This window comes from Cygnus atratus, chromosome 3 (genome assembly GCF_013377495.2).
Source record: "Cygnus atratus isolate AKBS03 ecotype Queensland, Australia chromosome 3, CAtr_DNAZoo_HiC_assembly, whole genome shotgun sequence".
NCBI lineage: Eukaryota > Metazoa > Chordata > Aves > Anseriformes > Anatidae > Cygnus > Cygnus atratus.
In genome coordinates, this window is record NC_066364.1 from 16122962 (window position 1) to 16195050 (window position 72089).

The window sequence follows — 72089 nt, forward strand, 5'->3', positions numbered from 1 at the left end:
CTGCCTCCAGGGACCATGCTCTGAGTCCTGCTGAGAAGCACAGGAACCAGCCCGGGCGCAGGCTTCGTGGAGCTTGCCTCTTCACCGGGAACTCGCTCACCACCTCGGCAGCCTCACACGCCAGCCTCGGCTGCTGTGGCACTGCAATATAGTTTTGGATGAGCAAAGCCACTGCTAGGACAACAAGGAGGTCTTGGATCAGATACAGAATGCTTCTCCAGTACAGAGCAGCCACGTGAGACTGTCAGAGGAATTGGCTTGTATTTTCTTTTAAAACCGCCTGGGTTACTGCCAGATGCAGGCTGTAGATGCTGGCGAGCGGGGAGGAGCGTTCTGGCTCTCAAAACACCGCCACTAGCAGTTGTACAAGGGCAGCTATAACCTCACGTGAGGACACCAGCATTCGTCATCCCGTGTTCTGCCAGTCCTTACTCAGTCTCTCGTTCAGCGCATGCAGCGCTGAGGAAAGCTTTCATCTCTGCCAGTTCCCACATCTTGGCATTCCCTTCGTGCTCTCCCTCGTGTAATCTGGCCAGGAGCAAAGGAGCTTCACACGCAAGGAGCAACGAGACCAATGACTGCGGAGGAGATGCTGGAAAGCGAGCATTGTGCTTTTAGTGTGGACAAAGCACCGAGGCACTCTACTTTGGCCAACCTGCATGCTATCATGCTCAGCCAGGAAACCTATGACCATATGTACTGGGAAACCCATTTTGTTTTGGATCAAAATCTTGAACAAAGCTATCCTGAGTCTTCTGTGCCTCTGAAGCAGCATAAAACTTACTCAACCTGACACAGGGAAGGGATGGATTAGCCACGGTGCAGACAGCTATCCAGGGACTTTACATTTTTAAGACTTTCCCAGAAGGCTTGTGGGTCCCAGCCCTTTTGCTCCCAGCTGGCCCTGCAAAAACATCCTCTCGACAGCTTTCCATAAACACCCTAAAATGACTTTTGAGGACCATCAGCAAATCTTGGTCATCCACAAAGGGAGAAAAGCCAGCATTAAGCATTCAGGAGAAGACACTTCTGAGCTTCCCAGGAAGTTATGAGAAGTGAGTTTTCACTGCGTTGCCTGCAACGCTGCACGAAGCTTTCCCAAATCTCCTTAACACCATTGTTTCAGGGGACGTCCAAATAATAGCCTAGGAAAGACGTAATTACAGTGAGGCCCATACAACACACTATTGACAATGTATTGAACTAGCATTGCTTACGGGTGTGTAACCTTGCTGATTCTCATTTCTCTTGTTAAATCAGGCTCAGAGCCCTTGCTCAATGCAAGTGGTTAAGGAGAAAGCCAAACATCTCTCCTTCGTGCCTGGAAAACTATAAAAAATTTGAAAAGAAAAAGGTATGTGGCAGACTAAGTTGATATTGAGAATGCAAACACACCGAGGCAGTGAAAAGACAGTAAAATTCTGATTCTGTTGGAGACTAACTTCCAAAGAAAATTAGACGCCTGTCATATTTCTCCAAGGAATCAATAGAAAGGTTGCATTATTGAAGAAAATTCATAAAGTAAGGTTACATTTGTACTCTTGATAGAAAAAACAGCATGTTAAAGTATAATACGCAAACTGGGAAAAAAATAAATTCACTTTAGAAGGCACATCAAGGTCTCAGAATAACTGATACGCTATTGTCTAAGTTAGTAATTATTCAGCTATTCAAAATCTTCTCAATACATATTTAAAATTTCAATCTAAAAAAGCACTTCGTTTTAACCTTGCTTGGAGACTTGAATTTCCCCCGGAAGAAGTACAAAAAGGCCTGTGTCAGAAAGCTGAGCTTTCCTTGGCCGTTTTCAGCAAACAGTTACCGAAAGGAGCTGCAAGGTGAAAGCAGATACAAGAGGTGGTGGGAACTGCTGGGCTGCGGCAGACACCCTGCCCCTCAGCCATCTGCTCAACCAGCACAGCTCCACCTCGGGCTCATATTAACTGGACTCCAAGCAGTTGTCCCCGGAGAGCTCGGCTACACTCCACTGAAGATAAGGCACTCTCGTGGCTCGTCAGCTTCTTAAACATCACTACTCGAGCGTAAGTGCCGATTGATTAAACTGGATTGAACTACCATTAAGTATTTCAGAGGCACACCCTTTTCTTTTAAATCTGCCTCTTCACCTATGTGTCCAGAAGGCACATGGCTGTTGATGATTAATTGCAAGCTTTATTCCAGTTTATTAAAGTACACCTTTAATTTATTCTAACATCTAAGGGAGCTTTGTTACATTTGTAACAATGTAACAATGAGTACGGTATTTTTAATTTATGAAGCTGAGATTTTACTACTACAGTAGTTTTAAAAGAAAGGTGTACCTATAATTAAGAAGTGCACAAGTCTTTCAAATGAAGACTTCTGAATTAAATTAAGCCTTTATGTATATAAAGTGTCTTTTAGATAGGTAATTCAGAACTTTAGCAAATACTATAGTATAACGAAGGGGATACTTTCAGGAGTTTGAGGAAACACTGTTAATACACGTTGCTAATGCTTTCACATTTCCGTCAATTTTTAACTGACGCAAATACTTACCCAGAACAAGAACAAAGGATAATTTTTCTAAATATTTACAAACTTCAGTAATTCGCTCAGGTGAGGTCAGGTATAATAAATAACAGCTAATTTTAAAATAAAAACATGAGATCTGATTCAAATTGGTACATTCTGACTCCATTAGTGTAATTATCAGTTCAAGAGACGTCCAAAGTCTTGAGGTAGCTAGCACAACATGGCAATACACACTGAACTCTATCACTTAGGAAATATTTAACACAAACAACAAGTAACAACTCAGCCTGTACTCTTTCCCCCACCAAACACGGGTTAGCTTTGTGTTGCTAAAAGCATACTTTCTCATCTGCATGTCACAGTCACTTTATGGGACCACTGCTCTAAATCCGATCTACAAGAACTGCCTAAGATGTCTAAAAAAGTAAAAACTTTCACCTAAATGGTATCTTTTCTGTCACCTCAAATCAGGACACCATGTTCTACTCTACTGAGCCAGTGAAGCTTTCATGGCTTGCCAGCATTTCCAAATAACTCTTACAACTTACTTTTAATAGCCTGCCCGCCCTCCCTTCCACACATTCCTGTCTGCTCTACCTGTGCTTGAAATACTGCTTTATTGCTTTGCTTCAGGTGGGCAGGGCAGCACGTCTCCTCTCCTACCATTCATTCATTCACCTGCTCCCAATTTTTAGACAACAGTTTCACAGATTGAACTGCAACAAATCTGAAACCCTTCCATGACACTTTGGCTACTCACTGAGCTGATTACCTTCTCGGATTACATCTCACTGAAGCCCAAGCCTTGCTCAGGAAGGAAGCTATTACTAAAATAAAATAAAATTTTAAAAAAGTCTGCAGACAGCATTTTTCTTGTCCACGATACCGCCCGGGAACAGCTGGTGATTTTGTGATTGATCAAGTGTATTTGGCAACTTGTACTTTGTGCTGACAGATGGAGTTACGGAATTTTGTTTCGTTCAACTGAAGGCAGCATTATTCAGCTGTGTATCTACTCAACATATCTCTGTTCAACATATGTATGTGTTATGGTGTCTTTAATGTAGTCGTAGCACCCAACTTCATTTACACATTCTCTGGGATGGTTGGAAAACACAGTGCATAAATAAGATTGAGCATGAGAAACGGGTAGAATGGCTGAGGCGCAAGCTGCTGCATTATAAAGTGATCAGAAGAAATGAAGTGCGGCTCAAAAGAGAGTAGCATTGCAAAAGAAGAATGACGGGAGGACCTGGCAGCTATTGCTGTACAAGAAAAAGGATGGGGAGTTCCAGGCATAAAAACAGCTGCAAAAGCTGTGAAGCCTGGAATGGAACACGGACCCAAAAGGCGTTAGCTTGAATGAGAGGCTCAGGCACAGCAAGAGACTGGGAGATACTCAGGATGCAAAGAAATGTTGAAAGCAGTGCCAGAATCGCTGCAGAACAGACCATTTAGGAACAAAGACTAAACAACTCACTGCAGTGAAAACATCAACCACCTGCTCCTTTTATTTGTTAACATGCTATTTCAAAACAAAGTAAACATTACTTCCTAGAAATATATTTGCTGTCATACAAGTCGGTAAAAAAAAAAAAGAGTAGCATTTTAATTGCAAAATCTTACAATGCAATTAGATGCCAATGTGCTGTCCAGTACACTTGAAGTATGTAAAATTATGTGGAAAAAATGGCAATTTCATAGCTTCCTGTTGGCTCTGTTGCAAAGCGAGGAAATAAATCTTGGTAAACAGTTTCCTTGGTAACTCTCCCAGTTGGAAACCAGTGACTGACTTAAATTACGGATGAAGTGACACTACAGCTGCAGTGCAGTGGCAGAGCTCAGCACTACGACCTCAACAGGTTTCTACGCAGGAAACAGGAACATTGGTAGTGTAGATGTGATACCCCGGTTCGGGATCAAACCAATTCACACAGGTTTAATACTCTTATATTTAGGTCTCTCTACTTCCTTAAGCCTGTGTTGTATTTTGGCTTTTTAGAGAGTTTTTTATGAAAAAGTTTGTGTTCTATCACACACACCTCTTCATGGATATAAGAGGGCTGTATCCTCAGAAGAAAGGAGAATAGCCTTAGCACAAAATGGTAACTCTGGGGAAAGTCCACTTCTTTGTAGTGAGCCAGATGACCACACAATCTGAAAAGACAGAAAGGAAATATATCAAATTCTACTTAGAGGAAAATTCCAACATCTTATCAACTGCCTATGTCACAATTCTTGTCTACAATGTCAGTTCTGTCCAGAAGAAACTTAGAGAACTGGCCCAAGATATGTCAGAGATGGTACAGAAGCATTAAGAAGTAAAAACATGCATAGCTTCTTGCCCTGTGAATTAGGATCATCCTGCACCAGATGAGAAATGCGTTTTTTGCCTTTCAGCATGACGTTGAACCAGTGCTCTTTTTCCCAGCATTCAGCACACGTAGCAAAGTGTGAACTGGGCTACCTCAACCTAGTTTTAAAACTGCCAAGACCATCCAGTGCAGAAACCCCAGACTCTTTTTTTCTCTTCCCGTTTGCACCGATCTCTAACGTCCCCTCTCCTCTTGCTGCCACTATGCCATGCAATGGTAACCCATCCAGTTCTTGTCCTCTGCCTTTGTGTGCTAAACATGGAATACCTGCCTAAAAACACGAGAGGAAAGCTAAGCTCACGTCACTGGAGTAATATAGGAAGCACTGGAGCATACGTTGGCCGTGTTGACAAAAAGTAATTAGTGCTATAGCAGCCTTCTGCTTAATTATTTTGTAGCCGTTGTGGCAACAATTTTAAGGGAAATGAGGAGCTTCACTGCTGAAGTGTGTAATGAAAACAGCAGACTGGACTTGCTAGTAAGAAGCACCAAACACACCCAACCAAAGATGATGGAGGACGCACAGCGTAGATAGTTCAATTGCATCACTATTGCTTTGTTCAGCAATTTAGGCTGGAAAAATAACCTGTTAAGCCCAGACTTGCTTTTATTAAGAACAGAGTTTAAAGTAGCATAAAATCCAGCTGCTTCAATTAAAAAAAACCAACACTTTACATTCACACGAGGATTCAGGTGCTATTCGCTGTATAAATCCTATGCAGCCTCCGGTTTACTACGTGTTGCCCTGGGACGTGGAGAAGCAGAGTTTAAATTTCCCCTCTGTCTGATTCAGAGCAGCGGTCTTAAATATTCACCAGAACAAGGACTGGAACCTGTCTGTCCCAATTTTTATGGGCAAGTGTGCTAATTACTAGACTATAGAGTCATTTGCTCGCTCCCTCTGGCCCAAAAAATATTTACATTTTACCTCAAACTGGAGGAACAGATAGACCCGTCCTGGAGTACCATGAAAGTCACACTTCGGGGAACAAAGTCTTTGTTTAAATCCTCCTGAAGCTTGGCAGATTGGAAATCTGAAACCAGGTCTCTCTCACCGTGGGTCCCATGGTCTGCCCAACAGATTCTGTCCTCATGCTGCCCAAAAGCTGCCAGCGACCTCTTACAAAAACTGGTTTTAAACTTTTCATTTCAGCAGTGTCAGAAGGAACCAGCTGGCTCCACAACCCCACCCAAAGCTTTGCTAAGTTCAAGCGTCACTTATAAGCGGTGTCGGTTGAACCAAATCTGCATTTTTTGGCTAATATAAATTTAAACGTTTTGTGACACCCTCGTCTTAACCCCAAGTTTCAGCACTTAGAATTCTTGAGGGCAATTCAGTTGTCAGAGCTCAGTTTCTAATGGGGGTGGAAGGGAATGATGCTGTATGTTCTTAGGCAAAATGTGCCTGAGAATCCATCAATACTGTAAAGCACCTGCTCCACTAACTGGAGTTACACTTTTCACAAGAGTCCCTAAAGACAACAGACAAGCACACACACACTTTTGCTCCATTTTGTGCTCTTTCTGTGCTATTTACACTAAGAGCATCTCTGAAGAGCTAAAAAATTTCCAAGGGATTTTAAATTTAGATGTAGTCAGGGAAAAGCCTATCTATCTTTCTCAACGCTTCTCACACGTAATACTTTCTCATATATCATCTCAAAATAGTCATATACCCAATTAATTTAGAATTCAGCTTAAAAAAATAAAGCTCTAAAATATAAGAAAGTGAAAAGAACATTTTACCAATCAGTTTACCGCTCTCAGCTTTGCCCATGCTGGAATCGCACTTTAGTCCTACAACTAAAGCATTCCAGCAGTCCCAGTTAGACCACGCTGATTTTTAGAGAATTCGTATCTTTGTTTTTCGTTCTCTTATACATACACACACTTGCATAGGATAAAACCCCATATCTGAGGGAGTAGATGTTATTTTCCAAAGTTAACTAAGTGTCAGGTGTATAATTAACTACTTGCATTGCAAATGATATAATGGGAAATTTAACCGGTAAGAATTTAAATTCAAATCTTGCTTTATGAAGGCTATGACAGTTTGCCATTAACATTTTAATACATTACATATGAAAATGCAGGCTTAAAAACAGACTTTGCATGAAAAGATTATTCACGCAAACATACACCGAAATATCCACTCATTCCGTGTGTATATAAGACTTACGCAAATTTGTGGTAAAAAGGATTATTACCTCTCCTCCCTTGAAAAAAAAAAAAAGGCCCCCCAAAAAAGCTTCTTATTCATACAAAAGAATGAATCCATACAACCAAAGCTCTTGTAATATAACACTGTGTTTACATTATTCCAACCCATTTCTGTCACGGTGGATATGTGAAAGGCAATGTGAAAAGGAAAATAAAGATAAGCAAATAAATCCGCTAAAAGAAAAGACGGCATACAGGTAAAAGCCAGTTATTTTCAAGGGGAATATTTAATGTTTTAAAAATCAGGAATGTATCGCTAAGATTTTGTAGGGCCTATTGCTCTCTTTAGCATGACATTTAGAAGTGTATATCAGATAAAGATTTAAGATGTTCAACACACATTCAACAACACACAAATGAAAACTCATTTCACATTAATGTACCCAACCTCCTTTCCAAAAAAAAAAAAAAAACACACAAAAACCCACATTGTACGCATGAGAAATTCAGGAGAATCCATCTGCAAAGTTCTTTTTTCTTCTTCCCCAGTGATATCCACTATACATTGGTCTTCTGGATTAGGATTTCATGGTATGACCAATGGCAGAACCAAAACCTGGCACACAAACCAGAAGCCTTATCCACAACACCAAGGGAGCTCAGGAGAAACATTATTTTAGATATTTCCTGCTCCTTGGAGTAATGCTATGAACTCCTGCACTCTCTTGGCAGGTCTTTTGCTCTCTGTCACTGGCCTGCCCTGGCTCTCTGCTTGTACCCACCAAGTAGAGTCATTCCTCCCCCCCCCCCCAGTTTTTGCAGAATTTTACACAAGTGGAAGGTATTAAAGGACGAGTGAGAAGTGTGACACAAACCAGGCAGACAGTGAAATATTCATATAACCTTGCACAAGGCTGGCTAAACTGGGCTATAATTCTTGCTCTTTAGGTCCTTTAAAGTAAATGACTATACTAACAAATAGCATCATTGTTCTGATATACCCTTAGTTGAACAAATAAATAAATAAATTTCCTTTATTTTGTGAAATCGGGACTTGGGGACAGTTCTCTAGTAAAGATGGACATTAAACATTTTTAATAATAAGCACAAGACGTTTCCTTTTCCCAGATTTCTTACTTTACTTTTCCAATCTGCTTGCAAAAACAGCTTAGAGGAAGTAGTGATCGAGTCCTCTTCATTCCCAGTCATTTTATTTTTAGGTATATTTTGAAGGCATTAACTAGCTATTTATTTGAACTCTGAGTGCTAATTTTAACATTAAGTTTTTATTAAGACCACCAAAAAAAAAAAGGCAAGAGAGTGATTTAGAAAAGCTATTTTCCATGCTTTTTGGGGCTCAGAGGAGAGAGGAATGGAAGCTTTTCCATTCTCTTAAGAGCGGTGGTGCAATAGTTTCTAAAATACTACAAAGACGGAAGCGTGGTGAATATTTCTATCTTGCTGCTACTCTTGCCATGTGACTGTACTTGTTGATTTTGTCTCATCTCCTCTCTTCTCAAAAGCTCACTTTGATCACTCTTCATATTACAATGTCTACTCCCAGTCCAAGACTAACCCTTCCGCACACACCCCTTTCTACAAATGATTTTAAATATATGTGAAGACATAGTTGTATACACACCCCGTATTTGTCATTTGGAAAGAAAAAAATATAGATATATGTATATACACACATGGTACTTTACTGTCAGGAGATTTTTCCAAAAGGTATTTAAGGAAACTTTGAATACTTACTTTTCAGGACATAGTCTAATTGTGCACAGCCAATAGTCAGGGTTGATGGTTGTAAGTACACTGTTTTTTTCTTGCAAAATTCCCTTCAGGCTATGCCCATGAAAACAAGTTCCATCTGTGTTTTCTTCAGACCAACTTAACTGAAAACTTGAAGGATTTGGCCTTTCAGCAGGTCGCACTGCACCAGACAGCTTGCCAAACTGATTTTGCAAGTTCACAACCATCTCTGTACAAATAGAAACAAACAAGGGGAAAAAAAAAAAAAAGCAAAAGTATTAAGTGTTGGAGTACCCTTTAGAGGTGATTTAAAAAGGAATAAAATAGGGGTATTTGTACCTTTTTTTTAAATTTTATTTTAAACCTCTACAAGGAATACTGAGAAAGCTTAGGGCTCTATTGTTCTTTCCTCCATTGCATTTAAAATTCAACTCTGCCATATGCTTTAGAAAAAGGTTTTGAAAGACGATTCCAAATGTCGTGTTCTTCATACCTAATGATAACAGTAAGAGGGTCTTCCAAAAGCATTCCCCAGGTAAAGCCAGTAAAATCCATTTGATACTGCTGATACTATTACTCTTACAGAACACATATGCCAGGATGCCTTTCACTGTATTTACCTGGTCATATGCTATCACTTGGACTGGATAAGATTTATTGAATAGCTTCTTGTGTACCAGAATTAAGGAAACCTGGCTTCATACACATATGGATTTAAGGTTACACTTTTCATAGTGTAGATTTCAACTGGAAATAAAATAAATAATAATAAAAAAGACACACCACCTTTCTCCACTACTTGTGAAATACTCAGAAAAAATCTAATATATGGTGGAAGAAAAAAAAAAAAATCACATCAAAATGTTTCTTCCTCTTAGTGAGAGCATTTTATGGGGTCTCTCTCTTCTCCCTACCTACCGCTTTCAGAAGCCCACAGGAACAACTTTGAAATTTCTAAACCCCGTCAAATGCACGTGAGAATGACAAACTTTCATACTTTACTGAGGCTGATGGACAGAGGAAAAGATGTTTTGATGATAGATCGGCACACATAACATAACCAAATAACCCTTTGTTTCCCTAGGATAACAAGCCAGCTAAAAAACATTGTTGGAACTCCAGGTTCTTTTTATGATCTGTATCTGAGTAAACTCATTCGTAAATTGAAAAAGGCAGGAAAGATATCCTAAAGTGATCCAAGGACTGGGAGGCTTATCTCGCAAGACAAAAGAAAAGCTTTACTAAAATCAACCACCACCACCAACCCCTCCCCCCAAAAAAAAGAAAAAAGAAAGAAGAAAAACAATAAATAAAAAAAAAGAAAAAAAATGAACATTTTTGAAACCTATACCTGACATACAAGTATATGCTAAACGCCAGAAGGGTAAAAAACTGCTACAGGTAAAGGAAACTTTCAGAACAAGAAACATGCAATCTGTCCAGAAATAACCAGCCAAAAGTACAAAATGTTTAACACCAGCAGAAGGACAGTTCTAGAGCACTCTCTGCATAGGTATTCATCATCTCTGCTATTTAACATTGTTTTACGATGAATCTTGCCCAGTCAAAATGACACTATGGGAGAGTCTGCCTGCAGTAGTTGGTGGTAAAGCTCAGTAATCCATGTAGCTCAAAGAGAAGCAGAACCAGATGGGGAATCCAGAGTGGCACAGAAATAATAAACAATGAATATTTTTTCACTTTTTCTTACAAACACGGGAAGCACAGGGCATCTGATGAAACCATCAACTTGGAATAAAGCTAAACATGTTCTTCCACAGAAGGTGACTCAACTGCAGGATCACCCCTACAGAATTTTGAAGCGTGAAAACATGAATAAAAACCAAATGCATTCTTGCACAGGAAGTCCAACACAAGCTATTCAAACCAAACAGGGCTATACAACGTGCTTACAAGTCCCTGAACCAGTCACTTCATGAGACTGGAAGAGCATATAAAGGGAAAAAACATCACTTGGCACACTTAACGTCTCTCTCCAAATACCTGCTGCTTACTACTATTAAATGTAGAATGAGGAACTTCATGTTTTATGTAATTGAATAAAATTCTGGTTCTCCTAACCGATGACTGTGGTTTTTGTTGCTTTTCTTTTGTTTGTCTGTTTTTAATGGAAAAGTAAATCACAATAAATTCTTAGAGGTACTTCTACAACTACTAAAATAAAACAGATGGACCTTCATTCTGACCATACACAGCTAGCCATTCAAGTAAAGTCATGTTCAGACAAAAAAGGCTCCTCGTATTTTTGTAGAAGACTGCAAAAGTAACAGAGAGAGAAGATGGACAGGCAGGGTCGACCAAAGGACATACTGGGGGAAGAATATGAAGAAGAAGAGAAGGGCTGGAAAAGCCATGGGAGAGCAACAAAAATTGATGAAGAGCACAGTTATACAAAGGCAGCTGACAAATCAGTGTGATGAGGACACAGTACTCATTCTGAGACTACATTAAATAGATCATTAGGAAGACTGGCAAAGGGAAGACTGGCAAATGCAGTTTCAATTAAGCAGAAGGAAAACGTCTGATTGAAGAATTCCAGCCATGAGTTGTAAAATAGCACTACGTTAATTTTACCTGGAGATGAAAGAAAGAAGAGAAAGTATTTTAAGATGTAAATGTTATCACAGTCAGGGTTGCAGATTTTCTATGATGGGAAAACTTGGAGCACATTTCTGTGCTGATGGAAAGAGGCAGAGTTTACTCACGTCGTCTCCTAAGAACTTTGGATTTCTTCTTGACTGAATAAAACAATGGCTTTTCACATCTCCACAGATACCTACAGTAAGAGAAATAGAAGTTGTTAGGAAAAAGAAGGCTTGAGCAAACATGTAAAAGAATGGCAATTTCTTAAAATACTGCTAGAGCTATTAAAATAAAAACAAAATAATCTAATGGTTAGCACCACTAAATCTAGCCCCTCCAACACATACAAGAAGCCTTTCTTTTTAGTAGACAACCAGATGCATGTAAGATTTATTGTAATCAGTTAATTGTTCAGTTGTATAAGCTACTTGTCACAAACAGTGTGCATTTAATTAATATGTTGGATAAACTTGATGAGTGTAAATAGAAAATTAAGATACGGATTTAATTGCTTTATTCACCCAAGCTTGCTGGATGGAAATATGGAGCAAATTCCAAACCTTTTCAACTTCTGGAGAGGTCGGGATTTCACTTAAAACTGTCTACCTTAAAAATATTACTAGTAGTATTAAGTACTTAAAAACCTCTTACTTGGCTCTTTCTTCATCCAGTTTCATTTGCTCCACATCCAAGGAACGTTTTATAACTTTGTACCACTTTTTGAACTCAAAATATGGACCACCTGAATAAAACATTCACATTTTAGGTTGTGAAGAAGTAAAAGAAACACGTGACACGCAGAATGTGGTCTCCATGCAGTTATGCCCTGTATCTTCTATCTGCATGCAAACCTATCCTAAACTCCATGTGCTTATAGAACACGTACTTAAGCCAACATCTCTGTAAGAAAGAGAAATGAGAAGCAGAAATGCAAGAAATGAACGGCATAATAAGTATGAAGATGTGCCTTTGCTCAAATAGTTTTCATAGATTTAGCACAATTCAAACCTTTTCCCTCCTTTCTGAAGGCTAAGCCCAAATGCTACCTCCTCTCTACCAACAAACTAGATCTCCACAACACGGACTGGCCTTTGTCTGTTTGAATGTTGGTTTCAAGGAATTAATGAAACTGTAGGTCAAGCCTAGGTTTAAATAAATAATTTCCGAAGCTCAGATATAAGATTTGAAACAGTGTCATCAAGTCCCCACTGTCTATCCTATTGCTCATGAGATATTGCAAGGCAGGAGGGATAAGCTAGCCAATTTTATACACTTTATATCACCGTCCCATATTTTTAAGCACAGGATTCTCACTCACTGATATATGAGCACATATTTACCAGCACATGCAAAAATATTAAGGCATAAAGCAGTCCAGCAGCACATTTATCATTGATGCTCCGAAGAGGCATAGGACTGAAGTAGATCAACAGGGTACAGTAACAATAAGCACTGCAAACAGTACTACGGTGTAGAGTACAATTAAAATATAACCATCTCTTATTACTCGTGGGTGTATTATCTGCATTGTGAATTAACCAAGCTTTGCATTTCCCCATTACCCCAGCTGCACTGCACTGATGCTTGCATCATGCTTAGCTCCACCAGCTAGCTGTTTGAACTGTTTTGAGGGTGACTATACTGTTCTTATGATCAAACTTCTGTATGTTTTGTATTATCTGTGTTTTTTGGTATTTGAGTTATCCTGCCACAAGATGTCTTTAAAGCTAGAACTATAGATGGACTCCAAAAGCAACAGACAAATGAAGGAAGAAAGATCCTTCAATACTTCTTAAAATTCAAAGGTGTGGATACAATTTCTTTTATGAAATACTCAACGCAGACAATGCTGAGAGGGCAGTCCAGGGGAAGAAAAAATTATTTACATTTATCTTAATACAAATTATTAAGCATCTGTCACAAGCAAACCCACTGCCAAAGACATGACGCTAGGCTACAGTAACCGTGTACCTGGCTGGTAGTGCTAGTCCTACGTTCACATAGCTGAGTCAACTGGAAAACATACAGCTCTGCGATACACACATACATATATACACGTGTCTCAATCACTTTTTTTTTTTTTAACATAAACAATAGTGTGTATGTGTGCAGTTCACAGAACATAGACACACAAATACACACTAGGCAGCTACAACTATCTACTGCACAGCTCCCAGTCTGTCTTTAAAAAATACAGGAGCTGGGAAAAAAAAAAAAGGCTAGAGAGAGGATAGTTAAATTGAAAATGAAGTTCACATACACCGAATCTTTACAAGTCAGTATTAGCCATTATTCATTTCAGTACGCTAACTTTGGGAAAGTGCCAGAGGCAGTTTTGAGCTCTGGCACTGATCGGTGCCTGAACAGAAAACTCTCACGTCGGCTGCTCACTGTCACTCCAACGTCTGAAGTACAGGGACAACACAACACAGCATATGGATCGTTTCGTACCAGCAGATTTCAAAGGAAAAAAAAAAGTGGGCAAAGAATGAGCTGTTAATTCCCAAAGGCAACGAGACTGGTTAATAAGGTAGAAACCCTATTAAGACATTAATGGCTTTGAGCCTGGGCTCGTAAGCAGTTGTGCAACTTCTACTCCTGTCACTATTACGTACTCCAAGTTTTCAATGGAAATGAAATTGAAAAACTAAGATCCCAAATAAGTTTGCATATCCACTTAAAAATGAGGATTACAGGTTTTAGTTGAGAGTAATGACTTCTCTACATACAGCAGTAATTGTGTTCATGCCTGGCTAACACTGATTTCTGTTATTGACTTAATTTTTTCAGAAAGTAACAGAAGGGTAAAAACGAACCCAAAACTGGATGGAAGGCTTAAAACATAAATCACCATAACACATCTTTGATCTTATCTTCAACTGTGATCTGGATAAGGCCATGGAGAATCTTCCTGAGGATTTCTGATCTCTGATTTGGTCTTTCTGCCCTCAAAGAACCATGTTCACACCATTATCTTTTCTATCTTAATTGCTCCTAGCTTTTCCACACTCTCTCAGGATTATTTGGAAGAAAACAGATTACATCTCAAATATGTTACACACTAAGACATTTTATTTAACAAGACTAAACAAGTTTGGATTGTATCATAAACGTGGTTTGATGCCCCTAATAAGTATCTGCTATTTATGATCAAAGTGCATTCCCTCTTTACGGTATAACCATTCACCTTCGCCTAACATGCAGAACATTCTAAAACGAGAGGCAAACAAGGAAAAGAAGAAAGGTATCCACTAAAACGCATACAAAATTCCTTATCCGGGACAGTAAAAATTACGTGAGGAAGCCAAGACAATTTTATATGAACAAGATTGCGTTTTCTTTAAATAAAGAACTTTCTGAAAAGAATAAAAGACAAAAAGACACTTTAATGATCAATAGGATTAGGTCTTTCTAAGCCTGATTACAAAGTTATTTCATTTACAAAATCACGACTGCTTCTACTGGAACATTTACGTACCTTCTTTGTTATTTTTATTTCTTTCTGCAGCAAAGTCTGAAAGTAACCTGGGGGAAAAAAGACCATTTTATAGCCGCAAATACTGAACTTTTCACGTGAATTTCAAATACAACTGACAAAAATTACACCCTAATTTTCATTCCAGGTTTCAAACTGTTGATTTGTAAAAATAAGAAACATTCAATTCCTAAAACGCCTTTGAGTTCATGTTTTATGCTACTGAACTTAATCAAAATTAAAATACTATAAATCAAATATTACTAAAGAAAGTGCAATCCAAGATAGTCATTTGCACCATTTGAAAGTTTAGTCTTCGTTAGAGATTTGCTTGTATACTTACCATTCATAGTGATCATCTAATAAAAACAATAATTTCAGAACTACTACAATTATTGCTGCAGCAAGGACATCGTATTTCACTTTTCTTGTTGATTTATTTCCAGGCGTGAGAGTCAGGAAATCCACTTCTCCGAAACCAATCTTTTTCACCACTCGACAAGTCCAATTATGCAATTCATCTAATTCATATAAATAAAGATAAAAATATAAGTACATTGAGACAAGCTAAAAGACTTTTACAGTGCAAATACAAAAAATTGGTCATTAGAAGAAAATGATGCTTACATTTTTTGGACCAACTGGCCATTTTTCAGGCTGAAAAGCATTTTTGGATATTTTTATATACAGTGGGTAATCTTCATTGTAAATATAATGAAAAAATGACGCATGAAAAAAAAACAAACTTTTTTTTTTTTTAATGTTATTCAAAAGATGTTGTTATATCATCCTGAACATTGTTCCAGGAAAGCACTCTTGGATCCACATGCAGAATATAAATACAGTTGAACTCTAGTTTCAAAAAACCCCGAAAGCCAAAAACTTGTCAGAAACGTTTTTCCTGTCTATCAACCGAAAAGAAATGTAGGGCTGGGGCCAGACTATGGCAGTGCTAAGAGAAGCAGGGGCTAGCTGGGCTCAGCAGCAGGCTGGGGAACGTTCCCAGCTGAGGCTAAAACGGGCAGTTTAGGTTAAAACTGGCATTACGCCGTAAAGGCTAATTGCACCCGCTAGTGTGGCTTATGTCAAAACCTACACAACTGCAGCTCCAAAAGCAGCAGTAGGATATCCAGCCAGCCTCTTATTACTTCATGCTTATTTTTCACAGATACAAATCCCCCAAATTTCTCACCCTTCCTGCTCAGCAAGAAATACGGGTGTCGGTTACATCACCATCAGATTCCACAAAGGTTAGCAATGTATGACTAAGTACAACCTTAATCCAGCTCTACTCTCTATTCTCTTGCTCCTTACAGAGTTCAACACAAACGAATTTTTAATCCTCTCGTACGTAACAGTAAAAATTAAATAAAATCTGAAAAGCGTAAAAGCATTTTCCAAACAAATTTTCTTACAAATACTGCCAATATACTTTCTTGTCTTTTACATACTTTAAACCACATTTTCATTATTATTCAATGTCCTAAGAGGCACTACCAATTCACTTTAAGAGTTTAGGAAGCAACAGTAGTCTTTTTTCAATAAACAAAAATATAAATAAAATATAAATATAAAAACAATGAATAAATAAATAAATAAATAGATACTTCTACATGATAAAAAGTTCAGTTGCAAGGAAAGGGTGAAGGACAATATATTCTGCTCTTATGGTAACTTTTAAAGGGTATTTAGCTTTATATTTCTCTGTAATAAACCTGAAGATGCCAAATTTCTAGCTTTTCTTTGACTCAACTGACACTTCATAACGTGAAAAATAAGTGAGCCTCTATAGGCTCCAGTGCAACACTGGTGTAAAAGTACAAAAGCAGAATTTTTACTCTGGCATTTCAGCCATAAATCTTTTTGTTGTCTTTTTTTCATTAGCTGTCAGTATATGGAAACGTAAAGTAGTTTTATTCAATGTAATTAACTGCAATATAAGATTAAAAAAACTAACAAACAAACAAAAAGAACTATTAATTTCTGGAATGTTTTGAGGGGAAAAGAATAATTTATAGACTATTTCCCCACAGAAGTCATCTCCAGAGCCAGCAGTATTTGACAGAAGTATGGTAACCCAGCAGACACAGGTCATACACTATCAGTTTTTACACTCATCTGTTTTTCTTTGGTAGTTCCATATTCAAGACTGAACTTTAGAATAAGCAAAAATTCCATATTTATGCAATAAATTATTTCAAAACTAAATCAGAAATAAACAAGACAGGTTGATCTTCACCCAGCATCCCTTGTTAATACTAACATTAATGTTATTATGCAACGTTATAGAATATATATTCAACTCTACATATGACAATTCCTTTCAGTGCTAAGCAATCAGGTCCTGACTTCATGCATCTTTTACCTGAAGTGAATAAGCCACGTGACTTGCAGTAGTGCCTCTTAGCTCACACGGATACTGAAAGGTCTAAAATGAAGTGTCCACTCAACAGGCTGAGAGTCAGCACCGGAACGCCCCTGCATATCTGGGCCTTCAATACCTACTTTAAATGTTTGATGAAGGTGTTTTCTATAGAAATGATCTTTCAGTTCAAGCTTAAATGTGCATAAATTAGAAGAAAAAGAGGAGGCGCTTTTGAAGTAGTGATTCAAGGTTTTTGATTTTTGTTTTTGCTGGGGTTTAATAAACCAAAGAAAAATTTTATCGGTTTGGGTTTGGGAAAATATTTACCAGGTAAATTAATTTCCATCAAGTACTTCATGCACAACATATCTGGATGGAGAAAGCAGCTCTCTGTTATATCTGGAAAACGAGGCAGGTCTAAAAAGGCTGCAAGTTCAATCATTTTGCTGTACACCTCTTCATACACAGGCCATGACTGAAAGAGAGGGATAGAGCGGGTTATGCATTTTCTCTTTTACCATATCTATTGTTGATTTTAAATTCCTGATTTTTAATTATTTATTTAATACAGAAACACTGCCTTCTTTTAACACTCTGTATGACTAAACACATGTGCGAGAATGGAGCCAGACTGCAGCATTATTGCACAGAGAAACACAGGCTGGTTTTAAAGCCCATAAAACATACAAAAAGCCAATAAAACATTGCTCTTCAGACCTGTGACCAACACACTACCTTTTCTGTGAAGTGATCAATATGTTTTCAGATGCTCCAAGATTGAAATTGCATTTAAAAAAAAAAAAGGTGCAATTTAGAGTGACATTGCTAAAGAGGAAAGAGATGACAATCACAGAATGGTTGAGGGTGGGAGGGACTCCTTGGGATCATCCAGTCCAAGTGCCCTGCTCAGGTCAGCTAGAGCAGGCTGCCCAAGACCACGTGCCTTTTGGATTTTGAGCATCTCCAAAGATGAAGCTCCACAAGGCTCTGTGGGAAACCTGCTGTTCCAGTGGTTCACCATCTTTGCTATACAATATATGTTTTTTCTTACGCATAAATGGATTTTCCTGGCTTTCATTTGTGCCCATTGCCTCTTATCCTGTCCCTAGACACCACACTAAGGATCTGGTTCTTTTCCAGGCTGCACAGTCCCAGTTCCCTCAGCCTCCCATCAGCAGATGCTTCATTCCATCATCTTCAAGGTCCTTCTTGGGACTTATTCCAATACGTCCATGTCTCCTTTTTATTGGAGAGCCCAGAACCAGACCCAGCACTCATATCTCACCAGTGCTGAGGAGCGTGGAAGGATAAAATCCCTTGACCTGCTGCCAGTGCTCTGCAGAATGCTGTCAGTTATCTTTGCCAGAAGGGTACATCGCTGGCTCACATTCATTTTCACAGCATCTTGTTCACCAGGACCCCCAGGGCCTTCTCTAAAAAGTTGCTTTCCAGCCAGCTGGATGTATTTGTGCCTGGGGTTAATCCTCCCTAGGTGCAAGACTTGACGTTTCCCTTCGTTGTGCTTCAGGAGGTTCCTGTTGGCCCATTTCTCCAGCCTGTTGAGGTCCCTCCGAATGGCAGCACACCCACCTGGTGTATGAACCACTCTTCCCAGCTTTACATTGTCTGCAGACTTGCGGAGGGTGCACCGTGTCCCATCTGACCAATCATCTAGGTCATTAACAAAGGTTTTAAACAGTACCGGCCTCGGTATCAAGGCCTGGAGTACACCATCAGTGCCTGGCCTCCAGCTGGACTTCATGCCACTGACCAGAACCCTTCGTACCCAACCTTTCAGTCAGTTTTCAATCCACTTTGCAGTCCCCTTAACTTCATCAGTTTGTCAATGAGGATGTTGTGCAGGACTGAGTCAAAAGCCTTGCTTAAGATAAAGAGCATCCACCAAGCCTTCTACCTGTCATCAAAGGTCATCAGGTTGGTCACAGCATTTCCCCTTTGTAAATCCATGCGGATTGCTTCTAGTCACCGTCTTGGACTTCTATGTTTGGAAATGGTTTCCAGGTTTATTTGCTCCATCACCTTCCATACTTACGCATTTAGTTATTTATCATTTTCCAAACTATTGACTACATGAAGAAAGCTCCCCCAATTTCTACTGAGATTTTCCTGTTAGAGGAGAATATAATTTACAGCCAGATTTTGGTAAGCTTGTTCAGTCAGCTCAGCAGGACCTGGTGGAGTTTGCGCAAGTATGAACTGAAAGATTTGACCCTCATTTCTTAACACTTTAACTCTTCTACTAAACACAGTATTGTGTGTCTTAATTCTTTATATTTTAAATGGTTATTTGAACGTTCCTGTTAAAGTGATAGCTTCCAGTTGTTCAGGCTACTTTACCCTTTTACATGTATAAGGGATGCATTTTCTGCTTGGTCTTGGCAGTTCTAACTCGGCAGAGCACTTTATCATGTATCGTATCTATCAAGTTAACTTGTGCTTAAGGTACTTTCCTTTAGTAGGAATGCTGCAGGAGTTTACACTTTGTACACAGATTCAAAACTTTCCTGAACAATACTGAATTCAGGCTTCTGATTTTATAGACCAGGTTGAGAACAAAGCGATTGTGTTGACGACAACAGTAAGACTGAGATAACGCCTTTTCAACCAATCACTTGGTTTCACCTATTTTAACATAAGCTATGTAGCAATTGCTCAAATTTTACAGTTTTTGAGTGATTGCCAAACGTTTCCATTAATTTTCTTAAATGATCTCCCCCCAGACTGCAGTTAAGACTTCCTTAATTGCATTAATACATGCTTAAGCAAACGAATAATTCTACTGTCACTATTACACATGCAACTTGGGTAACAGTTAGGAAGTTGTATCATGTTCATTATATTTTCTAAACAGTGTTAAAAAGTGGCTTAGACTTCTATGTGACAATCTTGAGAAACAAGAAAAACATGCATTACCAGGCTCCTGCAGAAGACCAAGCTCACATTACTTTCCATTCCTCTTAAAAAGCTGCTCTACATTGAATACCAAAACAATCCTAGAACAAAACCTGAATCATACGTAACTTCTCTTGAGTGTATCGGGAGAAAAATTAAAAGTCCCAAATAATTCAAATAAAAGCAGCGTGAGAGCAATATTCCTAATTAGATATAAAGGAAATGCATTTTCCCTTTGATGAAAAGCAGCTGAATTAGTAGCTTCTTAATAATATAGCACAGATGAAAATGAAGACACCGGGAATTCAGTCATTTGAAGCACTCCCTTTCTCAAACATTAAACTATCACCAGTGAAGTTATCTGAGCAGTCTAGTTTTACAAAGAGGTACTTTAAGGAACGTAACTCTTAATTTGAGGGTCCAAGGTAGGCACCTCTATCACTGTATACATGAGCTTTTCTCACTGTATCAGGCTAAGGAGACAGCTTTCCCGTCCTGGGCACTCGTGAATCATCCCTTCATCCTCACAGCCAACACTGACTTTTGTTTCAAAGGTTTTAGAATCCAGTTCAGGCTTTTGTTTGCAGTTTAGAGAAGCAAACCAAGTTATTTTTCAAATGCTCTTTACTTCATGATAACCTTTTTTTTTTTTTTAAGAGCAAACACAAGTGATGTAAAAAAAAATAAAAACGAACACTGAGTACTATCATTTGGCTCATTTAAAAGGGTGTTAACAGACTAACACTGTTCTTAGCTGATGTGTGTTCATAAAGAGATGTAAACACAAGTGGGACATGCAGATCTAGGAAGGACACACTCATCCGCCGTAAAGACCAACCAAATCCATTGCTACTTTCCAGGGCTTAACCCCCTAAGCTCAAAAGCATTGATTGTAGCAATCGTGTTTCTACAACGCGGCGCTGAGTCATGACAACGCAGGATGGATTGAACGCTGCACTTCAGGAGCACGCAGTCGTCTCCTGACCTGTAAACTGCAAGTGTAAGCTGAATCAAAGAGGAGATCACATCTCAGCAAGACACATCGCAGCAAACAAAGGGCTGAAAGACTTGAAGGTAGAGGACTGGGGAGACTGTAGAGCGTTTCTAGCCCTGAAAATTCTCACCTGGCACCATACACATACCCTGTTTCATTCTGAAAGAGCTCTGAGTTCACGCAGCAAATCTCTTATGCTGCAAAATCTCGCTTACTGGGAGGGTTAAAGCAAACAGAACGCCCAAATTCCATGCAACAGGCACAGTAAGTGTTAGTACAATACTAAGAAAAAGCAAAATACTGCAGTCAAGCAGCCTCAAAAGTCACAGAATCACAGCATGGCTGATGTTGGAAGGCACCTCTGGAGGTCACCTGGTCCAACCTACAGCGGGTTGCCCAGGACCACGTCCAGGTGGCTTTTGAAGATCTCCAAATTGATAAATGCTGATAAATTTTATCTAAGAGATACTCACTTTCTACCTAGCTATGCATCTCTCCCAGGAAAAACAAACGTGATAAAACAAGTTGCGCCAAAAATCAACCAACAAATCCAGTAGGAAAGCAAGTTCCAGAGCTGGGGCCTCCTTCAAGTGAAAACACTCTGCCTCATGATTAAACCCCAAGGGAGGAGTCCTTGGACAAGAGGGGACAGCCTTAGATCATATGCCACACGTCCTCCAAGTACAACTTTCGCTTATCCAATCGCAAATTAAACGATTTTGCATTACACATTTTCAGTTGTGCTTCTGTGCTAAATATTAGGACAACTCCCCTGTCCATCAGCATGTGGAGTTACTGAGCTCTCACTTTGTTTTGAGAACCTGGGAAACACTCGGCATATAAAACCCAGTTACAAACCCTTGAGGGCACTTAATAATTTCAGGAAGACTGACAGAAAACCCTTTTAAAGTTATGCCACCTGATAGCCCTTTCAGGTGTTTCGCAAGCTGGAATTTCTTCAGGACTGATCAACAATGCTGACAGAGCCCATAACCTGTCTAGATCGGGTACAGAGGTTACTGAGAACTTTCCTTAACAGCTTTGTCTTTAAAATCTTTGTATCTTGTTCTCACACACGACAAATAAGTTAACATCAGGTCGTCTACAGAAAGTGGTACAAAAAATTAGTACTGCTTGAGAATACTTTTCTTTTTTTTTCCCCTCTCCCCTCAACTTCGTATAGGAGAGAAAATACACACTGTTCAGTCGGTAAAGAAGTGTCTAGAGTAAGATTTTCATTATGATATACACTCATTAGACTACTTAAATCAGTTGCCTTTATCTTTCCAAATTACATGAAATTTTTCACCTGTGCTAGAAAAGAGCCACCTGGTTTTCAGAAGCGTACGAGCCAAACTATTACCATGATAATCAGATCAGAGCAACGAGTAATTGTTTGGGGTGAGCCAAGATTGCAGCTTCTCCTACTTGTTTGGACAGTATCAGAATGTTGCTGATCAACCAGCAGAAAACAGTATACAACTGGCTGGCTTTCTAGCTTCATTTGCAGGCTCCAGAGCTTTTTGGTTTAAGTGTGGTCTAACTGACTCTCTCCTTAGCTCACCATATAGACCGTTTTCTCCTACGGGAGGAGAAACCAGCAGTACTTACATACGCACAGTTCTGTTTAGTTTATTGTCATTACGTTGTATCCCTTCTGAAAAGAATTAATTGTAGAGTTCTTTAAATCCTCCCTTTTATCTTTTTTTTCCCCCTACATACTCTCCTCCAGTACTTTTTCCCCAGCACAGTTCCCTTTCTCGTCATCCCTTTACCTGTGAATTTCCAAATCCAGACTCCTTTCGTCCCATGCCTACCTGTTCTCTGAGGCTCTACCTTCAGCTGTTCAGCAGTGGACATCTTTTCTAGGAGCTTGTTCTAACGACCCTTCAATACTGAAATCTACTTCACTTTTTCATTATTGATCAAATTTTGAGTGTTGGAGGAGGGTTTTTTTGCATCACAATCCAGAAGTTGGTTCAATTCCTGCCTAAAGCAAAGCATGTCCATAAACCAGGAGATATTTATTGTAAAAGCAATAAACCGAGTGGGTACCCTAATGCACATAAACATCTTTGAATGGAGCCTGCATTAAAACACACTGCCAGGAACTCTAAAACTAAGGTAAGATTAGGTACCACATCAGCCCTACAGAGCCTGGCTCGCTGTACTTCCTTCCGCTACTCAGCAGACTCAGCTCTATCTGCTAGTCTGCAGCACAAGCCTATCCTACCAGCCTGACGTGGGTTGAAGCCAGCTGTAGTGCACGCAGGTTACACAACAGAATTGACTGTAAAGACAACTGTATCAGCTGTAAAATGTACACCCAAGTTAGTACTTAATAGTGAATAAAATGACCTCATGACCCAATCGTTACGTACTAGATCCACAATGTGACTGGAAAGCCCAAACTCCTTGATTACTGAATAATTTCTTCTCCCATGACTTGGGTATTGCCCTCAACAATGTGGTGCGCTCCCACAATTCTATCAGTCTGGTTCCCTCCCATGCAAACGTGCATTAATAAACAAATGCTACCAATGTCTATTTTTAAAATCTCTTCCCCCCTCCCCTTGCCTAACTTCTATCTGCCTCTCAGCGACCACCATCCTACCTCCAACATCAGGAAACTACTGCAATAACTCTCACACACAAAAATTAAGGACAATTAAACACTGTGCATCATTATCAATAAAAACCTTCCCAAATAAGCAACCCTCTCACTAATACACATTTTTTTCCCAGCTAGGTTAGCTGTCAAAACTAAGGCAGTCAGCTCTGCTGCAGTTAGATTCTGTGCAGTCTTAACACGAAGTTTGCATGAATTATTTTCCAGAGTATAGGGTATACACAAGAGAAATACACGATGTAAAGGATGGGCATTGTGAGCACTGATACCACTGCTGGGCAGAAAAAACCATCCAGCCTCATGAGGTGCAAGCATATGTGAAAGCATGATGGGGAGAACCACTGCACGCTGCTCTTCCATCCCTTCCCAGCCACCACCAGAAACAGGTAAGCAGGGTCGATGAGCGCCGAATCTGCCTCGGTACCCCCGTTTTTATGTGGACTAAAGGAGCAGACATTTCTTCAAACACTGATATCCATGAATCATATACAGATGCTGATGTAACAGCAAAGGGTGTGCCTGGAATTATTAAAGGGAACCAAGTGACAAGGACGAACAAAGGCAGGTGAAACTGCTACAACCCCACTCAAATACCTGCTGAGAGACAGGTAGCTCCTTAGAGTTCTTCCACTAGAAAAGACCAAGCACACGCTTGTTGCTTGGTCAACAGAAATTGCTGCTTCACGAGGCTGCCATGGAGCAGAGAGGATAACTGTAAGGCTAAGACAGAGTAATGGAATCAACCTCTCCATTGTTGAGACAGACAAACATGTTGCCCAAGTTATCTGCTTGGCAACACATGGGCAGAGAAAAAAAAAAAAGGAAACCAAGATAACACTTGAAAATCATACAGGTAACACTGGCACTCTCTCTGTTGCTCTCCTTTGATAACTGTCCTTCAAGATCTCATCTGAAACAGCTACTACATCTTAAGATCCCAGATTACTCATGAACATTGATGCAGAGGAAGTGAGAAGGATCTTTGTATGGAGAAGATTCATTTTAGACAATGACTCTTTAAACAATGTTTATGCATCTTTGAGAGAAAAAAAAATCTAGGTGTGCTAGGAGGGTATTTTGCTGCACTGCGTTAAAACAGTTTTTATCAAGGAATACAAGATGGCATGTGGATGAGCCAGCAACCCACACGCAAAAGAAAAAGCTAACTGAGCATTCAGTACAAATGCACTCCTTTTCTGGAAAACATATATATATTTGTATGTATGGCAGGCTTTTTAATACGCTACTTTCAGAGGAATACATCATATTCATTAGACATTTCCTGGCTAAAGTGGTTTTTGAATAAATGAGTTTCAATATTATTAAACCAACAGAGACACGTGCTTGAGCGTTACCCACTTCATGCTCAAGTTACCTCTGAACGACAAATACCACTTCTCTAAAAAATGTAGTCTTTCTATAAATGGAGAAAGCAATCCAACGAGGAGCTGATCTGTCATAATGTATTGAAATGAAGGAGTTTGGGAACAAATTTTATTGAATTTCATAAATATTTTGGTAGGTTTGTTTTCTTTCTTCATTAAGTAATGCTTTAAGACAGGTATGGACAAGCTAGAGTTTCTGTTACACAACAGCAAGCTCCCATGATAAACTTGATTACAATAACCCTTTCAGCAGTGAACTTCCTCCTCAGCTTTTTTTTTTTTTTTTAAATAAAAGCCTCACCCTTACTTCTTTTCATTCTGCACTATTTTTTTTTATCCTGAACAAGTACTACATGCACCTGCTAAAATGCGAAAGAAAGAAAGAAAGGAAAGAAAGAAAGAAAGGAAAGAAAGAAAGGAAAGAAAGAAAGAAAAGAAAGAAAGAAAAGAAAGAAAGAAAAGAAAGAAAGAAAAGAAAGAAAGAAAAGAAAGAAAGAAAAGAAAGAAAGAAAAGAAAGAAAGAAAAGAAAGAAAGAAAAGAAAGAAAGAAAAGAAAGAAAGAAAAGAAAGAAAGAAAAGAAAGAAAGAAAAGAAAGAAAGAAAAGAAAGAAAGAAAAGAAAGAAAGAAAAGAAAGAAAGAAAAGAAAGAAAGAAAAGAAAGAAAGAAAAGAAAGAAAGAAAAGAAAGAAAGAAAAGAAAGAAAGAAAAGAAAGAAAGAAAAGAAAGAAAGAAAAGAAAGAAAGAAAAGAAAGAAAGAAAAGAAAGAAAGAAAAGAAAGAAAGAAAAGAAAGAAAGAAAAGAAAGAAAGAAAAGAAAGAAAGAAAAGAAAGAAAGAAAAGAAAGAAAGAAAAGAAAGAAAGAAAAGAAAGAAAGAAAAGAAAGAAAGAAAAGAAAGAAAGAAAAGAAAGAAAGAAAAGAAAGAAAGAAAAGAAAGAAAGAAAAGAAAGAAAGAAAAGAAAGAAAGAAAAGAAAGAAAGAAAAGAAAGAAAGAAAAGAAAGAAAGAAAAGAAAGAAAGAAAAGAAAGAAAGAAAAGAAAGAAAGAAAAGAAAGAAAGAAAAGAAAGAAAGAAAAGAAAGAAAGAAAAGAAAGAAAGAAAAGAAAGAAAGAAAAGAAAGAAAGAAAAGAAAGAAAGAAAGAAAGAAAGAAAGAAAGAAAGAAAAGAAAAGAAAAGAAAAGAAAAGAAAAGAAAAGAAAAGAAAAGAAAAGAAAAGAAAAAAGAAAAGAAAAGAAAAGAAAGACACCGCCAACCAACTAGAGATTACAAGGTATCACAAAACCCTGGCAGACCAAAGCAGGAATTGCTGCTTGTTTTGGAAAGCAAAAGCAGCATTAGTGATTAGCAGAATTTGTATGGCTGGAATTTTATACCTCTTAGAAGATTTTTTAAAATAAACAAGAACGACTGGCTGCTGTGTTCATTTGAATTCTTTATAGAGTTACCACTAAAACAAGAAAGTCGCAGGGCAATTAGGCTCATTCAAATTTTAGACAGAAGAGAGATCTTCACAAACCTTACACACCAGACCAAATGTGATTTTACGAAAGGACCTCAATAAATAGAGGAATACCCAGCTACAAGCAAGCTTGGTAGATCACTTCCCAGGGAAGCAGAAAGCTGTTGGCATTGCAGTCTGAATGCTCTGGCAGAAAACCGAACCAACGCTTTGACCTGTATTCCTGAGTCAATTCATCGATTTAGTCAGCAACTAGCAGTCTGAGTCAGACCCAAACTAAAATACAAATGCACAGCCCACCAAAACCTGGGCTGTGAGACAATCCCAGGGGCAGCGCTTTCCCCTAAAATGCACGATGACTCGGAGATGTGGGCATCAGCCAGGATCAGATTATAAAGCCATACAGGACCCCTTTCGAAAAGGCAGCATAGAAAAGAAAAAAGAATTAAATAAGGTGACAACCTTACAGTATTTAGGAAATCTTCAGGTTTACTCATGACAGTACCACAAACCCACCCTGTTGCTTCGGGCAAGTCTCTTTGTCCCAGTTTCCCAGCTGTCAGGGAGCAGCAGCGCTCCATTTCTCCCAGCCCAGCCTAAACGGAGCGGCCACATGACGGGCATCGGGAGGAGAAAAAGAAGCCCACGTTCTGCAACCGTGCTGGCTCGACGTGGTGTGCACCAAAGCAAGCCCTAGCTCCCACGTTAGATGAAGAAAAGGAAAAAGATATACTGAGCAGCTCATTACCTTCCACATATTAAACTGCGACGCTATCTGGTAGAAACAGATAGGAGATTAAATGATTAGTGACTACACCCTCACCCACTTAGACATCGGCCTCAGCTAAAAGCAAATTCATTCCAGTAATTCCTAAATTCTGTACGTTTAACCTTAAAACCTTAGTCATGCTTGGGCACTGGGACAGGTTCCCCAGGGCAGTGGTCACAGCACTGAGCCTGACAGAGTTCAAGAAGTGTTTGGACAATGCTCTCAGACATAGGGTCTGATTTTCGGGTGGTCTGGCATGGAGGTGGACTTGATCCTTGTGGGTCCCTTCCAACTCAGGATATTCTATGAATTTAAAGACATGAAAAGACAACAGTATTAACTTAATATATTCACGAATCCAAGACCTGTGCTTGTATTTAGGGCCAAAAAGAAAAAGAACCAAAGGCTGTTTAGAACTATCACTGGTAAAGTGCAAAAATCCCTAACTTGCTGTCTCCCACACGACCCAGTATTCACTCTTACTTGGCTTTTCACATTTCTCCTTTTAGCACACTTCTAGGCCAGACTTCTTGCAAGTGTTCCCTTCCTCCTAGCATGGGGACTGTCGATCCTACTCATCAATAAGAAATCTTATATTCCAAGCATTGTATTTAAACAAGCAATTCCTTTAGTTACTCCACCAAAACGAACGTCATCACAAAATAAATGCATGCAAAAGCTTGTTTCAAAAAGCAAAGCTTTTCCTCAAGAAAGCTAAAGTTTTCCTTGCTTAGGGTTCTTTGCCATAGGTTAGCAATATCCCTTTTAAAAAAGGATTTTGCGTACTTCTACCATTTAATCATTCCTCAACGTATTTTTAGTTGAATAAAACTGAACCCAGATTTCTCAATCTGAAACTTTAAAGACGAGCATTAAGTTCACCAAACTTAAAGGCTTGAACTATAACGTAGAAGAAGAGTTGGTGAGATACCGAGTTAATGAAAAATGAAGTTTTACCATCTTAAAAAAGTCTCCCCAGAACACAAAACCCATGAACTGAAACCGTAACTGAAATCCCAGAACAACAAAATCAGCTGTACCTCATTGAGCCCAAAAGATCTTTTTAGCCTTGCATCCAGCAGCAAGCAAGAGAGATGAGTGGGGAGGAATTTAAGAACGAAGCAAGCCACAATGACACTTTCCCAAATATTTCTGCAGCTTCGCACAGTTTGTGGCTGAGACAGCAGTGAGATCTCTGCACTTTTTAGTTCCATATGCCTTTGTTGTTTTTTTTTTTGTGTGTGGCCTCTGTCCAGTCATTACCTGACCCCTCTTAACACTCAGACCAACCGATGGCAAGAAGTTCCACCAACTGCCCACAAGACACACGAATTATTTCCTGCTGTCGGATTCCAAACCAACAGGCTAGTAAGCTTCATCTGACACCTCCCAATTCTTGTACTGGAACAGACATCGAACATTTGCCTCCTAAACAAAGTAAACTATCATCACAGCTTCCTCTTAGCCAACTCTTCTTTAGCTCGAAAGATAAATAGATATGTTTAATTGTTTCTTGTAGGAAACCTGTCCGGATATTTGATCGTCCTTGTTGTCACTCTGCGTACCTTTTAGAGAGGGTAAGCAAACAAACAAACAAACAAACCAAACCAAACCAACCAACCAACACAACACAACCAGAATTCCACAGATTTCTTAAGTATGAGTGCCTGATGGATTTATACGTGAACAAAGTTCTGTTCTCCGTTCCTTTACTGGAAATCAGGAGCTGTTCGAAAATAATTCTAACGCAGCTGCAACAGCTACATGTTTGAAAACAGCATCACAAAGGGATTATAGAAACCTCCATAAATAACATCGTGCAGGTACTTACATTAAGGTTGGTACATGAATATAACAGCATTGATCATACCAGCTTTCAGAGAACATGACAAATTTTCTACTTAAAAAAAAATCACCTCCTATTTAACAAACTTAATTGCACGAGCTTATCTGTTGTTTGACTTACACCTCGTGGGTGTACTCGGACACAAAGGCGGCACTGGTGGAAAAAGTATATCTGTGTATTTTAATAGCAGCTCATGGGTCACTGAATTATAATCTTTTAAAAATCATACTAAAAACTGAAGTATAGCGCTCACATACTGTAATGCTTACCCACTGTAATGATGCCGTACAAAAATACAAAGCCTGCATTGTATAAGTCTTTCAAGATCTTCTCCTTCCCACTCAACGTCTTTACTTATTACTCTTTTCCAAATAGAAAATATTTTAGTCATCTGTTGGACAGGATGAAAATCTGAGAAATTTATAGCCATATTTGCTCCATCTACATTCTCAAAACTAAAGCTGAGAGGTTATGTATTTCAGTAGATGCAGAAGAGAGCAAGTTTCTTGCAAAAAAATCTGGTCAAGAGGGTAGCGTTTCTTTCAAGACATTCAAAGCTGTTCATAACAGAGCATTAAGAATTCTATCAAGAAGAGAACAAAAGTGAAAAACAAGAAGGAATAAAAGGATGAAGACAAAAGATCCTGTATGTATGCTTTCGCTTATACTTGCATTTTTTATTTAGAGTTATCATTCTTTAAAAAATACTTCTGCAAGTGTAGGTAGTGTGTATGTGCATCAGTGACAGGCAATTTACTTTTTCTATGTGGTTTACTCACAAACAACGGTCAGCAGATCATTTTATTTTAAAAACCACCTTCAGCATAGAAATTAGCTGAAACTTACCAGCATGCTCATTTAATAGATTAATTTCAGAATGGTAATGTCAATTTAGGGAATGAATGCATGGCTGTCACCAAATCAAATTAGCAATACCAAACCCATGGTACAAACCCTTCCTTCGCAAGAACTTCAGTAGAGTGACCTCATGCAATGCTCAGAATACAGAGGAATTTCACTCCTCCTTAGACGGTGGGACAAAAAACATAAAGCCCTAAAACAGTGATTCACTTCTTCTGCCCCTCCTAGAAGAGTACTATAATTAGGAGACCAAGTCCACACCCACAACTAAAGAAACACGAGCACTTAAGAAACACTGTCAAGTTTATAAACTTCTATTAACATACCCAAACTCTGTAATGAAGCAAATGCTAATCCTTCTGCTTTTAAGATGATGAAATTATAGATCCAGAAATAGCATCTTTGATATAAAACAATCCCAAAACACGGAATACCATTTGCTGTAGTAAAGCACTCAGCCGTATTGCATCCAGCTTAGGGTACAACCCAACGAACGACTCAAGCAAACCGAAAGGAGGAATTAGCCTGAAGAGCAGGATGAATACCCACAGTTTTCGTACCACGAGAAACAATCGCCATGAGATTTCTAAGGATCTTCAGTGGCCAGTATTATGACTCCATATATTCATGTAAGCTCACGTCACCGCTACAGAGTTTACCCAGAATATCTAGCCCCTGGCTCTAAGCACTGAGACAGGCAGGTCCGAGCAGCCAGCTCTGCAGCCATCCTGATTAACAGAGGCCTTGCAGACATCGGGCTGTGCCCCGTGCAACTCGGGGTTTGAGCACAGCCCTCACTCCTTCCTGCCCGGCAATACTGCTCATCCCTTTTGTTAGGTGGGAAGGTACACATTTTCTTCCTGTATTCAAAAGGACAATGAGAAATAACGTAAGCTTTGTTCTCGGTGCAAGTGGGAAGACCTACGTACGTGAATGAGAGCAGCACGCCAGCTCCACGAGCTTGCCCAGCCCTGAAGGAGAAGAGCTGAGTGAAGGTGAGGAGAGAGGCATCAATACTCTAGGAACAGGCCCTCTTCTTGACTGTGTAACCTACTCCAGTATCTAGGTCCTATCTGTCTATGTTCAGGCATTTCAAACCCAGTAACATATTTTATCAATGGGATATGCTCCCAGTTGCGTAAAAGAAAACAGAAGGAAGTCAGAGTACCTAACAAGAAAATGCAAACAAGTGTTTCCATCATTAATAAGCCAAGCAATATACTTGATACATAACTAATAAATATTACCTATGTGTTATTCAGTGCTGCAAATTCAAAGCACTTGTTTTCAAGAAACCCATAACGCTGACCCTATTTCTATTCAGAACATACCTGTATTATTCAACCAACCCTAACAGCATGTATTACATAACCCCCGACGCTTTAGAACAATCTGGCAGAGATTATTAGAAATGAATGAGGACTGAACACCAAATACCTCCAAAATTGAGCCATTAGGCTTGAAACCTGAAGACTATAGCCAAGTCCTGGTTTTGGTTGTATACAACAGGTAATCTTCAAAATATTGAGCAATCTTCTTTTCTTTATCCATGAGAAATCCTCCGATGCTACATTTTCCTCCAGGCTACCTGACAATTCTTCTGCCCCCAACATTCACAAGGAAATCAAAACCAGGAGGCGTCTTAAACTTCTTAAACTTGCCAGTTAAATTTACAAAACAAAATTGCTTTTACTATGCTTGAACAACGCTGAGTTGATTCAAATACATTTTTGTGGCACGTCCCCATTTAATCTAAACCAGTCCTTACTAAGCAGCTAAGTTATTAGATGGTGACAAGGCAAAAAAATGTTTATGGTTCACAAGCATTAATAACTGTACTCCAAGTGCAACTGCCTATAACCACAAGAATTAGAAACGGGGGCAAAATCTGAGGTTCAACCAACTTTGGTTTGACATCTGCTGCCATGGTAAAGCTCAGTAATATTTAACCACGCTGTAACACAAAGGATTACTGTTATAGGACCACTGTGAACCTGGAAGAGAAGGGGTCCAGCTTTGGGTAGGAGCAGGATATAAATCCTAAATTTAAACCTTGTTCTCAAGGATGGTAGTAAAATATACAAAAAATCCCTGGCTCCCAGACATAAAAGCAGGTGCTTTAGACCTCTCAAAATACCGTCTTGGTCAGTCACTAATACTCCTAGACAGTTCCTGCTTTTTATTTTAGGATAACAGAATAAAAGGAGAACACAACCAGAGGACCACAACTAGGCAGAACTGACTGCGCAGTACTTAGGGACAATCTCCTGGATAAAAGAGGAAAGGAACAGCTCCATAGCTGCTCTGCAATGAAACAGAAGGTAAAGGCAGCTAAGCAGCAAGGAAAGTACAAAACAACAACAAAAGAACCTCCACTTGCAGTGCCACAGGTAAGTCATGAAACAAATAGGAAGAAAAAAATCAAGCTTGTTCTGTAGCTGGAAGAAGAACATGAATCCATCTCGATCAAATGATATGTAAGGAAGAGAAAATTTATGTCTGCAAAAACGTACAGCAGTATCTGATAAAATTAAGTGCTTTTCAAAGGATAGGATCAGAAAATTTACACACAAGAAGCTTCAAGGAAATAACTAAGGCGCTCTCTGAAACACAAATGCTGTTTTTTAAATAATCCTAAGAAATTCTAAAGATCAAAGGACTCTCAGCATTAGTATTTAAAAAGAAATGTAAAAGGGGAGATTCAGGAACTCTAGAATTATTAGCTTGGCATGGATCCTGAAGAAAACAGTACAGTGACAATGGGAAAAATGGAAGCTAAAAATATCTTGTCAGTCAAGCAGCCTTTGCAAGGTCATAAGAGGAGAGAGCCGATTGAAGCTCCAGCTTCAATCCACAGGAGCTGCTGCTCTGAAAAGACATTTTTCTTCTTTCTGGAATAGCTCACAGATATAAGGAAGCCAAAATCGAACACCACCAACATCACAAACAAACAGAAAACCACAGACACACAAACTCAATGGAGGACTCATTATGGTACTCTGAACTCAAAAATAGCCTCTCCGCTGGAAAACAAAGCATGCAGAACTAGTGAGCAACAAAAAAACTATCCTTAATAACACAGAAAATCTTGGCTAATTAATCTCAGAAATCAGAGCTCTAAAATCATCAGGAGAAGTGAGATTTGATTGAAGCTGACACAGAAAGATGGGGGGCAGAAGGATTAGTGACATATGGATACTAAAGTGCTGCTAAGAATAAAATTAGAGGGAAAAGAAGGTAAAGAGAAACCGAAGAACAAAAAGAAAATATAAACTGTAGAATACTGTAAAAGAAGAAAACAAAGAATTAAGAGTTTCTAGGCAGTGTAGAGAAGAGATCATCTGCCAATGTTTAAAGCAAGCCTCTCACTCCTAAATAAAAGAGGAAGAATGTAACAATAACCACTAGAGAGGGTATGTGTGCAGACATGAGTGCAAGGTATACACTCCTTCAACTCCAAAAAAAATAAAAATTAAAAAATCCAAAGCATCATACAGAATAAAACGCTCTGCACTAAAGAAGCACATTCTGAGAAGAGCTAAAGGAGTTCTCCATCCCACTTGAGAAATACACTATGGTACCTACTTGCACACCCAGCACTGGTGACCTTAAGGAAAAGGCAGGCCCTGGATGAATTACACCTTTTCTTAGGGCACCAAATATATGTATTGCTTTTCAAGCTCTTCCTTTTCCTATCAAAGCCAACATCGGATGATAATGGAGTATGAATTAAAATTTTTATTGAACTGAACACAATGGAGAACTGCCCAGAATTACCGGTCTAATGACACAGACAAAACCAGACATCATTTCATGTTGAATGATGAGCTATTAACCACGAAAGAAAGAAGGTATCAGGGAGAAGAAAGAGACAACAAAAGGCCTTTCAGTGAGGCTGAAAAATAAGAAAGGAAAAATGAAAGATGAAACTACACAAATATAGAAAACCACTGTACAAATGAAGAAAAACACTTAACTGGAATGAAAGATATATAAAAAAAAAGGAAAAAAGCTGGTACAGACAAGTCATATCAATTCAGTGTAATATAGGAAGCAATGGAAAAGGTGGGAGAAAATCCCATGAGTTTTGTGATGATTCTCCCCCTGTCCACTGCTGTTTTCTGACACACACAACATACTGCTGCCACTTTGCCAGGACGCATTCACAAATTTCGCATAGGCAAAGGTAAGGAAGACACTAACATCCATCTCACCTAGGAGTTTAGAAAGAATTTCTGTATCATGGGGACCTGAAAATTATCAGTAAGAATTATTTACGGATTGAGACAATAAGGGATGGAAGTAGAAAGATTTTTCTGTCTATAATTCACCTAAATAGTGCCTCCGTTAACAAAGCTAACTTGGCAGTAGGATGTGTCAAGTATAATAATGCATACTAAGACAAGCAAAAAGTAGCCTGGGTATTTATGTTCACGTGTTACAAGGTCAAACCTGCCTAAATAAATTTATTATAACAGGCAACAATACTCAGAAAATCATTAAAAAAAAGACATAAGAACAAAATTAAATCCTAAATCAAAAAAAAAAAAGGAACTAATTTAAAGATAGAGGTTCCTAGACTACAAGGTGTATCAACACCATCCTGGAAACAGCAAAGTATTCCATGGCCCCCTCAGGAAAGGTTTCCAGCAGACAGAATTGTGCAGCTACCTCAGTCTCGGGGGCCGGGAAGAGAAAGGCTCTTACAGGGAAGCCATTCCATCACCACACTCCAGGGCAGAACCAGTAGAAAGGGGAACGAGGGAACCGCCTATTCCTTCCACCTTCAAGGGCAGGTTGGTGGGCAACTCTGAGCAGAACTCATCAAACACCCACTGAGCTCGATTTTCTCCTAGCACCCCACCCCTCAGAAAAAAAAAAAAAAGAAGTTTTTCTTACTAGGGTTAGGGTTAGGAAGAAAGGAGTTATTATAATGGTGGCGGAGAGACTGAAGGCAGGGAACCTCACTGAGGTCACGCGTCTGGCCCCCCGCCAAGTCCAGCTACTTGCGCATCTACAGCGAAGACCATTCCAGGAGCTCTTCGGAACAACAGGATCTGAAAGATATTTATGAGACTACACCTATCCTGTTCCACACAGCACATACTCCAAAATGACGTGTTTGTTATCTCCAATACTTTGGTAAATCGAGTTGCCCAACAGCCATGGGAGTGACCTGCTACCTATAGGTTTGCATGTGCGTCAAGAACATGAGAATCAAAACCAAAAATTATTTCTGGATGCACGCATGCACGAGATCTACAAGGTGTTAAGAGTAAAATACGCCAAAGACTAATGATTTTTTACAAATGAAAGCTAAAGGTAAACTTGAGACAGCAAAGCAGAAGCACCTTGAAGGTACAAACAAAAGGATTACACAAAAGTTAATACGGTATGCAGACCCTGAGTCAGAAATGTAAGGAAAAACAGACCTCCGGCAAGGACAAGGTGTTGCTAGCTCAAGAGAAAACAGATGCTTGCGATCAGTTTTATATAAGGATACAGATTAAACTCCTAAAAGCAAAATAGAGGGGGCGTATCTTCGGGACGTATCCCTACTCCAAGCAGAAATGGAAGAAGGAATGTGTGTGGAGATGCACTGGAGGACAGATCCTATCAATAACAACCTGAAATCAAATTAGCCACACAACTTCATACATACTACTGCTAATTTACAAACCAGCTGTAAGTCTTACACTAGCAGGCTTTTAAACAAACAGACAGTCTCTGCAGTAAGAAGGAAACAAAGACGGTATCTACCTAAAAGAGAAAAGATGACTGCTCGAAGATGTGTTAATTATTGGCATATGCCTTAAGATCAGCAGCAATTTAGTATAGCGAAACAAATCATAAATAGGAAGAAAAAGCCTTGATCTCCTGTGCAGAAAAAACAACAACAAAAAACAAAAGTATTGTATTCTTTCTTGATGCATAAGAAAGTTTTTATCACAGGGATAAGAGCACATGGACTCTGCTTTACCAAAATGCAGTTTTGCAGCGTAAGATAAATATTAGCTTTTCTTTTACTGTTTTGGGAACTCAGAATTTGTTAATTAAGAGCTAAGCAGGAGCTTCCTGCTACTGCTGCTGTTAGCCCCATGAACCCTCCAAACGCACATTGAGGCAAAACCCATTTATCAGATGCTAACTTGTAACATACAGATGATTTTAATAGAGTAAGGGGTAAATAGGATGTCTAATCGAGTGAAGGCGTACAAAGGCGAGCATTGGAAAGATGCACGTCTATGGAATACGGATAAACAACTCATTTCCCATTTTACACAAAGTTCTTCAATAAAGTACTGTTATCTTTCCTAAGTGCTACCTCTCAAGTATTTAATCTCCAGCTAGACCTGGCACATTTATCTCACAGTTACGCATCACAATGAATATAATATGGAGATATGGAGAGGCAGAGGCTCCATTTCTCTCTCTCTTGTTGTTTTTTTGTTTTGTTTTGTTTTTTGTTTTAAATGAGGCAATAACACCCAGAGTTCTACACACAGGGATGCCAAAACCAGTAACCTTTGTAGCAGGTATTTTAAATAAAGCTCAGTATGGACAGAATGACAAATTATGCCCTTCTTATTAGATGTTCCTTTACTAGATCACAAAGGACTCTTCTGCCACCCCAAGGCATACTGCACCACCAGAACCATGGCATGCTGGAGGTTAGAAGGGACCTCTGGAGATGATCGAGTCCAATGCCACTGCTCAAGGCCAGGCCAACTACAGCAGCTTGCTCAGGACCATGTCCAGTCAGGTTTTGAGCATCTCCAAAGATGCAGGCTCCACAATGGTCTTTGGCAGCCTGGTCCAGTTTTCAGTCACCCTTACACTAAAAAAAAACAAACACATAAATCTTATGTTTAAATGGAAGTTCCTGTATTTCAGATAATGCCCATTGAGTCTTGTCCTTTCACTGGGCACCACGGAGAAGAGTCTCACTCCATCCCCGCTCCTTCCGATCAGGTGTTTACACACTCAACTATATACCCCTGAGCCTCTTCTTCTCGGGGATAAAAATCCCAACTCCCTCGACTTCTCCTTGTATGACAGATGCTGCATCCTCTAATCTTCTCCAACTGCTAGACTGAAAGCAGGACAGCAGAAAACCAGCAGTGATAGAGACTCCATGCCTGTATTACACATAGCACTGAAATCCATCAGCTGGAAAGCCTGAGACTAGTCACGTTCCATGCATGCAAAATAATAATACTGAACGACCTATGGTTAAAAAAATGTTTTGTGTACATACACACACCACTACACAGATAGAAAGTAGATGTGACTCACCTCGTCGTATTTGTTGCATTTATTTTTTCTAAAGCTACGATAACTTCAACCTTGTACAAGTTCAGCGTATTTTGGGTATCTGGGAAATCGTTACTGAAAAAAGATTTTTAAGCCACTGAGAGTGTCTATATGTAAGGTGAGCCTTACCAAGTTCAGATTCATCTACACTTAACTGATAAAATAATACTTAGTATGACTTTCTTCTTGATTAAAATTTGTGTTGCATCAAGTTAGCACAAGACACAAACACAGTAAAAATTGGTTAAAAGAGAATAAAAGGACAAAATGAATAGTCTTGTCAGATGTCTAGATTTTTTTTAAATGTCTGCAGTTTACATTCACCAGACTTGAAGCAAAACAAATAATGGCATTAAAGCACCTTGACTTGCCTGGTTAGTAGTGATCACAATCTGATAAAAAGTTTTTTTGAAGATAATTGCCTATAGAATATTATATACAGAACACCAAGGAGAAAAGAATGCAGGCTGTGTTTGCAGAACAGAGTATTACACAATCCGACTTACTGCTCCGGGACAATCACCTTGTCTCTTGAACGTCTCAAAACTCAGATGTCAAAACTGGATGCAGTAAGCTACTGGTGATCTCAGTGCTGCAACGAGCAGAAAGATCAGTTCTGAAACGTGAGATGTAGGGAACAGATTGAAGGTTGTTGGTTTTGTTTGGTTTGTTACTGTTGGCTTTGTTTGTTTTCGCAATTCTTAGCTCAGTGATATAGTCAAAAATGTTAAACCTAAACAAACCCATGGATGCGTTACTAAAGGAGCATTTAAGGTAGAGTAGGGAGCAGATATTCCTAGAAAGAGAAATCCACTACAACATTACAGTAGCTGGAAAACAAACTGTACGATATCAAGCTTAGAGAATTTATGCCTCTTAATGAAAACAAAGGTTAAGAAATGACTTGATTAGTAGGCATATCCACTCATGCTGGCAGAAAAGGCGGGGGGAAAGCAAGTATCAATACCAGAGACAAGGAAGATTTTCTGTGTCATGCACAGGCCACCAATTCAGCTTTTAAATCGGATGTAATTTACTGTAGGTTAACTAGAACATTACACTAGATAATATCACTCATGGTGAAACTTTAAATCAAAAATCAAATGAAGTTAACTTTTTTTTTTCCCCGGTTTGTGAAAATATTAAAGTATTTATATGTTATGCATATGTTTCAGACAGAGTGTGAAGTGGCTATACTCCCTCTTCCATACAAAAGGTGAAATGAGATTAAATCGACCAGCTTGTGGGTCTCAAGTTGTGACGTCCAGCTCCATGCCAAGCCATTACACAACCAGCGGTGGAGGCGCGCTATGGAGGGACAGCAGAATAATGCAAACCTACAGTTCTGGGAGAAAGCAAGCTAACAGGGACTGATGAAATCAGCTGCAGGACTGGCATCAGACACGCCAGGCCAGAAACACCTCCATCCCAAAAATAAACAGCAGGTCTTTGAAGGGCAATTGTCATCTTCTCTCTGTACATCGGATCTCCCCACTCTGAGACGTAGTACAAGTTCTAGGGTCACAATTTGTCGGAACATTTCACTTGTATTTTGTAGGATCACGATTTTAGTTTGTTCATACTTTGACCAGACTAAATTAAAAACAAAGTTCTATGTAACCATTTTGAGAGGTTATATAACATCTCTAAAGGATGGAGACAAAGAAGGACAGAGAGATTGAGAAGTAAAAGTTAAAAAAAGAAAGTTTACAACCACAATTCAACCTGATGAATCTTTTCTATTATGGAAAGGTCTAAGAGAAAGATTCTACAGACTAGCTTCTGAACAACCCATGACCTGTTGAATAAAGCTACATGCTGGAGAACAGTAACACACTTACAGCAGCAGCATCACTGAGGACCTTGGCTACAAACACCTTCCAGCAGATGAAAACCTAGCTTTTCCTGTCAGCAGAATTGCTGCTTTCTGTGCTTGAAAGCTAAGCTTTTATTTGCACGCCTCAAAAATCCATAATTAACTTTTTTTTTTTCTTCTGGAACACAAATAACAGTGGGCAACCATCAGCAGAATACACAATAATCCTAAATAAGGGACAATTTACATTTTACTCAAGACTGTCTATCGCCTTGCAGCCTCCAGAAGGTCAGTAATTCCCTCACGCAGATTTTAGGTTTAATATATTTCAACCAGTACAGCAAGAAACAGAACAAAAGATGGTATCTAAACAATACTGAGCAGAAATAATTCTTGTAATTTTACACAAATAAGTTAAAGAGACACGATATTATATTGCCCTTAGATATGAAACCAAATCCTATTTCTGAATGTTCCAAGTGCAGTTCTGAATACCTTTTTCTCCGTAAGTACTTACTGATTTTGTTTTAACTTAGGTAATCAGCCTAATAAGACCGGCTAAAGATTAAAGCACTCAGAGTCACTGATTGCACTGCTTTCTGCACGGTCTCCAATAATGTGAAACATGAACTCTACAAAGTAGGAACAGATTTCATCAATTTATTAGTACACTTAACCAAAAAAGCCACAAAAAAACTTTTTTTTTTTTAAATCTATAATTTTAAGGAAAAAAATACCTCGACACAAAAGATCTTAAGATCAAGGCCATATAATTTCATCTTCTCTGGAAAATCCTGATAAACGTTCAAATATGGAATGTGACCTTCGACAACAAACCTGCATAAAAAAAAAAAGACCAAATCAAAATAGTATTTAGTGTAACAAAAGCACATTTATTCTAAAATTAATCCACAAATCAACTTCTGATTTGAAATAACATCAGCTTTATGCTGCCTAAGCAATTCTATCTGAAGCCCCACACTCCTAAATGCTCCACTGTATGAAAACCAGTTCAATCATTTAACAGGCCTTTAAGTTCAAGCTCAGATATGACTGACAAATGACAATGTTACGGCAATAAGCTTACAATCAACACGCTTGCATACAGTTTGTTCTGCACATTCTTCAGCTACTGCATTTTTGAAACTGCTTTAAGCCTCCTTCGAGTGTTATGGAAGCTTTCTTTCAAAATTCTGAGGCTTTAGGTAGATTTTCCAAATTGGAGATTAAACACTTTCTGCTGGAGGAGGTTAGAGCGACAAAATATGGTAAGAGGGACATCGCAGAATTACGCACATGTACACAGAAGTGCAACTCAGTTAATTACTCTCTGTAGTCTGATTAAGAAAAAGTATTATTTTAGTATGAATTGAAATTATTTTGTACACTCACAAAATACAAAATCATTTATTTTGCATTTGCACTGAAATAATTCATCTTTGTTTAAAAGCTGGCTTTGGTAAATGGTTTACAACAATATTTTGGATTTTTTTTTTTTTAATTTTTACTTATTTATTTAATACATCTATCTGATGGGATTTAACAACAGGTACCAGTAAAAAGCCACCACCACATGTAACCCCTGCTCTTATCCAGCATCTTAGTGGGCTTTTACACCAGGCAAAGCAAGCACTGGAGAAGCATGGACCTTTGCAGAGGAACAGGCACTACCCTCATGCCAGACTGATGCCTGTTAGTGGTCTCCCACAGGACTGAGTTAGAGCTGCCTTCCTGGCTCTTCCTCTCCAGAACGATTTTGTTCAAGTAGTAATTTAAACCGGAATGAGTTAGCACTTCAAGCAGACCAGATCCTTTTCTTTAAATAATATTAGAGATTCGAAAACAATTTTCTCTTCTGCCTGCTGTCTTCTGCACAACATCCCTCTGATCTTGCGAGGCAGACCAGCTATGTCTTAGCCTACAAACTCTGCAAGCTCCTCGTGGGTTCGTCTGGTGCTTGCCAAGCTGGGCTTTGCTCCCGCTCCTGGCGCGGGGCAGTCCCTAAAGGCTTCCAGCCCTAGTCAGGCCCAACCCACGGGCAGACAGACCAGGTTCCGCAGAGCACAGCAATCTCTTGCTGCCAAACAAAATGCGTCTGAAGAAAAAAAACACAACAACAACAAACAAGAACGAGGCAGAACAATGCCTTCGCTGATGATTCAGCTCTCTCCTCAGCCTGTTGCAGCGCACAGGCTCACCGCTCCTTCTCCAGTACTGCACCTCCATCACCACTTGCTGCATATCACAGGGTATGTGCAGGGAAACTGACTAAAATTCTATTTAAAGGCTAGTTACTGTGAGAAAAGGTTATGGTTAAATCCCCTTTTTTAAGCATTTTTAACTGAATATTGAATTAGAAAAATGAATTTAAAGCAATATTAAAATGATAAGCGCCTCTCAATCAAAGCTGTTTCTCAGTTAGAATAAACCCAGCATTTATAAGGAGTTCTGAAAAACTACAGCAATCTGAACAACCACACCGCCTAATACTTTCTACTTTAAAGCTCTGCATATTGGTCTCTAAAATGAAAAGATGAGGGTCATAGCACAAGATCCTTTCTATATCAAATCATGCGATGGACATTTTGCTAATTTTTTTTCTTGCAACAACCTGTGCAAATAGTATTTCTGCATCCCAAACGGAAACGTGTGCTAGTCCGCATGTTTGCTGGGTTGTCATCAAACCCAGCATCAGCTGCTCGTCCTTACCACCCTGCCAGATCTGATGAGCAGCTTGCAGGACAGCTCCTTGCTCACTTTAGTCAAGGTCAGCAGCAATGAGTTGAAGAACTGAAATCTGAGGGATGGCTTCACAGCACGGACTGAGACAACCCAAAAGCTCAGTGTAACGAGTTGTAATTCCCTCCTCCTGGTCTGGCCGCGTGCTCCTGTTGCTTATCATCCTCTTCCACAAATTTACCTCACAACAACAGGCAAAGAGAAACTTTGCTGCAAGAAAAAGAAACTCTACTGCAAGAGAAAGAAAAGCTGTGTGTGTATTTCCTGTCTTCTAACAAACTAAGGCTCGTGGGTGGCTTCAAAAAGTACTAGAACTGGCAGAGGGAAGGGGATACATCACAAAGCCAGGAGCAGAGAGGGGAAGCACGACCTTCCCCTTTCAGCAACAGCGTCCCATTACTGGCTCAGCTGAACATAAGCTTTGATGGACCCTTGGGAAGGAGCAATCACACAATTAGCTGTCAGATCTGAAGAGGCAGCACCAAGAAATTGAGAGCGGCAGCCTCCTGAGCCAGCACAGCAGCAGCTGGAAGAGGACAAACAATCAAGGCCTTAGGGTGTGGTGCAGTTACGATTGCAAGCGAACCACCCTAACAGCTTGCTGCCTCCAAAATGGGAAATCCCACCCTCCCTTCTGTCCTCTGCATCACACTCCTGTCTCCTCCCTGCTGACAAAAGCACTTGTGTGACTTCTCAGACAGGGGATTAGATTGAAAACTGGGCTTTTGTTTTCCAGGGTTTGATTTCAACCAGATAGACTTCCAGACTCAGCTGCCTGCACGAATGTTATTGCCAGCACGAGGTGGAAAGGGACAGCCGTGCAGCAAATTACACTGCACTGAAATGTCCAGTGAAACCTTCTTGTGCAAAATTAGTTTTCTGATCTCCTTTCAACTAATACACCATAAGGTGGGTAAGTGCTAGCACCCAGGGCAAGAGAAAAGGCAGCAATATTTACCAGAAGCACATCCTTACTTTGCAATGGACGAGTGATGTCTACAAACATGGTGGGGTATTTTTTGTTTCTTTGTTTAAAAATTTAATCAGAGAATCATTTAGGCTGGAAAAGACCTCTAAGATCATCTGGTCCAGATTTAACTTATCATATCAAAGCACTGCAACTGTGTAAAAAACAATGACATCTTTCCTGAATTTGCCTGAAATTACTGTCTCTATGCAAAAAAAAAAAGTGCTCTTCTCTCAGGTGAAGAGTAGTTCTTATGTTCTAAAAATACATGAAACAGCATAAATACCCTGTTATGAATACAATGTACTGATGATTCAGGATGTTAGAACTTACTCCAAAAGCCTAGATCTGGAATACCACTTGAGAACAATTTCTACTGTCTGCTCTTCTTCCAAACCTGTCATTTCACAGCCAGGCGATCCAAACACTTGTAGGACTACGTTGTATCGGTGAAGTGCTTGAAAACCTGAATGGCGCACACAGTAGGCAGTCCGTGTGCTTGTAATTACAGCAGCAGCAGCAGCATGCATTAGTCAGGCCTAAGTGTGAAAAAAAATCCTACGTCCTCTGCATACTACGAGGAAATGATGCATCTGTTAAAGCCACACAGCAATGCCACAAACTGATTACAAGTTTAGTCTTGCCAGCGTAGCTCGGTATAACCTCATTTGAAAGGCATTATTTCGCAGCCTCACCAAGTCTAGCATCCTGATTTCTTTTTTTTCCACAGACCCACAATTTTATTAATTATTTAGATAAATAAAATACCACGTATCGAGCACTGTGAGATTATTCGCAATGGAAAAGGATTTAATTTGTTACAGACTGGACCAGAAGGCTGTTAAAATGTTATTCTTAAATCAAAATGTGCCTTTCGGAGAAGGTAATTGTAGTGTTTTTCTGTTAAGTGTGTCAAGCAGCAAGGAGGAGTGTATTTTTGGTGCTGTAAATCCTTTAAAAACTGGCAGATTGCCCTAGCATGGTGCCTAAGCATGTGTCACAAGGGAGGAGCGGGAGTCAGCTGACTTCAAGGTGGGGAGAAAACCAAACTGAGGACGAAACAAGGCAGAACTTTTAAGCACTGCTGTAATTCAGATGGTTTAAATAACACAATTTGCCTATACAGATTTAAAAGGCAGTGCTGAATCTTTCATGTTTTTCTCTGCATAGTTTTCATCTCTGGTCTGTTGCTATTTTGATCTGCGTATCCTACTGCATGCAAAAATGTTAACGTTGTCTGATTTTTTGAACTTAAATATTCAGAAGTGAGAAAACAGGAGCCTTATGGTAGTTCACGCAGTTGAGAATTCTTTCCCCTTCTTCATCAAACTTGTGAAAGACAAAGACCTTAAGGGTAGGGAGGGAAGCATGATAATGTAATTACAGCCTTATACAAGTATCGTATCATTGTAAAACTTTGCAATACAAATGGCATTCTTTCAAGCATCACTTTTTGCATTTAATTCAGTCGTATGTTCAGTGCGTTTAAAGTCGTTGCCCACTAGATTCATGCACTTACAAGAGTATTAAACCCATACGTTGTACCTAAATTAAGTGATGCATTCGCTTTCAAATCATCTTATTTCAATTTCCAATTATTAATTTCTGATTACGGCTCTCTGCTGTATTCGATATCTGATTTTTTCTCTCTCCTTTTCCAGCTTTTTTGCTGCTTACACATTTCCTTTAAATCCTTTCAAGCACTTATGCTGAGCTCTGAAGGATCTCGGTACAAAGGATGTTTCTCCAGGTTCTGCACCAGTTGCTTGGATCTCTCCTGCAGTCCCCAACTTCTGATGTGCCAAACACAACAATACACCATTAATATGCAATCAACAGTCCACCCAAGCACTGCCCTTTTTTTCCTTCCTTTTTTTCTTTTTTATAGAACAAAGGAATGAAAGAAAAACAAAACAAACAAAAAAAAAGACAGTATCATACTAAGACAGGAACTTGTGAGGACGTATTTGCCTAGTATGACCCCCACATGCTTTCCAGAAACAGTTTCCAAGGTAGGAAGAACGGACCCAAGAATAGATATTTGACTTTTCTCTCCAAACAGGATGTGCTAAGCAATAATTCTTTATTACTGTGCATCATATGCTCCGTCCTAGTAACTGTAATTTACTACTTGGATTTTTGCCATATATGTGCATTATCAAGACGGCATTTTTGTATTCATTTTCTAATCATTGATAAAAAATACAGAGTAGGCTACAGTAGTTCTGACTCCTGCAGAATGTCCTTAGGGAAGTACTAGTCAGTAATAAACTTGTTTATCGAAAGCCACTTTTGACTTCTACTACTTCTTAATCTATTTAGTATTTACTTCTGTATTGCAGTTTGAATTCTGAACGCTGTGGCATTTTGCTGAACATTTTACAAGCATCTTTTATGCAACAGCATACCTAGCTATGCAAATATGCAACAGTTTGTGTGATTATCATTGATGAAGGCAACAGCCATCCCCTAAAGTTAAATCAAAGAATTAGATATTGTTTAACATAGAAATAATTTAGCCAGTATTAACTACTACATTTAAGACGTAGAAACATCTCCTTTCTAAAAAAGGCTCAGAGAAGAGTGTTCTTCTTGTACTTCACTCTTAGAAAGCTTGTACAAAGCTAGAAAAGCGGAGGGGGGTCAGCAGTACAGGGGGGCAGAGGCCATTAAGGAAGATAAGACTCTGGGATAAATCAGTCAGCCTTTCAGCACCAATACTAGTTATGTGCACCATATACGTTACCTTGTCTTTTAGCCTACAGGTTATAGATTTGAAAAAATCAAAATTAAAGAACTGAAAGCTGCCATTTTGAATGAATCTTGAATAGGTTTCTCCTCTACCTTGTCCCAGTGCAATTTGGATCGCCCACTTACAGCTACTTGATCTTCCTGCTCCTTAAATTTTGATTAAAAAAAAAAAATCTCCCAATTGTTTAAAAAATATTCACTATTTCGACACTTGTTAACAAGGAGTATCAGCACACAAAAAGGTCTTCCAAGGCAACTCCAAGAACTCCTAAATGTAAGCTATTTAGGCCTGATTTAAAGTACTTATTACTAACAACAACAAACAACTACAAACATACTTGACAAATTAATTTTCATTCCTTACGAAAATAAGGAGCGTGTTCATATCCATGTTGTAGGGGGTAGAAGGGAATTGCATTGTCAGCAGTACTTTGATGATCCCCATATTTAGCACCAAACCCTGCTGTTAGAACATTTTACATCTACTATATTAACAGCTCTATTATTATGAACTCTGATGATTACAGATAAAAAGATACGAAGACAAAGAAGGACCTCTTATATTAACTTCTGCGTCCCCACTCCAGAGCGTGAAGCTGCCTAGCTGCCTTCCAGATCGCTGTATACTGCTGGCATTGTTTGTATGATGACACTGACGTAAGTCCTAGGGAACAGCTACTCATTTCCTGGCATGCTGACAACAGCAAAAATAGCAAAAACGTGACCATACACACCTCCAGCGAATCTTAAGAAATTTCAAAGGAGAAGGATAAAGAGCTTCTGTAGCACCAAACCCTTGTAGCTTTTTGAGATTCACTGCAAGCAACGGAAGAGAATGTTTTCAAAAAGCAGCTTCGCAAATGACGTTGGAGAAAGGATAAGGAAACTACTCGTCGGGGACTTCTCACTGTCACTGAGCAAGCAACCAACAGGGCAATTGTAAAGCTCTAATTAAAAAAATATATATTATTTATAAAAGCAACAAATATTTCACTGGAGACCGTTCATACCTTAAGAGATCAGATAACGTCATCGGTTCTCTCAGCCAGAGCAATGCCATGTAACACAACGAAAGGGTCATTGGCATCGACATCCTCAGTTTCTCCTTTTGATTCTTCATTAAATACAGTTTACCATCTACCGATCCAGAGCACATAGAGGTACATTCTTTGGTTTACGTTAAAAACGAAAAAGAAAAAACAAGTAATTAATATGACATACACACAATCTTGGTATACAGAACACAAGATTAAGGAGCGCACAAGGACCATTGTTCAGCAACTAGTAACATTCTCCAATCGTTACTTTGCAGTAGCTTGGTTGTTTAGGTATTTTTGCTAATAAACAGCTTAATTAATTTATTCATCTACCATAATGTGCAAGGACAACCTGTTTAATCAAGTGAAATAGCAGTTTATGAAGACATTGGACCATATTCTGAGACAAACCTCACTCTGGTACCCATAAAACCAGACCATTCAGTGGGAGCTGCACTTAAACTTGGAGCTCTAGAAAGCTGTTAACTCCTATACAACATATAACTAACAGTAGTCATGAGCTGGGAATACTATTTTCCCTTTGATAGATAAGGGAGCAGTGGGAAAATGAGGGCAAATTCTCTGTGCTTAAATCAATACCTTGGAAATAGGGATTAAAACAATTTTAGACTTCAGCACTTTAAAGTCTTAAAGTTAGTTGTGACTTGTGGTCAAGTCAGAACTTTAACAAGAACACAGTCTACACTGCAGAGACTTTACTGAAGTTATGGTGTGTATCCATCTGCCACAAATTCTCTAGCTGTGGAAAAGTAGGTATTATTTTAAAAGAAAACTAAATTAAATGAAAAAAAAAGCTTCAGAACAAAAATGCATCAAATGGTAAAGAGGGTTAAAACAAACAAACAAAAAAGCAGCCACAAAACAAGCAAACCTCCCTACATCCCTACTGAGATGAATCATTAAAAAATGAGAAGCAGCAACAAGAAATTTAATTTAGGGGAGTGACTTCTGAGTTAGGAACCTTTTCAGCAGCGAAACCTTGGAGTTCAGGGAAGGAGGAAGAGAAAAAGAAACACTTCATCATGAAGCGGCCAGGACAAATGAAAATGTTTTGTATTTAAAGCACACCAACGTAAAACACCAGCCTCTGTGGAGGCTTTCCCCACTGTTTTCCCACACGTTGTTCGCCTGTTCAGGCAGGAACAGTGAAGGCTGGATCCCCAGCTCCCCACCTGGGAGCTGCAGGGCCACAGCAAGCAGCCTGAAAAAAAAAAACAAATTTAAAACTTCAGAGGACTTGGTAGCTCCGCGGTTATGCTGGTGGGTGACAGCCAGGTCTGTGAGGCGTCAGTGGTCAGCAAATACAGGTGTGGAGCCCACTGCTACAGAGGAAGACGCTGCAAATATTGCATTTCTGAGCCAGAATTAGGCTTTGATGCCACCTACCGGCTCCTATAACGCTGGTCAGTAGTACCAGGGAGGCAGCAACAAGTTAGAAGAGCCAGCTCACAGACACTCCTCATGCAGACTAAGAAATGGTCTAGATTAGAGGATCCCGTGATGTCTGTTGTGCATACGTGCGCTGGAGAATAAAGGCAGGAGCAGCAGCTAATCCTTTTAGTCAACAGTTTCACCTTTTACGTGGACACGTGCTTAAAGGCAGCTTCGTGACTGAAGCTTCATTATTAATTTCGCATTCAACTCAATTTAAAATAATCCTCATTATATTTGTGGCCTTAATGATGGCACACAATTTCCTTTTATTTCTTGCAGCTTATGCAAGGCATGACAGCACACAATTACACACATCTAATAATTTAAGGGTTTAATAGGCTTCCCTAGCAATATCTCATCGCTATACTCAGTGGAATTTGCTATTATCCCTACACAAAAATAACAAAAAAATAAATAAATTTAAAAAAAAAAACACTTGCACGTTGGAGAAGCTTCTTAGGAAATAAAGAGTGTTGAATCTGTAGCAATAAAAAAATAAAAACAGCACAGGAGAGGAAACCTCTGAATCTTCATAATAATTTCTGGTCGACTACAATATATCTAGTATTTCTCGTGTTAAATTTCAATATACAAACAATTTCTATGCTTGTTTTATTTCTCCTAAATGTACTTCTAGTGTCACTAAGCTCTTATCCACTTCAAGTGCTTTTAGTGGAACAGGTATGGCTACTTGAAGGTGAATTCAATCTGAAACAACCGACCAAGAACAGCATGTTAAATTGTGGCCTATCTTAAGGCTATGTAGCTATTCTAAAACTAAAATTCCAAATATTATTCTAAATTATTCTATAAATTACTGTAAATAATAAGAGACACAAGTACTAAGGAAGAAACAAGTTTCTCTAGACACAAAAAAGGGAAGAAAATTCAATGGAGTATTTCACTAGAATTTTTTCACTAAGTTCTTTCCTATTCACACAATATGTATTTGTTTAACACTCAGGATCTGCAATGTGCATGAACACCCAGATTCTTTACCTAAAAATCTTCTCATTTTAGTGCAATAGGATGAAAAGTGTTTGCATTACACTGGCAAAAATTTGTCACCATTTTTTGCACCATTTTTCCCCACCTCCACTTCTATTCAGAAGTCTTAAAGTTTCTCAACATTTCCAATTGCTGCAGATCAAGTTTCTCATTCTATTACCATTTCTGGACTTTATGAAAAAGAGAAAAATGTGAAAGAACAAGATTGCATTCTTCTCAGGGTAGACAGGCAATACCACAGAAGAACAGAAATAGGACGGAGAGAGGACCACATAACATGGGAAGAATAAACATAGAAACAGACAAAGAAGGAAAACGTAAGCAAAGAATAAAGCAAAAAAAGGCAAAGAATCAGAAGTTTAGAGCAAAACTTTTCAAATATGCCTTGAAATGGATTTCCAGTATCAGACATTGCAGCACTGTCTGGCATTACACTTGCCCAGCACCGAAGACTCCAATTTTCTATAACATTTAAATTCAAATCTTCATCATTCTGTAAATGCTTTCAAGTTGATTTGTGGGCAGAAAGAAGAAACTGACGCAATGTTACAAGAAGAATTTTGATAAAAGAGGCTATACGGAAAGCAGTAAACAGAATGCAGAGACAAAAAAATACAAAAATACCAAAAACACGAAGGAAAAATATTAGAAAGATAAACAAATACAAAGGGGAAAACAAAAACAAAACAAACAAACAAAAACAAAAACCACAACACTATAATACTTAGAAGAAAAAGAAACGAGAATCAACTCTTATTTTTTAACTTGGAAGTTGTGACTGACAACTCTGCTGTTAGTTTAAGTGCTTATTCTTTAGAACCACAGTGTTTGTGAACATCTAGCTTTGCAGATTAATAGCACTTTTTTTCCCCACTCCACACAGGACGCGTGGAGCAATCTGGTTATAAAATACCTTCCTCCTGCATTTCCAGGCCCTGTTCAACTGCCATCTCCTTGTAGGAAGGGGAAATAAAATGAAATAATAAAAAGTCTTCTGCTTCTGGTAGAATATGAAGTACCCCAGTGGCAAATAGGACTGAAAACCATGCTTTCTAACCACACGTCAACAAGTTCTTCCAATTCATTCTACACAACTACACAGAGGATGTATATGCAACTCTACAAAAACAGTTTCCAGATACTTCGGGTCATTGCTCCTACCTGAGACCTTGCCACTTGACGAGGCAAAGCTGCAATCTGTCTGTAGATCTCCATCGCTTTCAGAGAGAGATAACAAGTGAAGGAGGCTAGGTCTCTCTGGTTCACTATCCATGTCTGTACTGCTATCACACACCTGTTTTTGTAAATAAGTCTCAGTATTATCTACTATTAGTTACTGTTTTAATCTGAATAAACAAAATAAAGCATAACAGATGCAAGATCTACAGTAAATTAAGTTAAAATGCGAACAGCGTGGATTTAACTTGCTTTGTGAATCATGAGTGTGTAACGAAAGCCTACAAAATATTTTTTAAATATTTCTCAGCTCAAGACAAAATAAAAGAAAAAAGATTTCTAGTGATCCCATTACATTCCAGTCTGCTACAATAACCAGAAAGTAGGCAATTTATAGAGGTAAAGTGTGATGAAATAAGTAACTTTGGAATAACGTATTTTTTATTATAATTTCTGCTCTATCTACATGCAACGTATGCCAAGACAAAAAACTGTTTTTAAATAAGCAACTTTCCATATTCAGAAGTATTTGTTTCTTGAAATGGAGGAAAAAAATAGACATGTGGTACCCCATTTAGAAGATATTCTTCATGAGATTAACGTGAGCTAGATATATAGCTTAAACAAAGGTTTATGTTGCTGCTCTTTAAAAAAATATCCCACATCTCATGCGATCTGAGCTTTTCACTTACTGATAATGTTTTGACAGCTTCACCAGCTGGTCTGTCGCAATATGCCTGTTGGCTCTTCTGGAGGTAACGCCTCCAAAAATTGCACAGAATTTCATCCTGGTAAATAAAAATGGACAATGATTAGTGCAAAGTTTAGAAAACCATTAATTTCTGAGAGAACAGAGCATAACTGCTAATTCAGGAATCTGAATAATATTCCAGCTCTGACTTCATTACCTCCAATTTATAAATCATGTTTTAAAATTACCAGGAAAATTCAGTTTGTTTACATGTGCTCAGTAGTTCTTTAAAAAGGGGGTTATCTGAGTCACTTGCAAAATTACAGTATTTTTAAAAACACCCCTGGTTGCACACTCATAGTATGCAGAACTTACGCTGATCTTTACATACCTTCATTTGTGGACACACTCCTAGTGCTTCCAAAGCTTCAGCTTGTTTCTTGAGTACAAGCTGAAAGCCTTCGCAAACATACCATTCCCAGCCTTCCTCTAATTTAAAAAAAAAAAAAAAAAAGCAGCTTTTTGTTTCCATTATAAACAAAAAACAACAACTTATGCACACTTATTTCCACTTAATATTCTGATCCAGGACAGGACAGAGACATGTCTCCATTAAGTAACTTCAGATCCAAGAGCAAAGACCAGCTACACTGAATATTCCATTGCCTTCCATTTATTCAGTCTTAAAAAAGAAGAAACATTACTGATCAAGTGCTTTCTCTGCACATTTCCCAGCAATAATATGTTTCACAATAATTTCTAACATGGCATTTGAAATCGAGTGGAGAGTTGTCAAGTGACCAGTTTTAAAATAGCTGAGAACCTATCATTAAAAAAAATTAAACACAATCTTTTCTTTTCTTTCCCATTCCCAGTGCAGAAAACTGGAATACATTATGTTGCAGCGGTAAGTCAGGGAAAAACACAGCATCACCATGTTCTTTACCGTTGTCTCTCACTGAATCATACAAACTTAAACGAAAGTTTCGCAGCTATTCAATGCTTCTAGCATATCCCAACAAAACATTAATTTTGTAAGGAGTGGGCCTGTTCCAAACCATTTGCTATTTCCTCAGACAACGTGATATTTACTTTTCACCCTTACCTCTCCATATTTGCTAGTCCCTTCTACAGGCTTTTGGTCTTAGAAAATTTCTCTGCATTTCCTAACTTCCTCTGCATTCCCTCCACGCCTGTTCTTCATTTTTGTTCCTTCCAGTCGTGCGTTGCCTCTCACCATCCTAGAAGTTATCTGCCCAAAGTTTCTACCCTGCTTTAATGACGTTAGCTTTACCTGGTAACCAGAGATACAGCTACTCCTACAGAAGCAGGAAAATAAGCTGTCATAGTGTAACTTAACTGCACTTGCAGAAGGGACTGTATGTAGGTAAGAATTTCTTTCTTAAGCACAAGGGATAGCTAATGACAACCCCAAAAGGAGAAGTAAAAAGCTCAAAATGTCACACAAATCAGGCTTTAGGAGCAATACAGGATAAAGACAGGTGGAGATATTAAGGTTGCTCCCTTTTTCACTCCTCCCTTCGCTTTCCCACAATTGTTCTTTTCAACGTAACGCAGTAACCTACTGCCACCACAGTACAGTGAAGATAGGTTAGCCCATCAGAGATAAAAATAACCCCACACTTCATTTAGCATTGTAATGCATTTTCGCTCTTTGAAAGTGACCACAACAGTAAAACTACTACCCAGCACTCACAGCGTACGTTCATAGCTACAGCAGCAGCCTCACCGTAACACACACAGCGTATCACCATATGCAATGACTAGCGTACTTCTCAGTCATGAAATTAAAAGCGTAGAAGTGACTCGGGAGGAAAGATGTAACGCTGCACTACCTTACTCTAGCTATTGTAACTGTATGAAATCTCATCCACATCAGTTTCTGTGTAGATCACAGGGCCAAGTTCCTTCAACGCAAGCTGAACTTACATTCCTTGGAGTCAGAGCACTGTCACATCTCACTCACAAAGAGAGACAACTTTTCTCTTTTGCGACAGTCGTACAAGGAAGAACCAACGGGATCACCACATCTGAACGAATGCCATGTGTATCTTCAATGAGTATCAGCTTGCACAAATCAAAGTGTTGGTAAGTAACGCACAGCTCTGCTCAATGCAAAAAATCCACCACCAGCTTCACAGAGGCAGCTGTGCCTCAGGAATTCACTGAAGCTGGGGCTGCTGAAGGTTCTGCCAGCATCTGGGGGATGTATTATGTTCCTGATCTTAGTCTTTTCTAGCTATTTTTGGCCATTGTCAAAGACAACGTGTTAGGTGAACCTTGAGTGAACCGACCCAACGCATTCACTCTTCAGCAGAATACAGAGAGAAGCACATACGTACCACTTTTTCCCCGATTTCTTGAGCCTTTGGAGATTGTCTGTATTCTTGCATTACAAATAACTTCAGTGTTTACAACATCTCTAGTTCTCTGCAAAACAGTAATAGATGTTAGCAAGAAAAAGGCCAGGCCTAACTTGCGTCAGTTGCTCTATCATAAAACAAAATGGAGGAATTTGTTCAATTTTCCTAAACTAAAAAGAGACAGACATTTTTCATTCAGAAATACCAAAAATAGAGAATAACTATCCTGGACACAGAGGCGACATGCAGCAGAGTTTGCCTACACCAGTACTGTACTGAAGTGCAGCAATATCCATGACATACTTTTCAGGCACTCAGACATCATACCAGCAGTACTGCTACAGCAGCACCATGTCTTACACTGGCTCGTTTTAAACTTTATGACTTGAAGTAACAGTTGTTTGCAATAGCGTTCAGTCAAGCATTAAAAAGGAAGAATCACAATACTGCCTTCAACTTCTAATGTCAAGGAGAGAAAACAAATATTTTCTTATATAAAACAAACGAATAAACAAACAAAACAAACAAAACAAACATATTCGAAGGTCAGTAGCTTAGGTTTTTACCTCAGTAACATTGTGGCAAGTTCTGCAATAAAACCTGCCTCCATCAGTAAGACCCCAGTTTACTTCTGAACATTGTGCACAGCGTTCGTTGAAATCTCTCTAAAAGGAAAAAAACAGAGTTTCACATGCATTCAGATACAACAAGTAAGACTACTACTCGGCTATTGCAGAGCTTTGGAAATTATTTATGGACAAGTAAACACGTGCCCTTTATCTTAGCTCGTGTAGATAACAATCACAGCATTTGCTGTTAGCTGCAGGTAACTGAAGAAGCTGGCAAGATACTTGTGCACATGAATTTTAGTATAAGGGGGATAATAATTCACACCTAGGACACTGGGCATGCCACGAGAAACAAACAAAAAACACCTACCAGAAATGAAAAGGGAATAAAATAAGACAGGAAGCAGACACTGAGAGGTGAAAGTAAAACTAAGCTTCCAGAACCGTGAAGAACCATGTGGAAAAAAGCGTGCACGACTGGGTGATGTGCCCAGGAGGAAGGGGTACTTCCAGGAGAAACTGGGGAGAGAAGGGAAAATGAGGGGAGAAGGAGGACAGAGGGAAACCCTCAGAAAAAGGAGAAAAGCGGGGGGGGGGGGGGGGGCTGCGGCGTGTGCTGGGGCCGGGCAGCTCCCTGCGGGGGCTCTGCCGCGACTGAGAGGACCCTAACGGGGCTGAGGGGACCCTGCCCGGCTCGAGGGGACCCTGCCCGGCCCGAGGGGACCCTGCCCGGGCCTCGCCCGCCGCCCCCGGCTGCGCTGCCGTTCCCCGCGGCGCCTCCGCCCTCCCCCGCCACAGCCGCCGCCCGCGGCCCCCGAAGGGCCGCCGGGGAAGCGCCGCCGCCGCGCTCGGGCTCCGTCCCCAGGCGCAGCAGCCGCCCCCACGGCTCCCGGAGCCGCACCGTCTCCTCCTCGTCCATGCCGGCAGCCGCCGCGGAGCCGCCCCGGGGCTCCCACCATGGCAACCGCGCCGAGCCGCCCCGCCGCGGCCCGGCTCGGAAACGGCAGCCCTGGTCCTTGCGTTCCGGCCCCGCTGCTTGTCCGGGAGCCTCCTGGGCGGCTGCTCCGGGGTTATGGCCCCCGCCGTGGCTCGGTGGCGTTGATCATGGCTGGTGGCGGGTGTCTGAGGCCGTCCCGCCTGCCCCAACGCCCGGTGGCCCGTCCCGCCGGTATCCCGCACCGGGGTGGGATGAGGGCTATGAAGGGGGTGGTGGAAGGGCTCGTCGAGGGGGTGGAGGAGCACACATGGTCCCCGGGGGGAGAGAAGGACACTGAGGGGGCATGGGGGGTTCCTCGCTGAGGGGACATGGATGCTCCATCTCTGTGGGGACATGGGGTGCGTCACCGAGGTGATGTGTATGGATGCTTCACCTCAGAGGGGACATGGGGGCTTCACCTCTGAGAGGACACAAGGTGCTTCACTTAGGTGATATGTATGGTTGCTTCACCTCAGAGGGGACACAGAGGCTTCACCTCCAAGGGGACATAACGTGCTTCACTGAGGTGATATGGGGACTTCACCTCCAAGAGGACATAGCACACTTCACTGAGGTGATATGCATGGATGCTTCACCTCAGAGGGGACGTGGGGGCTTCACCTCTGAGAGGACATGGGGTGTTTCACTTAGGGGACATGGAGGCTTCAGCTCTGAGAGGACACAGGGTACTTCACTGAGCTGATATGTATGGGTACTTCACCTCAGAAGGGGCATGGAGGCTTCACCTCAGAGGGGACATAGGGTGCTTCATAGGATGCTTCACTGAGGTGACATGGGGACTTCACCTGCAAGGGGACATAGCACACTTCTCTGAGGTGGTATGTAAGAATGCTTCACCTCAGAAGCGACATGGGGGCTTCACCTGTGAGAGGACACAGGGTGCTTCACTTAGGGGACATTGAGCATTCACTTCTGAGGGGACATGGCATGCTTCACTGAGGTGACATGTATGGATACTTTACCTCTGAGGGGACATGGGGACTTCACTGAAGAGATATGGGGTCTTTACCTTTGAGGGGACATGGGGCATTTCCAATGGGGACACAAGCTCCTCTACCCCCAGGCCACCACAGTGCCTCTTCACTGAGTGTCCTCAAATCATCCAGGCCATGTACATGCACCGTGTCCCCCGGAGGCCCTGCCGAAGCTGTTGAAGGAGACTATTACTGCCTTTACAAAAGGAGACCAGAAGAACTCATTTAACTATGTAAAGTGCTTGGGGATCCTTGAATGAGGGAAAAGATGATCTGAAATTCACCTTCATTTAAAAAAAAAAAAAAAAAAAAAGAACCACCACCAAACCCCCAGATCTTGATGTAGGTCTCTAATTTCTGGTACGCTAATAATAATGTTTACACATGTCTAAACACTGAGATCTGTTATTGCAATGAATTTGCCCACAAAATTGGAGAACAGGTTTATGCCCCTTAAAAAAAAAAAAATCCTTTAAGTGAAAGCATGGGAAAAAATTAAAGCTAAAATATACATAGAAAGAGGTGAGGCTCCCTTGACAGCTGTGGTTACATTGATGTTGGAGGAGATGTACAGAGCTAGAGGGGAACTGTTTATGTTCAAGACAAAAAGTTATTACTCATACCAACTGTGATCTTTTTTTCAGTGTGGGATGAACATTTGTAACACCCATTAAAAGGAATTATGCATATAATTCCTGACATGGTAAAAAGGTGATTGTCAGCCTCACAGAAATGTAGCTAATATTCTGATGAAACAGATCCTACTTGTGATTTTAATTTCCATGTTTTTTTGTTTGTGAAAATACAGTTCTGGGAAAGCAAGGCCATTTCATGCGTTGGATCTTTTTGTAATGAATTTCTAAGACGAAATGCTATCTTGAAAATTTTCAGAGCAGCTATATTATGATAAAACAGGCATTGCTCCTGCTAAGGGCTGTGCTTGTGTTTGACGATGCTGTGAGCGGGCCATGGGCCATTAAATCAGTGGATTTAACTCAATTGAAGAACTTGTTTAAGTTAAGTGTGGAAGTGACTGCCTTGATGCTTTCATAAGGCAGGACCTCAGAGGTAGGACTTCTGTTTTCTAATTACAAGTGGTCAAAAAAATGTTAGAGGAAGCACAGTCACAGGACTCTGCCAATTGGTCAAAACCAAAGCATTTCATTTTCAAAGGTAGCAGGTGAAGATAAAGAAGAAAAGAAGTGTGACGGATAAAAGAAGCAAAGTGTGACGGACTGCATGGGGACCAATATTAGTGTACTTCTGGGCATACCAGTGTAATGGACAAGCACTTACTCTGCAGGTGAAGTAAAGATATGAAAAGCTACCAAACTTTATAAGGAAAGTTGTACAAAAGTAATATTGATGGTACTAGTTATGTATTCGTATCCAGGCTCTAAATAACTGCAAAGCTTCTATTAGTATTTCTTAAGACCACCAACTAACTAGTGCGGACTAGTAATCTAGTAGCAAAAAGTCAAAGCATAATAGGGGTAGCAAGTCTTATATCTATTTCTTAAATACTTTTTGAAATGACATGCTTAAAACCGGTTTTTCAGCATATAAAATGATGTGTAACCTTTGTCCCTAATTACAAGTTACCCAAGCATACTGATAGGGGTATGATAATTTCAAAGCCAGGAGACAGACTGTCTTCCTGCTTCAGCTCACTTTTCTAATTAAGATCATTATGCATACTAGTCAGATTGATTCAAGGCTCAGATAAATAATATGTCCTGCTGTTTCCAATGATTTGAATTTTTAATGAACCGGGTTCCACTGCTGATATCACATTTCTGACTCTTGACTGCAGACTTTCCACATGTGAAAACGCAAAAATTACATCTTGAACCGGAAGACATGTCCTTTGGCCTATCCTTCAGGATATTGCTCATGAAATTGTACTGGCTCCAGGATAAGAACTTCTGCAACACGGTTTCTCCCTAGAGTCCAATATAAACTTTACCCATTGTGAGACACCTACTACAAAGAGTTGGAGCAGAAATGCAACCTCAGCTGCTCTAAAAACTGTGAAGATTAACAGAGGGCAGATCTACCAGATTCTAGTTTATAGCAAATATACCTAGTTATTGGCACCCACAATTTGATTTTTGCACCTTCAAAAAAGGAAAGTCTCTCCATGGCACAACTTGTGTTTAAAGACATATGGCAAACAAAGAGAAGTTAGGAAAACAAGACAGAGGTGCTTTTATCTGAACCAGCTGGATTTACTCTAACTGATCTCTAAAAGAGACCACAGTATAGAAAGGGAAAAGCTGTGCCAAGCAGAAGTGCAACAGAGACAAAGCTGTGGAGATACAGTTGTGTGAGAAGCAAAAACAGGAATGATCAAAGAGGGAAACGCTGATGGAGCATAGGGTTTGCAGGCAGCTTGGCAGGGGACGACAGCCAGGGAGGGACTGAGCCACGTGGAGCTTTGAAGGAAGCAACAAGAAGAATGAATTTAATGCTACAGCTTGGACAAGCCCAGCATTGTCTTGTGATATTTAGTGTTTATTGTCCAGCTTCAGCTCTCAAATTTTTATTTTTTTTTAAATGCATTTCTAGCCCTGATGAACTTGCATATATGACCTTGAACATCCCAAAAACCAGAAAGCATATAACTTTTTTTTTCAAGGTTTACTCAGGTTTTCTTGTGCCATTCTTAGGATGCGAGCAGCATAAAGCTGAATTTTTGACTGGTGAAAGCAGCACCCAGGAGGGAGGGCAGACATATCGAGTCATGCACTGAGCACGGGGTTTACACCATCACCTTCTGCTTTGCACATGTGCTGCAGCCCAGCCCATCTGACACGGGCACATTGCAACGCCACAGGCTCACTCCAGTTTCACCTGTGGCTCCACAACACGGAGAGCTGTTGATTATCTGTGATCATCAAACCGTTTGTGTTGGAGGCACAGACCTCAGAGAAGGACATCATGTTCAGATGAGCTGCTCTAGGGGGCAAAACTCTTTAGGTTCAAACTCCTCATGTGGTCTGAAACCGTGTTAACTTGTGGTCAGAGATTAAGTTGTTTGGGAGGTCTGCCTGGGGATGCTGGAGGCAAGTAAAGACCTTGTTGTGGGACCTGGCCTTCACGAGTAGGTTCTCTTCCTGAGGAGCACCAAGCTGCTTTCTCTCTGTTCTTACCAGCAGAGATTACACCCTCAGTACTTGGTGACTGTGCTCATCTCGTTCTACAGGGCTACACAGCAGGGGTAGGTCACTTTGAGGAAAGAAAGTGATCTTAGCAGCCACAAAGGAACAGAGCGGGCAGTGGGTGTTTGAATGTCCCTTTCCACATTCCAGGCATGTATAATGCCTTTATTTTATCCTTTTCCAGGTTTATTAAACTGCTAACACCCACCATTCCTTCGAGTTATATTACTTTTGGTTGTGTCAGATTTTGTGTAGTTTCTAGCTTTTTTATTATTTTTTTTCCTAGAGAGAAAAATACACAGCATACTAAAGGGGATCTCGGTTTCCACTACAGCGTCCACCGGGCCCTGAAGATCACTCTCAGATGCATTTAATCTACAAATGCAGTGGCATTTTCAAAGGAATCGAGAGCCACCTTGTGGAGCTGGGATTCATGAAGGGGCTCCAAATAATACTGCTGGGAACAGCTGCTCCTGGAAAGGAATTCAAATCCAACAGGATGCTGGAGGTTGCCAATTAAGTGAGCGTGCGCATGTCTGTGCATATTCAACACATGCACTGTGCATCACACAGCTCCTCTGCTGATTAAAACTGTGTAGAAAAGAAGCACACAGTGGGCAGTAGGAAGCAGGAACGTAAGACAAGAGGGAAATGCAGAAAAGTGGCAGACCCAGAAGAAAAATAATGCGTTCGTTATATTCTGCAAAGCCTCGGTGGAGGGAGAGAGATTGTTGTTGTTCACGGGGCATTTTCCACCGTGTAATTAATTAAGTCCTCAAAAGTACTGATAAGTTTTGGAATCATTCTGTACAGATTCCTGTGGCAGGCTTATTTGCTCCAGTATTTGTCCATTAACACCAGGAAGTATGGCTGCCAGGGCCCTAAAGCTGCCTCATATGCCTTAACATATGGCAAAGATGGGATCATTGATGGGCGTAATCCATAACTAGAACCATTCTCTGGTCATTGCTCCTGCACAGAAGTAAAGCGTAGTCGTGGCCCTGATACAAACAAACAAACAGAGGTTGCAGTAGGGGTTATAAAGCAATTCTTTTACCTTTTCTCACGCATCATTTCTCATGATGAGCCCCGAGTTGCTTGCCAGTACCAATGTGTGGATGCCAGCCTACAGTTTTATAAAAAATTAGATGTTTTTTCAGCACCTTAATGCAGCAACAACTTCAGCACATAGGGTCATTAGCTGATGTCTTAAAAATATATTTTATTTAAGCACAAATTTTAAAAGTCTCTCCAAGTGGTAGACCTTAAATATTTAAGAAACTCACATGAAAAAGAAGGAACTGTGACACTAGAGTTCTTCTCCAGGAGCCAGAGAAGCCACTGCTGAGGTAAGTGGGTGTGCTGGTAATCAGCAGGTAATCAGCCTGCTTATTGAATCATGACACAGGACTTAAATGCTGAGCAGCCATACATGCTTTTACACATCTTCCAGTGAGCTGCGTTTCAGCTCCAGAAGCTTTTTTAATTAGTTACACGCTAGTGAAGCTCTAAGTTAAATTACATTTCAAAAGAGATACCGCATTCAAAGTCCTTGATAACCAAACGATCATTAATATCGCAAAACATGCTGCAAAGCAAGTAGCGTGTGAAAGCATTCTGAGGCGTCCTTCTTTTTAGGACGAGTCTTAATAAACAAGCCCAACATATCTTCTATGGTTACCAGAGTTTAGTTTTCTCTCATTTTCAAACTTTGCTGTGGCAAACAGGAGATATCTACAGGTATCCTTAATGGTCACTTCACACCGACTTATTTTTCCCCCAGTAATTTAAATGTGATCACGTAAGATGGCATGTGGGCGTAGGAGAAAATTTGTCAAAAGACAGAGCAAGGCTATGGCAAAGAACCCACAACTTCTATCCTGGTTTCAACCACTGGAAATCTCAAGAAATCCCTGCGTCTTTTCCTATGATTCTTATTCCAACAGGCCATCAGGCATGGGCCCATAGAGCATTGGGAGCAGGTTTCCAGGGTTTGCTCCAAAAAAACATGATAGATGATTCTACATTAGAATACACTGAGGTAAAGGACAGCCAAATCTAGAAGAAATAGAAGTGAGCAGAATGCAAACCTCTATTTTCAGAACACTTCCAGGTTCAGGACTCAAAGCTGGGCTTCCCAAGTTGCTTCTGCCAAAAGGAAAATACAGTGGGGTTCAGGGGAATCTGGGAGAACCGGTAGGATCGCCTTCCCCGGGATGCAGAGCTCTTCAGCACTGACAAGCATGTTCAAGGTGACTAGACACGGTCCTGGAAAACTAAGTGCACCCTTAAAATTAAGAAAAAAAATCCATTTTCTATTCCCTATCCTCAGCACACAACCTTTATAATATTTTTTTTTTGTAAGCACGTAGGCAGGGTTGCAATTTTAAAATGAGAGTTTGAAAACCTATACTTTTGTTCTAACTACAACATTCAAAAAAAAAAAAAAAGCAGCAAACATTAGATTGAAAAATTCAATAAAGTTTCTAGCAAGCCATACAGTTAATGGATGATTTTTAAGAGGAGGGCTATAAAAAGTAGTTATGATTGCTATTATAGTAATAAAAATGAAAGCATAGTAAAATAGAGGCATAGGTTTGCTCTGACTTACAATCTCATTCCCCCATGGATTTTGCCCTCCTTTTCTCACCACCCTTTTTTCTGTCCTTACTTTCTAAAGAAAGAAAAGATCACCATCACTATTTGTAGCTTGAGTAAGCCTGTAAATCACAGCGTGCCGTGGGACCTAGATAGGTTCACACCAGCCTGGAGAGAACATGTCAGTATATTTGAGCTCCTCTGCACACTGGGGTATTTGGGATGGGGGTGGTTGTTAAAGACACCACCGTGGCAAGGGGACAGAGCCGTGGCGGTTCATCTTTCCCTTAGCCCTGTGCGATATTCTTAAAACAATTTATTACTGTAATACACGGGCAGGTAGCAGGGGAAGGCATTGCTCCTGCAGTGCCAAAGACTGCACGGCTTTGGTTCAGGGTGCCAGTTACACAACAGGGACAGCAAAAGTGCAGAAAGGCTCTGACCAGGGCTGAGATGTAAATGAGGCTCTGTGAGGATCTAGAGTTATAATCAGAAGAAAAACACTAAAATGAATTTTTAAGAGATTTTGTGCAGTGAGGATGAGAAGAGGAAAACTAGGGATGAGACATGCTTTTTTTTTTTCAGTTTATTGATACACTTCAACTTAAGACTTTATTTATTAAACAGCACAGTTTCTACTTGAGGATGGTGGTTTAATTGTGATTGAAAATTGTCCACCTGGTGGCCTTTTAATGCCATTAAAAGTATTCATCGTGATCCTGCACTGGTTGTTATCCTGGTTTTACATATAAAACTGGTTGCTTATTAAAGTACAGACTTCAAGATCCCATCCAAAGCCCAGCAAGGACAGTGGAAAATCATTTGGTGGGTTTTGGATCGTGCCCTCTTGGCCACAGACTTGGGCTAGGCGTGTGTATGTGTACTGCAGCAATTATCACAGATGAATGTGTTTAGCCTTAGCTCACCCTTGGGAAACCGAAGCACCCCTGTCACCACTCACAGATGGATCTGTAGATCTGTGCACCACGAGTTCCCTTAGTCAGATCAGTGCGTAATCCCACAGCACATCCTTCTGGAGCGATAGCCTACTATTGCATCAAGGATTCTCTCCCTGTTGTGCCTTTGTTATTTATCTTTCCCTTCTTTTCTACTCCTGTTGCATGAAAAACTTCTGAGTACTGGATTTTCTTACAGACCCTGTTTCTTGAGTCAGTCTGCGCACAGGCTAAGAGAAAACATTTCGTGTTGGCTATAGAGGTTTAAAAATTATGAGTTCTGCTTCCCTCTCCATGCTACCTACCTAGAACACCTCTTCAAGTAAGCCTTCCTCAGAAGAGTGTTGGAAACTTGGAAGGTGGGATGCAGATCCCCGACACATGGAGCCCTCCAGGAATCCCACCCACACCTTGAGAACAGCCAGCACCTACCTGCGTAATGGAGTCACCTTCATGCAGTGGGCTGATCACGCTCTGAAGGTACTGGGTGAAATCATGTGGCCTCACAGACTAAGGATTTGGGGCTTGATTCCACCTAATGGTCACCAAATAGATGCTTTCTTTCTCATGAGCATAATATGTGGTAAAAAGGCCACGTGCTCAAATTACTGGTGCCTTCAGAAGCTTTATTCCATTTTTTTTCATTTTAGCCACGCAAGTAAGACACTAGATGTTAATTCAAGAGTATATTCAAGGTAGCGAAGGGAATTTAATTAATTAATCCTACTGAATGTAGAATCCTAATGTACTCTAATGTACTTCACAATCCCTGGAAAGGAAGAAAAAGAAGATCTTTAATTCAGGCCAGGAGTCTTATTTTCATCTTATCCATGTCTGTATGACAAGGGCAAGCAATCCCAAACAAAGGCATAAACAGCACCCACCCATCCCCAGCATTGCTCACACCATTTAGGCAATTTAGAACAGTAAACAAAGATAAGCGATCTGCATAGAAGCAGCTTTAGGTGACCACAAATGGGTACCGCTGTTTAATTCAGCCCTCTCTCACCTAAACAAGTTTGTTTTCTCAGCGCTGTTTATTTGTACTAGGGAGTGCTAGGAAGAAAATTCCATCCTCCTCCAGATTACCTGCTTCAATGTTGTGAAAATTCAGTATTTCCCCAGCCCGAGAATATATTCCTCCTACAGACACACTGCGTTTTGCAGCCTTGCCAACGTTTGTTGGTTGGTTAGTTCTTTTCCCTGTAGCTCATAGTGTTTTGCTGGGACTAGAGCTGGTCTCTGAAGTGGGAGAAGCCCTACAAAGTTCAATCCAGATGGGTAAACCCATCTGATCAGCATTTCCGTCTCAGGAGGCAGGGAAGTGGGGAAAGGCGAGATAAGGCAGAGGTAGATACGTGAAGGTTTGAATAAATGAATTGGAAGGTGGTGGCAAGGGAATGGTTTTCCCCTCGTTATTAATTTCCTGATACTGAAAAATGGAAACGATGAGAAAAGCTTAAGAAAAAACTGCTGTGCAAAATGCTTCCTTTTAAAATTCACAATGAAATAATCTTCAGACCAAGAAGCTGAAAAGCACATGCACTTCTACGTGTCAAAATGTCCAACCTGCCCAACCCAGGAAGGTGGAACGAGGAACCCACAGTATTTTCCCCACTCTGTGAAGTTACACCAAGACCCAGCGCAGGCAGAGGAGAGTACAGGGGAGGACAAATGGAAGGGAAACAAATGTAGGGTAAGAACTTCAGCACCAAAGACTAGAGACCAGGAATCTGGGGGACACCACAGTTCTCCCATATGAACACAGAAGGACAAGGAGTTTGAAGTATCACGAGGCAGATCTAAAGCCACAATTTCTTCTCCAATGAAACAGTGCTAGTTAGCTGACGTTTAGGGCCTGGTGCATGAGTTTGCAGTGTTCAGGATGATAGTTCTTGGCATTTAGAATAGAATAGCTCAGTTGAAAGGGACCTTCAAAGATCATCTATTCCAAGTGCCTAGCATATCTCACACTTTGGCAAGGTGGCGAGAAAGCATCTGTATTTGCCTCTCTGCTGCACCTGAGTGCATCTTTCTGCCTGGCAAATGGAAGGCCCGCACAAAGAAGGTGAATAGATGAACCTGTAACAAAATTAACTTCTGAAGTGAAAATCTGTCTGCTCTCCCCCTTGTTCATTCACAAACCCATGAGAAAAACCAGCATGCTGTTCATTAGTTAACTCAGTGTTTTTCTAAACTTGCAGGAAGGTTCTTTCAAGATGCTGTAATGAAACCTGTTCAAATAATCCATTCACAAAGCCAGTCTGAAACAACTTTGAAGCACAGGTTGACAACAACAGAAAACAGTCTTATGTGACCCTTCACTTCAAAAGAGGTGCTGGCAGAGGCACAGAGATTGCCGCCACCCACACAGGAAAACATACATGGCTGAGCAGCTCCGTAACAGCACATCGGGAAACAAAACAGTCTGGCCAAGAATTGTCATTGAGAGCTAAAAGGTGCGCTCTGTTGGGTAACAGAGAGTCTCCAACCTGGCAAACAGATCAGAGACCGGCACCCAGACCAAGGAGTCTGAACCCTCCACCTTCGTGTTTTCATCTCTCTTTGGATTGGGTGCAACCACTGAGGGAAAGCACTGATCACACAGAGATCACACATATGGCCATGTTATGGCTATAAAAAGAGAGGGAAACTATGCCCCAGGGTTTTAGCACCTGCTGGCACCTGGGGAGATGGGTGCTGGAGGATCTGAGTTGCCAGAGATGCTCCGTAGCTGCTCTCTGGGTTTGCTGGGCACTTTCCAGAAAAATGTTGGTATGTGCTCCCTGCTCAGAAGTCTTCATCATTTAGGAAACTAAAGTTATATGTGAGGAGTCTGGGGAGAAGCAAAATTAACTATTAATGTATCTATGTATATTTAATATGCAGTTGCAATCCTCACAGCTCTCCACTTAACCATTACTTCCTGGGAATATTCCTGTGAGTATCTTGCATTAAGAAGCAGGGCTTGAGGAAGGGTTAATGCACAACTTATGTATTCTCCTGGCCTCACTCATAAAAGCATCATAAAGACCCTTCATCCCACTAGAATCAGAAAATGCAGACCATTTTTTCCTAGGTCTTCATCTGAGGCAAAAAGATATAGAAAAATGCATGCTTGCTACTCTTTTTTTTCCTAACAATCCATTAATGAATCATGGAATTAACATAAGCTGAATTTCAGGGGTTACAGCTTTCATTCTGCCCTGGTTGGTCATCCCTAGAAGAGGAGGTGAGATTCTGCACGTGAAGTTTGTTCGAGATATGGCCACGTTGGTCAGCACACAGTGATCTGGCAGGGATCTGACATGCATACACCCAGCTGGGTCGCCTCTTCCTCCCACCTCTGCCCTTCTCTACTGCTCTCCCTCCTGGTCACTTTTATCGGTAGATTTTTAACCCCAAAGACACAAAGTGAAGCACCCGCAGGAGAGAGTTGTTTAACTCTCAGGACTTTTACTCTTCAACCCTTTTGGAACAGCTGATGATATTTTGCAAAGTTTCCTATTAACTCTTATCACTTGCTTTCTTTTCCCAGGTATTGCTGCATGGAGAGAGCATCCATGGCTGAGAAGAAGTGGTGACAGCCACCAGTGTCCCAGTGCTGGAGAAATCTGGTGGCGTGCTCTGACATGGATGGCAGGAGCCTGACGAGGCAGGGAACCATTCTGGCAAGCTGCATGGATGTCTCGGGTGGATTTAAGGTTTCACTGATGTGACGCTGTCCATACTGACTTGTACTGGGCTGCTGCTTGGGTTTCTGCCGTGGAGACACCAAATTTTGGTGTTGTGAATAGCACCCCTACAGAGCAGCCCTGGGCAGTGTGAGCGCTGCTCTGCAACAGCTCAACCATCCGTGTGCTATCAGCGTTATGCTCATCCTAAATCTAAAGCACAGCACCATACCAGCTACTAGGGAGAAAATTAAGTCTATCCCAGCCAAAACCAGGACAATATCCACCCCTTTTTCCATACCATCTATGTCGTGCTCAGGTCCTGCACATTCCAATACATCCCAATTAATCACCCCCACCTTTCCTGTCCTTTGATACATACACACACAGATATCATTCTCTTAGTCTGTGGCTCATCCCTTTAAGATGTCCATTGAGATTGTTTTAACCCATGACTTCAGGTTCCATCTATCATAACAGTCCTTCAGGGCCGGAGAGTTGGTGTGTGGTGTTGGGTTGTTGCATGCTGAAGCCAGTTCTGGTTTCATCACCACTGCACTTGTCCAGTTCTAACACCGCTGCACTTTGTTCGGTTCCATCAACATTTATTCATCATTATCTGGGTGATTCTTACTCTAATATGGCATGTAGCTGCTAATATGACATGTTAATGTGGCATACAGCAACCGTAGCAGTGCTGACACACGATATTATGCAGCACCAATTAGCACCATACAATTAAAACCACGGGCTATTCTCACCCAGCATCAGGCCCCCTTGAGGCACCCATCGGACCTCCCCATCCTTCTGCATTGCCCACCAAGTGCACCCAGGTCCTTGAGCAAAAGCAGCCCCACGGATGGGTTTGCCTTTGCCTGAGGCAGGAATAGCCCAGGCTGTCTTCTCCAGCAGGTTGTTTATGTGTGCTGCAGGGACAGGGATCATTCTTGATCCTCTCAAGCATAAAAACTAGGAAGCTTTCTATTCCGAGGCGTAAGTGTTGTTTAACTGCTGTATTGCACAGAGGCTCACATCATTGTGTTGTCCTCCGTTTAACACAGATTTCATTCGAATACAATCTATACTTCTACCCATTTGTATGCTTTATTGCCAAATTAGGAAAAAGTAAATATGGTCAAACAAACACAAACAGTGCAAAGTGATTTTCAGACTTTCAAACACAGCCAAGCTTTGCCCAGGTCATGGCGCCGCGCACAGCAGCTGCAGCCCTGGGACGGCCCTCAGAGGCTGGCTGTTGGCCATCAGCTGCTGCAGAGCTGTAAATACAGCCCCTGCTTTCTGGGTCCCACATAAATAATGGCTACGGGAAGTTCTGTGATGAAATTCTGGAAGCAAAAGGTTAAAAGAGATCAGAGGACTGGCTTAAAAAAAAAAGTAGAAAATAATATCCGTAATTCAGAGAACTGGAAGTGGTGAGGAAGCATCTCTACGTGTGCATCTGCTCCTGCTTTCACCCAGCCCATACATGCAAAATCAGGTGCATAAACAATTGTCTGTGTGAGATTTCTCATGTAATTTTCATGTGGGAAAAAAGGCACAGCTGCAGGACTAAAGGTGGTGGGCAGATCTGTGGCTGAAGCCTTGCAGCACAGTGTAGAAGCACACATCCTGCCAGAATATTGACAGGACTGATCACGATGGCTTCTCCTTACTGCTGCTCATGGGCCTGCACCATCCTGCGTGGACCCAGTCTGTGGACAGGCATCTCTGTGCTATGGGGAAGGAGTGAATTAGGACACGGGTAGGAACTGCTGTGTCTCATTAAGGCCAGATCCCAGCATCTTGGCTGGGGAAGGTCGGTTGGTGGGCAGACGTAGCGTTTGGAGAGGATGATGCATCAGCAGAAGTGCTTCGGTTCTTTTCTTCGCAGCTTCCTTTTGATGACTCAGATGTTAAGGATGTCAGACAAATTCCTTCCCAGCTCCTGACAAAGCCCTTTACAGGATCCCAGGGAACGGGAATGGAAAAGGCCACATCCTTCTGCTAAGAGAGTCACTTCCTCATAGAGGGATCGAGACGGTCTTTGGGGGGTTATTCCCCAAAAAAGAAGCTCTCCTGGAGACCAGAGCACCTGCACGTTGGGGTGGTTGGTGGGACGTAGCTCACAGCTTGCTTTCTGGCCTGACAAAGGGAAATAGGTGAACGGCAAAGAAATGCCACAGAAAGCTGACAGCTGCGAGGGATGGCAGAGGGAAATTCGCATCCCTTGATGGCTGTGTGCATGGAATCTGGAGATTCCAACAGCCAAAATACAACAAGTATGCGATGGAAGACACCTTATTTCAGATCTTATTCCCTTATGTCAGTGGCCCAGCCACTTTTAATACAGGAGCAGCAGAGTTTTGTTTACTGCTGGAAGCTGAATTACTGGGATGGTTGAATTAGGGCTGACATTCGCTTCCTGATGGAGTCAAGCCCTGATTTCCTACCATCTATAACATCCCCTTTAAAAAAACAGTTTCAAGAATGCCTTGCTTCTTTATATAATGGTACAAAAGAAGGGTCTTGCAGTTCTCTGCATTTATTCACATCAACCATCCTATTAGAAACATACATTAAGATCCACTCATGATACCTGATGTGTGGCCGCTAAGGTCTCCTCCCACACTCCTCAACATAAAATGACACCGTGCTACTTGCAGGCAATACAAAGAAAGCTGCCTATGCCACATTTTTTTTTAAAACATAACTTTGCCATCTCAAATGGTACGGCTAAGGGATCATAACTTACTAATGCCTTCTTCAAAGCTTTTGCATAATAATTCTGGTTTTTAATCTGAGGCAGTTAAACCATCTAATATACAAACTCTTGTACTTCCAACAAGTGTATCTGGATGTCTCCCAGTAAACCAGTAAAAGTTCGTGGAATCACATGAATATCAGACATTCTATTATACAGGTTCAGTTACCCTTGAACAGACTTTTTAATATATGTTGGTTTTAAATGACATCATTCATAGACACTGGAGTTCTGCTGATAAAACATATATAGCAGAGACAGCTGCATAAATATTTATTAATTGAACCCTTAAGCAAATAGCTACTGCAATAAATCATTCATCATTTGCCCAAATAATAAAATTGTGCTGAATTCCCAACCATTGCAATGTCACTGTCTAAACTACCACGTTTAGCTCATTGTCCATAGGCAATTTCTTACATTGGCAAAAGCATTTTAAAATCTTCTTGAAGGTGTATTTAAAGCTTTACATCCAAGCTCTGGAAAATCTTACGGTTTGTCCTTAACAGAGACCTTTCCGTGGGAATAAGGGTTTCAAATTATGTGTTTCTAAGGATCCACTTATTTCAGCTTTCTGGTGTATAAATAGCTCAGGGGCCTATTGGCATGCAGGTAGATACCCTAATCATTGATTAATGCAGCACGAATGGAAATGTAATCCTCTACTGTCATCTTTTTTTTTTTTTCCCTTCTGTATTTGAATCCCAATCTTGCTTTCACACCGGTGTCCCATTAAACATATCATCGATTTATTGGCGTTGTGCCACGGAGGCTGACTGGAGATAATTTACCATGCACTTTAAATAATGTGGTTTTGTATCTTCTGCTTCAACGCGGAGCTATAGGCATCCACTTCTCCAATATATTTGGCTTCCCAGGGTTTTCATCAGTCTGGGATTTCCACTACTTCTTCTTTTTATTGTTTTGCTTTGAAAGTTTGGAAGTGTCGGGAGTTTTAATGCTTTCCAGCTTGCACACAGCTCAGTCATCAAGGAGGGGCCATGGTAGCTCTCGTAGGGAAAAAAAACTTGGCCAAAGTAGCTGACAGCTGGGATTTGGAGGACCTATTTCCAACCAGTGCTCAGAGAGAGGAGCAAAGGCTGGCCAGATCTGCAAAATGTTGGAGCAGATTTAATAATCCTGTTATCAGCCCAGGAGCTCGGAGTGATGTAGCTGCCAGCGGGCATCAGGACGAAGTGTGTCTGGCGTCCTGCAGCCAGCCCCCGTTTGGCTGGCAGAGCCCCGAAACCAGCCCTCATCTCCCGTATGGATTGGCCTCTCTGCCAGCCGTGTCCAGACACAATAAAATCCACAGAGAGGGGAATTGAGATGGTCCAGGCAGAGAGCTCTGGGCTAAATAGCTGCTCACTTAATTCGTTTTTATGAATATGCTGCTTGTAAAATTGCAGCAGAGGAGCCCAGCCAGAAAACTCTGTTCTGCTGGAGCCAATCTGGATCAATCCCAAATCAAGTGATAAAGCCAGGCCTGGGGAAGTGCTCTCTTCTCTTCTGCACTTCTTTGGGGATCTTCTCCTTTCTGGTCAACTTTCCCTGAACCCACGAGAAGCAGAATTGCCTTAAACGTGTTGCATGGTTGACTGAAGGAACTGCCTCAGTTTCAATAAACGCCATTCTCAAGGCTTCTTCTGGAAATTAGGCAGCTAATTTATTGATCCAATGAATTGCTGCCTTTACCATCTGTTTGTCAACTCTCCCTTCCATATGAAATATAGGAATGCATTTCAGAGAGGGGGCTCATTGTTTTTATTTTTGGCAGCTAGATGAAGTCTCTTATTCCAGTAGCAACACAGAGCTGTGCTTGATGTGTTACAGCCACCTCTAAGCTCCCAGGCTGGGGATATAAAGACGTTGGCTCAGCACACAGCATCACCGCATATGGAAAACATAGATGGCCACAAAGTCTTCTTGATTTAGGAGGTGGGATTTGTTTGCTTTTTGCTAAAGCTCTCCAATTTCCTGAGTGTCATGCACTTGCTGGGATGGGCCCTGCCTTGCTTCTCACCACAGTGGAGAGATCCATGGCAGGGGATTGAAATTCCTCGGTCAATAAAAGCGGTGGGATTTGTCAAAGTGAGTTGAATAGTGCAGCACAAAAGTGCAGCTTCATTTATAGCTGTGGAAAACCTACCCCTTTCTTTGCTCCAGAGATTTATGCTTAGAATGACTAAATTTTTCCCTGGCTTTACATACCGTGCTATCCTGATAACAGTGCTTTCATTAATATTATTTTGGATGAGTTTTACATATAGAAATAATTGTTTCATTTTGGTTTTGTCCTTAGCATTTTGGCTCAGTACAGTGGACAAGACAACATCTTCCTCCATGGATAATTCATGAACTCAGTGCTTTCTGTCACTTTTCTGACACAGAAGCTTCTGAATTTCTTGCCAGGGATTTGATTTGACAGCTCATGCAATCTGCGAGATCCGATCAGAAAGTCCTGAAGAAACGATGCTCCCAGTGCCAGGCAACAGATCCATGTCAGAACCTGCAGCTGCCCAACTTTCCGCAGAACCACACAGGATGGTTGGGGTTTGCAGGGACCTGAGGAGGCCCCGGCCCAGCCCCTGCTCCAGCAGGGCCACCCAGAGCAGGGTGCCGAGCACCACGTCCAGGCGGCTTCTGAAGGCCTCCAAGGAGGAGACCCCCACCGCCTCTCTGGGCAGCCTGGGGCAGGGCCCCGGCACCCACATGGCACAGAAGGGCTCCTGGTGTTCAAAAGAAACCTCCTGTGCTCCAGCTTGTGCCCACGGCCTCTTGTCCTGGCACTGGGCACCACTGGGCAGAGCCTGGCCCTGTCCTCCCAGCACCTCCCTTCAGGCACTGGCAGGCCCTGATGCGATCCCCCTGGGCCTCCTCTTCCCCAGGCAGAGCAGGCCCAGCTCTCAGCCTCTGACAGAGGCACATTCCCAAGGCACTTCTGCAACTGGGGACTTTCAGGGG

General features: G+C 40.6%; 1 protein-coding gene and 1 long non-coding RNA gene across 3 annotated transcripts; both read right to left on the reverse strand.

Annotated features, from left to right (window-relative positions):
- Positions 1–3994: 3994 nt before the first annotated feature.
- On the reverse strand, positions 3995–55194 carry TAF1B (TATA-box binding protein associated factor, RNA polymerase I subunit B). 2 transcript variants are annotated; one of them, XM_035543034.1, is made up of 15 exons: positions 54906–55194; positions 54002–54100; positions 53415–53502; positions 51443–51540; positions 51053–51148; positions 50346–50478; positions 46695–46851; positions 39965–40064; positions 17573–17720; positions 15224–15401; positions 14884–14930; positions 12057–12147; positions 11528–11598; positions 8805–9030; positions 3995–4671 (listed from the first exon to the last, which is right to left on the reverse strand). In XM_035543034.1, the coding sequence occupies exons 1-15, from the start codon at positions 54921–54923 to the stop codon at positions 4479–4481; spliced, it is 1743 nt and encodes a 580-aa protein (XP_035398927.1). In that variant the 5' UTR covers positions 54924–55194; the 3' UTR covers positions 3995–4478. The 2 variants fall into 2 exon arrangements, with proteins under 2 accessions (XP_035398927.1, XP_035398926.1); XM_035543033.1 differs by lacking the exon at positions 54906–55194 and adding an exon at positions 54375–54737.
- LOC118246170 (uncharacterized) lies at positions 43718–46502 on the reverse strand. Its single transcript, XR_004778093.1, has 2 exons — positions 46419–46502; positions 43718–44726 (listed from the first exon to the last, which is right to left on the reverse strand). It is a non-coding gene; the product is annotated as an uncharacterized LOC118246170 (long non-coding RNA).
- Positions 55195–72089: the final 16895 nt, after the last annotated feature.

Bases quoted from the DNA above. Each gene is read 5' to 3' on its own strand.
- TAF1B (XM_035543033.1), bottom strand. From the start codon at position 54,461: ATGGTTCTTCACGGTTCTGGAAGCTTAGTTTTACTTTCACCTCTCAGT. The intron at 46,852-50,345 runs GTAGGAGCAATG...CGTAAACCAAAG, and splicing joins GTCAAGTGGCAAGGTCTCAG to AATGTACCTCTATGTGCTCT. The intron at 17,721-39,964 runs GTATTTTTTTCC...CCTCTCTTTCAG, and splicing joins TTAAGATCTTTTGTGTCGAG to TCATGGCCTGTGTATGAAGA.